This window comes from Lissotriton vulgaris, chromosome 6 (genome assembly GCF_964263255.1).
Source record: "Lissotriton vulgaris chromosome 6, aLisVul1.2, whole genome shotgun sequence".
Lineage (NCBI taxonomy): Eukaryota > Metazoa > Chordata > Amphibia > Caudata > Salamandridae > Lissotriton > Lissotriton vulgaris.
In genome coordinates, this window is record NC_141694.1 from 1,188,345,297 (window position 1) to 1,188,417,385 (window position 72,089).

Below are 72,089 nucleotides of genomic sequence, written 5' to 3' on the forward strand. Positions count from 1 at the left end.
TGCATTATTACTGAAGCTTATAAGTGCTGTGCTGAATTTATTGTTGTTACACTTTTTAGTTCATTGATTCATTGTGATCATCCTCTTCTCTATGATATTGAGTTTGGTAAGTAACGTAAACTTTATGATACTAGCTCTATGTTTGTATTTGTCCCTTAAGCCCGGGGGAAACAAGAAATGTTCTGCACTGGGTACCACCTGACCTTGCTATGCCACTAGAGGCAGTTTACTGACTTTGCAAGACTGCAGGTGAAAGTTTCCCTTTGCCCGTTCCTATTTACAAACGATCTAGATTATATATTTGTTTGAAAAGATCTCGTATTTCGTGAAAGTATTTTAGACTGAGCCAAGAAGATACCAGGTAAGAAAAAAACATCTTTAAAAAAAATGTAGTCCGAATTCCAGATGAATGTGCGGTCTCGCGCACGGATTCATTATATACTTCAACAATCCGTCAATTAAAAATCCAGCATTCTTCAAAATCCAGCAAAACATCCAGTATTTGTTTCTGTAACTGGGGCCACATTTTCCCAATAAACCAGCAGCTGTTATTTTCGCTAAGCCCCCTTTAGGCTCAATCATCACTTCATACAGTTTCTGGAAACCAGTCGGCTTACTTTTTATTATTCAGTGCCTCTTATACGTTAAACAACACTTCCATTAAAAAGGAAAGGAAATAAAAAAAACGTTCACACACTCGTCCTGCACTTAAGACGCTTTTGTCTGTGGAGCCAAAACATCTCAGCCAATCAAACGAGCAGATTTAAACCTGGAATTGGCAGGTGACAGCGTTCGCACACGGTGCCATGTCATTTGCAATCCGTTTCCTGGGAAGGCCTTGTGAAATCGCCCAAAAAAGTAATTGCAGAGCTTGGCAACATATAAATGTTTTATCAGGTGAAGGCACTGCCAAACATAATGTTTTCTCAGGAGCGGGGCCTGCTGGAATATATGTTTGATCTGAGGTGGAGGTTTTGAGAAAGCAGCTTTTTATCAAGGGAGAAAATTGTCAGCACATGGCATCTGGAGCAAGACTGGGCAATGTAAGCACGAGCCTGGGCTTGGCGCGAGGGTGGCTTGATCGGGGGTGTCCTGGACGTGACGAAAACGGCGTATCACAGGCAGCGCGCGTGCATTCCAAGAAAAATGTTTCATTGGGCTGGGTGGGAGGGCAGCGGGACTGGCAGAGTGTGTGTGTTTGAAACAGGCTTAAAGAAATCAGGTGACCAGAATAATCTTTTTTTTTCATGCTCGATTCCAGCAAATGTGGATTATGAAAATAATTCTTTTTTTTACTTCGAGTTTGGCATTGCTAGAATATTTTCTTTAACATGTCACCATCTTTTTCAAGGGATTTACGAAACAAATTTGGAAAGTCCATCAACTGCTCATTTTTGTACCGTTTTTTAATTTTCATTTTGAGATCTGCTCAAGGTACGAAACTAGACTTTTTTTTCCAGCTGTGCTTGGTGGTAGCAGGAAAATATTTTTGCTGGAGCCCTCCGGGGCAACTGGAGGGCTGCTGCCACTGAGCAGCAGTCCACCATAAATGCCCCCAGGCCAGGTATGCCTCATTCACCATGCCATATTAATCTTTTAAAATTGCCACCTTACCACATTGCTAAGTTCCCAATGAGCTAGCCAGCTCAGGCCACATGCAAGATCCCACAACTTGAGCCCACTCGCCCAATTCCTGTCCCCTGGGTCCGACCGGCTTACAGGGCAATTTGGTAGTGAATGAATGGCTTGTCTGAAAGGTCAATGCCTGGGTCATTTTCTGTGTGATTGGGGGCCCAGTGGCGTAGCAAGGGTGCGGCGGTCCGCCGGGGCGGCACGAGATTTGGGGGCAGTGGCCCCCCGCTCTTACCTGCGGCTGTCACTGGGCAGCCGCAGCAGGACTCGCCTGCACCCCCCACTCTTAGATGTGGCTGGAGCAGACGGCAAACACAGGGGCCACCCATGGGTGGCCGCAGGTTTAGTTACTTCACTGTGTGGGACTCTTTTATAGTCGGGTAGGCAGCTTGTCACTATTGTTTTCCCCTATATTGCCACGAACATTTAGAAACTCGAGATTTGGACAGTGGATCACAAAGCAACATATGCAGCACCTGTACCGTAAATTACCACTGGTATTTAGATAAAAAACAATCCTGTGTGCAGAAATCCAAATGTGCCCCCTGTCCAGAAGCACCACCCTCACAAGGGGATTTTAGAACAAAGAAACTGGATTGGAACTGTACCACTGCTAGTCAAAAAAGTCCATAAGCAATTGTTCATGGATATTGAAGATTCATAGTTCAATCAAGGTAATGGCTGCAACTACAATATATACAGTATTTTCTTCTTTATTCAATTAAAAAAAACATACTCCAACGTGTTTCGTCCTTTTAAACATAGGACTTCTTCAGGGCACTGTCAATAGGGGCAACAACCAATCCAATGGGTAGTAACCTGGTTGCAAGCATTCTCTTGAACAAAAGCTATAGCCAGGCATCTGTTCCGTGCTGCAAATTAATATTCCCAGTCGAGCTGTACGAATAGGTTGGCATAATCCAATGCTCAAATTATAAGCCGGTGAAAAGAGCATGTGTTATGATAGCCATAGACAGACCTTTGAACGTGCAAGTTCTATTGAAACCAGCACATAATGATGGAGACTATCCGCCCTAGCTAGTGCACTATAACCAGGAGCTTAGCCTGGCATGATTCATTCCTCCAGACTGCCGCAAGCAACGCATTGCCATTAACATTGCCTGCAGCATGCACAAACGCATGCTGTCTCTCATACCTTACAAAACACCTATACAGCACATTTATTTTATTTTTATTTAGTAGTTTGTAGAGCGCACAGCTACCTCCAACTGAGGTGTCCCAGCGCTGAAGACATTATCTCGAAAGGGTCAGAGGGAAGTGGAAGGGGGTGGGTAGATTAGATGAGGGAAAAGAGCCAGGTCTTGAGTTTTTTTCGGAATAGGGGCTCTGACGTCAGGAATCTTAGCTCCATAGGAAGGTGGTTACATCTTTACAAGTTCAAAACAGCCCCAATTTACAAACACAGGCCTCTGTTTTAGCTATCTGGTTTGCAATGGGGTTCACTTTTATTTTGGTGACTGGACATATAGTCCGGCCCTACCTAACCCTAGCACCGTTCACCACTTTATGTTTAGGTACACATTGGTTGTCTAGACCTTCAAGGATATTAGATCCTGCTGCATGAAAATGTTTTGGTTGTGCCGACAGCAGGCTGCAAATCTTTGCACTGGCAAAGTCAAAGAAAGTCGTACAGTTTCACCTTACTTCACCAAAGCAAGTTTCCCAATTTGTCTAACTTAGCGGGTGAAGGTTTTAACTTTTGCCTTTGTTTGACCCTCCTGAAGCAGAATGATGTAGACAGAGGCATATGTAGTTATACTACACTACTTTTCTTATCACACTTATCTGATGTGTCTAGCAGCAATCTGCAATGAAACTTTTTGCAGTGATATTCTGTAGCATGCACAGTATCCAGAAAGGCTTTTGTCTGCCCTTTCAGAGGTTTGGAATAAATATGCCCCAGATAATTTGATTTTGATTTGATTTAAAATTTGTATAGCGAGACAATTACCCGAAGTCATCAGGCGCTGTAGCCGACCGTCCAGAGAACCATGCTCAGCCTATAAATTGTCAAGATAGAATTGTGTACAGTGCATAAAGCCAGGTCTTAAGTGCTTTCCTGAAAGCCAAAAACTGGATAGCTCTCAGGCTTTGCACAAGAAAGTTCCAAAGTCTGCTTGCCACAATTGAGAATTCCCTGTCACCCCATTTCTTCATTTTGGTTCTAGGCACCATGAGCCGATTTTGATGCGCTGATAGTAAGTTTCTACCTGGGGAGCGCCAGCAAAACATATTTTTAATTCTTGATGGAGTGGGGAGAAGAAGGGCCCTATGTATTATTATTATTATAATGTATTTTATATAGCGCACGGCTACCCCAATGGGGTGTCCCGGCGCTTGCATTGGGAACCCGTCCTGGCTTTTCCCTGTGAGATAACCCGTACAGGGCATCCCCAAGGTGAAAGCCAGGCATCCCTCCACGGGGGGCCGTAGTGGAGATTAAGCAAGCTATTGCCCAGAGTTGCAGAGTGTGAACCCGTGATTCGAGTAGGCACCGAAGTGAGAATTATCGAGTCCGTGGACACTTGGGCTCAGACCCTGCCGCGTCGGGAATTGAACCCTGGTCCCGGGTCTGACCTCAGCTTCCGGGTATGCCCCCTCTAACCATTGAGCCACACTTCTCCACTGCATTATGTAGAGTGATTTAAACATAATGCGCTTTCTGATAGGGGGTCAATACAGGGTCTCTAGTTCGCTAGAGGCTGACTGGTGCCTGGGAAAATCAAGAATGAATCAGGCCAGCACATTCTGTACCACTTGGAGTTTGTTCTGGGTGCTTGTGATGGAGTCTAGGTATAGAGAGTTACAATAACAGGGAGTCTGATACACTCCCAAAGACCCCTGTATCCGATAGAGCTAGCCCTCTAATGGCTCCTCCCACCGAGCACCCTTACCGTTATAGTTCGTCCTCCAGCACCACTAACAAAACCGCTCCTAGACCTCCAACCTTATTCCCGCCAGCCATCCACCATAACCGCGAGCTTGGTACTCCTCCAAAGACCCCGGAGTCTGCTCAAACCAATCTATCTCCCCTTCCACCACTACATGCCCCCGGACTGCTCCTGAACCTTTGAACCCCTGCCTTCTAGCACCCCCAGCTTATATTGATCTCGAAACTCTGCACTCCAGAGCAGCTAAACTCACCCAGAGCATTCATAGCTCCATTCTGGACCTCATGAACCTCCTTCACCTTGCTGACCTCTCCCTTGCTAGCCTCAAGCCACCTCATACCTCCCCCAACCGATCCCAGAGCCTCCCAAGCACCCACTCCCGCTACCGCGGAGACATCTTCGTCTGCGCAAACAACCTTGCCTCCTCTCAGAGGAGGATTCCCAAGCTCTCGCACTCTCTTACAACTCTCCCACAGCCACCTCTAACCCCCTAGACCTCACGGGTAACAAAATCCTAGCCATCCTCCAAGACCAAAGCTTCGTCCAAGCCATTCCCCATCCACTAGATATAAATCCTAAACACCGCATCAGCACGGTCACAATCGACCCCAACAGGCCAGCTACCCTCCATGACAGAAGTGTGGTAAAAAGCAACCTCGCGCCTGTATCTCTGTCCATCCAGACTCCTTACACTCCCCCAGACCCCCACCTAGCTGGTCTTTTAATCAACTGCTGTTCAGCAGTCAAGCATGCCGCTGATATCGCTGAGCTCGTCCTGAACAAAAAACTAGACCTAGGTATACTAACTGAATCCTGGCTCAATGAATACTCTTCCCCCTGCCTGGACTTATTAGTCCCTCCCAACTACAACATCGCCAGTCTGGACAGACATTCCAACAAGAAAGGAGGAGACATTGCCTGCATCTACCGATCCTCCCTGCTTGTCACAGAACTCTTGGCGAACTCCACTGACTCCAGCGAATACCTCGCACTCTCCATTTGCAGCAACTCATTACACCTTTGTAACTTGCTCATTTTTTACCACCCTCCAGGTTCTAACAACTCTTTCACTGATCACCTCTTAGAAATCATCACAACTAAGATTTCCTCCAATGCCACAGAGATTTTCCTGGGTGATTTCAGCCTGCACTGGAATGACACCAAAGATCCCAACGTTAATGCCATCAAAGACCTCCTAACCGACCAAGCCCTAACTCAAGCCTGCTCTCTACCAACCCACTCTAATGGGGCCATCCTTGACTGGATCTTTTCTAAGAAATCCTCAGTCAAGCTTATCTCCATAGACCCATGTGACTGGTTTGACCATCACTCCGTCTCTTTCACTTTAACTGGGACCCGCAAGACAAAGATGTCGCAACCAGTAATTCCCAAACGTTGGACCAGAGATATGAAGAACCTTGACCTTATGAAACTAGAGGCTCGCTGCAAATCTGACCTCCCCCCCTTCGCACATTTCCTCGGTCAGCGACCTCAATGAAAATTACGTGTCATCCATCTCAAACATTCTGGATGACCTTGCCCCTCTAAAACTGAAAAGAATACAAATGAAGGACAGAATCCCCTGGTTCACTAATTCTCTCAACATGGAGAGAAGATCCCTATGGCAATCGGAAAGAATCTGGAGACAACACCCCTCTGCAACGCATCTAAAACTTCTCTGCCAGGCGAGAAACGCCTACAACAAGCAAATCCTCAATTAAAAAAAAAAAATACTTCAGATCGGAATTGTGGAACGCCAAGAATAGACCTCGCAAGCTCTTTGAACTGGTCAAACTCCAATATAATAAACTGGCTAAAACACCACAAGAATTCCTAAAATCCCTAAAATCGTCAGAGGAATTCTCCTCTTTCTTCGCTGACAAAACCACAGCATTAGGAATTGAACTCAGTACTGCCACTTACTCTCATCCTCCTCCTGACCTGCCCCCTTTTTCTGCACCACCCCCTCTGGCCCCACCTAAAAACCAAGCCCCCTGGACTGACTTCAAATTCTATAACGAAGATTCCATATCCAAAATCCTTTCTACCTTAAGCCTAAATAACCACTTTAATGACCCGCTTCCCTCAAACTTCTTCGCTGCCACCTCCCAATCCATTGCTCCCTGTTGGATTGCAATACTCAATGCCTCTCTCCAGCAGGGTTTGATTACGGACCCTTTGAAAGCCGGCCAAGTCCTCCCTATTCTGAAAAAAACATCACTGGATCCAGCCTCCCCTGACAATTTCAGACCTATCTCCAATATCCCGCTGTTAGCCAAAGTATTGGAGAAGTGTGTACAACAGCAACTAAGTCAGCACATCAATAACTACCACCTACTTGATGACCTCCAATCAGGATTCAGACCAGGGCACAGCACTGAAACTACTATGCTCCACATGGTGGATGATGTCCTCCGAGCCCTAGACGCTGGCAAAACCTGCCTTCTAATCCCCCACATTCTATCCTCCAACTTTGACACAGTCAACCATGAAAAACTATTTGAACATCTCAAACTCAGGATGGGTCTGGATGGCGTGGTCCTAAAACACAGGTCCTTCCTCCACAACCGCTCTCAGAGATTCCTGATCAACGGCAATCTATCTGCACCCTCCCCGGTTGGAGTCCCCCTAGGTTGAACCCTGTCCCCCACCCTCTTTAAATATTACTGAGAGCCACTCACCAAAGTTCTTTGTACCAACAACATCTCCTACCATAAGTACGCGGATGATACCCAAATTTACATCAATCTCTCTTCGCTCGAGGAGATCCTCTCCTGAATGAGACCCTGAAACTGACTGTCCAATGGCTTGCAAATAACGAACTTAAACTTAAAGCAAAAAAAACAGAATTTCTCTTAATCTCCCCTTCAAAAGCCAATCCGCAGATTCAGATGTGGAGCAAGGCTGAAACAGCCCTGAACTGCCCGCCGACTGTTGTGGAGTCTGCCAAATCCCTGGGCATAATCTTCGACTGTAACCTGAACATGCGAGATCACATTAACTCGATGGCTAAAGCTGCTAGATTCCACCTGAGCTAGCTTTGGAAGCTGAAACCTTTCATAGACGCTCAAGACTTAAAAATGGCAGTTCAAGCACTAGTCATCTCTAGACTGGAATATGGTTGTTCCACCCTTACAGGATTACCCAAGACCTCCTTAGCACCCCTAAAAGCCTGTCTCAACGCGGCTGCAAGACTACTCACAGGTACCAGGAAATTTGACCACATCTCCCCGCACATGAAAGCGCTGGACTGGCTCCCTTTAGAGGCCAAAATCCAGCTGAAACTGGCATGCATTACACACAAAGCTCTTTACACAAACTCCCCTGCTTATCTAACACAGAAACTAGTGGTAACTGGAGGAAGCAGGAACTCCCGATCTGCTAGCAACTTCTTACTCCAACCTGCCTTCTTTCAGAAAAAAAGAACCTACAATAGGGCCTTCAACGGAGCAGCACCACAAATATGGAACTCTTTCCCACCCGCTATGAGAAGAATTCCTTCTCTAGCACATTTCAAAATAGAGGCCAAAACCTTTCTCATGGGTAAATTCCTCATCTGTGGCCTGCCCTCATCCACACTTTAGGACAGATGAATCTAAGACTATTGCCTCTCGCTCAGATCACCATTCTCGCCGCCGAGAATATATGGGACCTTTGTTTTTACTGACTCTAACAATGATTTGAACCATTCACATGTATCCCCCTCTCTCCCTTTGTTCTTAGCACCACACCCCTAGCCATCCTATCTGTTGATTATGTATTTTTCTGCACTTTAAAATTTGTCTTTGTTCACCACTGTACCTTGTAAAGCGCTCTGATACCCTCACGGGTCAAGTTCGTGCTCTATGAAACACAAAAATAATAATCCAGTCTGGACATAACGAGGGATAGGGCAACTTGCTTATGTGCTGACCGATGGAGAAGCAGAAAGATTTTCCTGAGCATCCTTAGGAGCCAGATGCAGGTTGTCACGGTATGATTGGCATGGGCATTAAGATTAATTGACATATCAAACCAAAGAAAGCATGCCAATCTGCAGAATGACTACACATGGCTCTTGTAAAAGCTGCAGTAGTCAAATTAGCCAGCAAGTGACTTTAAGTAATTGATATACAATGTTGACTTCTTCTGAGACCATGTTCCTTCTTTGGAAAGCGGGTCATCCACGTTCCCAATCCCAGTCTTCTGACATTTTACTCCAAGATGTGAATTTGGGATGAACAGAAAATCTATTTTCCTCCCCACACCACTAGTTGTTTGGGGGAGGAAAATAGGGAATATGCATTATAAATGTGTATATACAGAAGGGAAAGGCCCACGAATATAAGGAGAATTTGGGTAAACTGAAAGAAGATCTGGAGTCAACTAGTGCCAAGCATCTGAAGGATTTAGTACTAGTAGTAGGTGATTTTAACCATAGATTGGACCCCAAAAAGGTAGATAGTTGGCACAAAGAATTGCTAGAAGCATATAACATTGAAGCTGCACTCTTTCCAAGGGGGTAGCTCTCACAGCAGGATGAGTCACTTAGTCAGCTAATGGGGTCCTTGGGCATGGTATGTGCAAATGGTAGATTTCAGCAAGACCAGCCCGCGGGAAAGACTTTTGTGAGGGGCCAGCAACCTTGCCCAATAGACTATATGTTCTGTCAGGCCTGGTGCTTTAATCAAATAAGAAATTTTGAGGTGGCGAAAACGACAGGTAGTGACCATTTCCCTTTGAAGTTAGAAATACGCATCCCGAAATGTAAACGTAGAGAGAGAGAGTTCTACAGGTCCATGTGGATTACCCCAAACGATTAACAACCTGTATATCAGACGAACAGATAGAAAAGCTTGGGCTAATTCAACAATCAATCCCAACTGAAGAAATTCAGTCTAATGCAGGAATCCCGTGGTTTGAATTGACCATAGGTAAGCTGGCAGATTCTCTCAAGAAGGAATTCAAGGTAAAAAAGTCAGGACTGAGCAGCTATGTAGTTAATAAAAATAGGAAACCCTGGTTTGACGAAGAATGCAGGGTAGCTAAGGCCCTGATAAGACAGAAGGAGAGAAGAGTAAGGGCCATGTTTAAAGTGGACCTATATCAGACACTTCAGCAACTAAGGTTAAAGTATAAAACATTAATTCAGAATAAAAAAAGAAGGTATGAAGAGAAATGTTGGGCAAATATGTTGGAGGTGATTGAATCCAAGGATGTGAGAGGGTTCTGGAAATTAGTCCAAGAGAGTTTGGGCGGTAAAGCCGGTTCCCTCGCTTGTAAGGTCCCGGAAGATGATTGGGTAGGCTATCTGGAAGAAATCTATGGAAGATGGCCGACACAGCCAATACCGGGAACCTTAGGTTGGCCACGGATGAGGGATGAGATAAAGGACCATTTTACCCCAAGGTATATAATGGAGATTATAGCTAGTTTGAACCTTACACGTGTCGCAGGACCAGATAACCTCCCAGCAGTGATAATTAAAACGAGGCCTGAATGGTGGGCAGAGTTCTTTGCAAAGATGTTCCTGGTAATCCTGGATACGGGAATCATCCCAGAAAGTTGGAAGGGTGCAATTATTAGAAAAAGGGTAGCCACACAATACCGAAAAATTATAGGCTTATAAACCTCCTCGATATAGGGGAAAAAGTCTTTGCAAAAGTAATTTTAAATTTATTAAAAGATTGGGCAGAGGAAAACCAAACCATCCCCCCGGAACAGGGTGGGTTTAAAGCCGGCCACTCTACTATCGACCATTGTTTTGCTCTTTGGGCCATAGCACGGAAGTCAATGGAATCGCGGGGTAGGTTGTTCTGTTGTTTCGTTGACTTCCGTGCAGCCTTTGATCTAATGGACCGGGAGCTGCTGTGGGAGGCCCTAATTAGTCAGGGAATTCCTAATGATATACTGCGGCTGCTTCAAATGCTCCTCACTAAAAACTGGGCACAGATAATTTTAGACATAGATGGTAGTCTATCAGGGAAAATAGAAATTGGAAATGGTCTGCGTCAGGGATGTGTATTAGCTCCCCTATTGTTCTCCTTGTTCCTAGCAGACCTACCATCAATGTTGGGGAACACAACTGGGGCAAGCCCGAAACTAAATGGCAAGCAGATAGCATGCCTACTCTACGCCGACGATCTGGTGATTATGGACCAGACCGAGGTTGTCTTGCAAAGAAAATTAAATGCTTTCAATGACTACTGCTTAAGAAAAAAACTTGTGATAAATATGGATAAGACCAAAACATTGAGCTTTGGCCGGAGGAAAACTGAGTTCTCATGGTGGATTGGGTCAGAAAAAGTGCAATCAGTATCAGAGTATAGATACTTGGGGTTATGGTTCCAGCAGAATTTGAAATGGAATACCCACTTAGAGGCATCTAAAGTAAGAACCTCTGCATCGATTAGCGGTCTGAAATTGTTTAACAAAGCCTATGGTGCTATGACCGACAAACCAGTACTAAAAGCCTATGCTGCTATTGTACCCCCACAATACTTGTATGGTGCTGAACTGTTGTTCCTAAGTGGTAAGGAAAACTGGGATGTGGAAGAAGGCAAAAACCTAAAAAAGTTATTTACGCTCCCCCGGTCAGCAATGGTTCAGGCAGTAAGACTGGAACTAGGCCTGACTTCATGGGGTATACAAGTTGGTATGGCCCTTTTGCGCTTTTGGCAACGCCTAGAAATAGGCGCAATTACCAAAATATCTCAATGGGGCAAAAATGAAATACAGGACAGCGAACTAAAATGGGCAAGAGAGACCAGGGGGAAAGTAACAAAGCTATGCTTGAAGATGAGAGTTAATGTGTGCCCTACTGTCTCCGTGGCTAATATTGATAAAAAGTTACTCAGGTCAACGGGAAAGGAAATATCGCATGCACAGGACAAAATCTATCTTGCAAGTAAAACCTCGACCAGTTTTATGATTGATGCATGGAATAATGTTTATTGCTTCCCCTACATAGATAAGTTACCGGACCGTCAATTACGAAATGAGGTTCTGAGGGCTAGAATTGGGGTTAACCCTTGTTATATGAACAACTCGGTAAAGCGGTCCATGATCAATGAGGAGGGAAGCTGTACTTGCTCTTTAGGGTCCAAATGGGATATGCTGCATATCTTATTTGATTGTCTGAAGTTTTTGGACTTGCGTATCAAATTTTTAAAACCAATTCTTATGAAATGTGAGATTAAAACTAGGACCCAGGCTGTGACACTGATGACAGAAATGTCCCACTTAGATATTGCTGTGGCAATGGGGAAATATATGCAAAAAGTGAAGGCAGTTTTATATCTTTTAAACGAGTTTTAATAATTAGTATTTTTAAAATATGTTGTTAGGGTGTCTGTGTGTAATGAAATGTTTTATTTAACTTTTTGGATGAACTTTTTATCGATATGTATTGTTTGTGGACCAACGGTCCAAATAAACGTGAAATAAACTTGCAACTTGCACTAGTTGTTTGAGTCTCTGAATGTCAGAATGTATGTAAGAACCAGGAGATTAGGGAGACAGAGTCAAGTAGGGTGGAAGATATGGAGGACTGGCCTCATAGGCACAGGTGGAACCTCCCAAGTACAGATAGAGATCACAGGAACTGAATAAGGAGCTGCAAACCAGAATGAAGGTTAGCACTTCTGGGGCAGTTTAAGTAGAGGCAGCAGGAAGCGAAAAAAGCCTTAATACTGTCATTGGTTTTATGGCTCCAGATGCCAATATGTTGATTTGCTCTTTGATGTCCTTGCACTTGTTTGTTTACTCCTCCTTCTCTGGTTCCTATTTGCCTTGCAATTTCATTGCTTTACCTCCTGGGAGTCTGTCCGTTTCCAGTGGTGGCTGGTGGGAATGGTGGTGTGGGGGCAGGGGAAGGTTAGGGGGGTTAGGAAATAAAAAAAAGAAAAATTAGCTGGTGGTCTCTGTCGCAAGCCATCACCTCTCCTCACAGGAACCAGGAACAGGAAGCACCCAGGCGTCCAGACTACTCTGATCCAGTAGCAGCATTGTGATTGGTCTGAGCGCCATGGTTCAGCACTCAGAGAGGGAAAAGTTGCCGGGGCATGTTCCCCTCCCAGGCTGTATGGCTCCTGGGTAGAGAAAATGCAAAGTGCGCATGATTGTTTGGCCTGATCGAGACGGCCGGATAAACAGTCATGTGCACTTTCAGTGCAGCAGCAGCCATTCCTTCTCCCCAAAGTCACGGGACCCCAGTCCCTTCCACACTAACCTGGCAGCAACTTGAATACAAAAATTAAATGATAACAACTTCAATTATTATCATTTTATTGTTTCCATTGCGCTGCTTTAAAGCCGTGGGCGAAGCTCCTCCGCCTTAGCGGAGTGCCCAACACTGTCTGTTGTCCTATAAGCTGAATCCAGTCATTGGTGATGAGACAAGACAGTGTGTGTGACGTCAATGCTACTCTGACCCAGAGCAGGATTCCTGGTACATTCCAGGATCCCTTAACCAGGTAGATTAGCATCTAGGTCCCCACCTCCAATACCACATACTCTGAGTTTTAATATTAAACCAGTTCCTCTTTCACCTTTATGTTGAGAGTAACAATACCTGAAAAAGAAAGCCATTTTCTGAAAACATATTTGAGTATTTGCGGGGCTCCATACTGTAAAGGTATTGAGAAAATGTTGTATTGAGAAAATGTTTTGTTTTGTAGAAGCAAGAGGGCGAATTTCCCAGGTTTGAGACATTTTGGAAAAATTTTCAAAAATTGTGTGGGCCTGGCATACGGGGACTGAAAGATGCCTGTCCTTGAAATTCCATCTTACCATCCATTCTCTAGGTTGCAGAGCGTCCCTCCAGTGAACTGGTTTTTGAGTTTAGAAACAATTTCCCGTTCTTCCCTTTATTCAAGAAAAAAATAGTTTAACAAACCATCAGGATGTCAATTAGTTATTTGGATTTCTTTACTTAGGAGGAGGTCTGATTTCTCTTGATTAACTGAAGTTCAACTCTTTACTGGAAAGTTTTTTTCAAACATATTTTTATTGGCATGTGACAATAATAAATAAGTGTCAAGGAAGTTTCATCCTCATGCAAGTGGGTTATGCCCCCCCCCCCCCGGGCATAGGTTGTGTCCTTTGAAAAAAGCTTTCTCAGGTAAATGAAAATGTTGTGAAAAAAGACGTTTAGTCCTTCAGAAATGCATTCTGGGAATTGAAGTGTTTGAAGAATTACAATATTCTCCCATGAATTGTGTTTCAACAATCCATTAAAGGATGTAAATCTTCACCTGAAGGACTAAACGTCTTTTTTCACAACGTTTTCATTTACCTGAGAAACCTTTTTTCAAAGGACACAACCAGTGCCCGGGGGACATACCCCACTTGCATGGGGAGGCAACTTCCTTGATACTTCCTACACTCCAGTTCAGTTAGTGATACCCTGGAGCACCGCACAACTATATAACCACATTCAACTTGATAGTGCGCACACTAAACCCCTTTGTTTAATAATAAATATGTGTGCATAGGAGCAGTCCTGTACATTATACAGTTTTTTGCATCGATTCACCCGTCATTTGACGGCTGTGTTGATTCAGGAAAGAAAATATAATTAGTACAGTCTTAATACAGCAGGTTTGGCAACACAATTCGCGATATACAATCAAAAATTGGTAAGTAGTACATTTTTGTTGTTGCCTAGTCTCAAGTAGCAAACATTTAACCTATTTTCATGGTCATCAACTTGGTTAGCTAGTGCACCTGTCCATACTCCTCTCCTCTATCATAGATAGCTGTCTGTGTGGACTCACCAATGGGCGCTGAAGGACACATTAATGTCATATTACATAAAAGATAAGTAACCTAAACTAGGCTAAATCAAAATGAAACAGTCATGAGGGCCTGAACATTAATTAAGTATGCAATACCCCACACAGGGCTTCCAACTCTGCAAAATCTAGGTCATATGATCTAGCATACTGGGGGATAAAAGGGGGGCGTAAGACTCATCCACCAGCAAGGTCGATCCTACCTTTAAGTTATTCATCAGGGTATGGCCTCCCCTGAATTGGGCACAATAAGCACCTTCCACTCTGGGTCTCTGCGCCCAAAACAGATAGGGGCCTCAATTTGTGACACCGAACTCTGCAACATCGTCTCCCTCCAATCAAAAGTATCTGCTATTCCCCCAAGTGGTCTTGAGGGCAGCCCTCGGCTCCCCCACCCTGAGCAGTCTGGTCCCAGCATCTTCCCCAGGGTAATATCTCCAGCTATCCCGGGCCTCTAGCACCTCTGTCCAAAGTCGCACCAGTGGGTGTCATTTTATCCCTCATTTATCTTTTCTGACCAGAGCCAGTTTCTCCACTCTGGCCCACATGGTGACATACCTCTCCCATAGCGCAACCATTGGGCCCTCCCCAGAGTGCCAATGAATTGCTATTCGTCTCCTGGCCAACACCAAGGCCAGGTCCACAAATCTGGCACAGACTCTATGCACCTTTGGTCTGGGGAACAACCTTAAGAGGCACACCTCTGCTGTGCACAAAATGATATGGTATATACTCTGTTGAGTGTGATGAGTATAGTGTACCAAAATGAGCGTAAATCTGGCCAACTCCATGTCATATGTCCAAAGTCCACCCCCATTGACCTACCCCTGGGGCAAGCCCTCAGCTTTCCCCCATACCTTACCTGTAATCTATGAGGGGTTAAGTATGTCATGTGGTTATAGTTAAATCTGACATATTTTAACCTTGTGTTTCTGGAAATACACTTGGGACAAGTCAAAACCACACCCCACTAAGAGTCCCCAAGGTCCCGCCCCAGCAGTGCCTTACCTCTCCACCTTATCTTCATCAACGGCGCCTTTGCCATTTCCAACTGTGTCTGGTAGAACTACTTCACCAGGTGGCATGCAGTGCCCAGTTTTATGAGAGTCTGAACAACAGTATGGGTCTCTGGCTCCTGTTGGCCATCGGACCACAGGTCCACGAAAGTTCATACTAAAGCTTGGTATGTTAGGAATTAGCAGGGGTGTAACTCACATTGTGTCATCAAGTCCTCCAATGGAATTAGTGCTGTCAATTGATAGCAATCACCCACTGTGATAAGGCCAGCTGTCATCCAGTCAGATAACCTCGTAAAGCAATAGGGGGGGTTCCCATGTAGTAGCCCGGCCAAGGGTAGAGTCGGGGCACATAAAGGAGGCCCAGCTGTCTTTTGCAGACATCCTTGCTAGCAGTGCAATGCAACTTGCAATAACACTCCAGGTGATGGGGTAACCACTTTCGGGTCATGGAGCTTTGCTAATAGAGCCCCCTGGTTCCCAATCAACCCTTATTACCAGTTGCTCGAGATGTTCTCCATCCAACCACTAGGTTATCTACTGAACTGGGCCACTAAGTAGTACAATTCAAAATCAGGGGCACCTAGGTCCCCTTCAACTGGGGGTCTCCGGAGTACTGCCAGATAGACTCTATTGAGCCCACCGTCCCATATCAATTCTCAAAGTAAGGAACCCAAATGATTAAACCAGAGCGTACTCTCTTGACTGGGAGATTGACAAAGAAATACAGCAATCTTGGTAACATAATCATATTGGATAAAGAGACCTTAGCCATAACTGGTAACTTCAAAGAATACCAGAACCAAACACAAGACTTGAGAGAGTGAATCGCGGGCCCCAGATTGCCCTCCTTAGGATGGTCTAAGGCATGAAATAACTGGATTCCCAAGTATATGAATGACACTAGTGACCAAGTCAACCCCAAGGGCAGATCAGATGGCTGCACTCCACCTACCATCGTGTGGAACAAGTGTGTTTTAGTTCTGTTAAACTGGCGTCCGGCAAAGGCAGAGAATTCTTTCAGCAGTCACCACATTCCCAACTCCCCTTGGGCCATCCCCCAGATATAACAACAAATCATCAGCATATAAATATATATTGTGCTCTTTGCCCCCTATCAAGACTCCATAGCCCGCTCCCCTCTGACAGAAAAGCTCGGGTAGCAGCTCAATAGCCAGGGCAAACAGGTGGAGAGAGAGATGACATCCCTGTCTAGTACCCCGGCTGACCCCATATCGGGAAGAGATGGTACCCCCTGTCTTGACCTTCAGTATGTGGTTAGCGTATAAAAGATTCATACATTTTATCCAGCCTTTTCCCAACCCCATCTTAAGCATAATTGTGTGGAGGAAGTCCAACCTCACCGAATCAAAAGCTTTTTTGAGGTCCATTAACATGATACAGGCATTTGGGCAAGAACTAATACCCTGATGGTAAAGGGTATGATATAACCAATGAGGATTAAGAGAGATGGACCTGTTCGGCATAAACCCCTTCTCGTCACTATGACTGAGGGTTGGCATTTGGGGGAGGAACCACAAGGCCAGTGCTTTACTATGAATCTTGAAATCCATATTCAACATAGACAGGGGCAAAACTCTGGTGTGTGCACCCAAAGTCATCAACCTCAGGAAGAAGCAGTAACTCATCATAAAGGGACTCCAATCCAGGGGACAGAGCAGGGGAAAAAGAGGTGCAAAATTCCGCCAGCAGCCCATCCAGGCCAGGACATTTTCTAGTGGCCATGTCCTCAACTGCAGAACAAATCTCTTGCACTCTCACAGGGCCCCAAGCACCTCCGAAGCACAGGGGCGAGTGTACACAAGGGCAGTTGGGCCAAAACCTCAGCCAAGGTCTCCGGCAAGGCAACCCGATAATAGTGTTTCATAATATTCTGGGAAGACCGAATAATGGCCCCAGGAGAATAAAGTGGGCACACCTTCGTTCAAGAAGATCTGAGCAATGGGTGCGCCCCTTGAACTTGGAGGGACCAGCCAGGCCAAAATTCTGCCCACTCTACCCTCTTCATTGTGCAATCTGGCAAGGTAATCTTTGTAGTCGTGGCACCTGAGTTGTTCAAGTGTAGCATTGTATTGACCCTTAACCTTAACCTCTGTGAGCTTACAGGCGATGACCAAGGGAAGTAAACTCCAGATTCAATTTCTTCCTAACCGTAACAGACTACCCCATACAATGACCTTGCAACACCACCTTGAATGCATTCCAATTAATAAGGGCATTAGTGGCCGAGCCCCGGTTAAGCTGAAAGTAATCAGATGTTGCTGTCTGCAGGGAGTCTCTAAAGCAGGCATCTTCCAACATTAAGGGGTTAAGGCACCAGGTGGATGTCTTCTGGGTCCAGGACCCAGTCGCACCCCCCCTCCTGCTTCCAGCACTCCATGTGCCGATCTAGGCAGTGACCTGTCATGCTGCCTCAAATATCTCCCCTCCGAGCAGCCTGTGCCCGACACAGTCCCAGCCTCTCAAGCCCTGGCACCACTGGGCATGCAAAGGGGTCAACAACGGAGTCAAAAGAGCTGCAGGTACCTGCCCGCTGTCCTCTGGTGGCAGCCCCGGTCTACGCTTTCCTGCTTCAGCATGTGTGGCCGCATCCAAGCTTCACCATGCCAGTCACATCATCCAGCTTTCTGACAGGTGGGGGTCAACCAGCAGCGGCACAAAGGAGGCCCCCCTCATTTTGTCTCTGTTCCCGAGCCTCCTACAATATTGTTGCAGCTCTGAGACACCAACTAATACAGCAACCATGCTCCATCCAAGTCCCGGCCCTCAGCTTCACTCTGCCACCACCATGCAGCAGGGGCTAAGTGGCAGTTGGGCAGAGACAAAAACTCCTGCCGGCTCTCTCATGAGGTGGTCCCCAACACCCCAGCTCCTGTGTCTGGGAAAATTATGCACGGATATAATCCCCGGGACCGGCTACAACCATGCCGCTGGCCAGGTGGGAAAGGATTAATGCCAGGCTGGTGCAAAGCGCCAGGCTCATGCGACTACCATCTTCAGCAACCAAACAACGCTCCCTTTTTACTGGAAAGTTAAGAGGTATTAGAGCACCATTCGGATTTGTATTTTGTGTGGTTCTATTTACAAAGACTGTACATGTGAAATGGTCTAAAGGTCCACCGAATAGTTTTGTCAGATATGAAGAAAAGGCATAATCTTGTTATATTTCATATAGGTACCCTGATATATGTGTAGGTATCATCATAACCCTTCACCTACATTCTCTCCTATACTACACACATAAGGGATTTGGAGTACTGACTTTTTACCCAGTTACAATACTACACATAGGTATGTAGGGTTTTTCCCTGGACACTGGCCTCATACATTATGCATGAGAATTCTTAGTTTCTTCGAATCACAGCAGGACCATCATCTCCTGCATAATAACTGTGTATAAAGTTCCTTCACTACGTCATCCTAAATCTGGCACTGGCACAGCAAGGTAGAACACCGGGGAATAACTTAGGGTATATAAACACCACATCTTGAAGAGATAGGAAGAGGAGATCACGACTTCCCTGGTGACACACTGACAGGAGATTCTGAGGTTCCTGCATGCAGATACTCCAGCTTGGAGTGGTCTGAAATCCCTCGCGGGATGTTCAGCTCGATACCAGAACAGGTTCCTGCAGTCTCACATCAGGTAATGGGGTTGGCTTTATCCTAGAGGAATGTCTTGGCTTTACACCCACTCACATGCTAGATAAACTTAGATACGTCTAGTTAGGGTGCATTGTAGGAGTAGACATTTTATTGCCATGTATTTTATATACTCGCTTATATTTATGATTTTAGCAAAATGGTAGAAACTTACTATATGTTTACTTTCTTAGTGCTGCTACTCATTTATATATGCTACTGTTTACTGGTGATTTCAGTGCATTCATTTTACGCTAGAATAGCAACTGTTCAATAAATACTTATTGAAAACATCCCAAACATTTATTCTGTGTATCTCTCTGAGAACAAGTGAGCACAAGTGACTGAGAGAAAAGTTAGTTACTGTTTCCTGAGGGATCAGGGTTGTCATGTTCGATAGTCGCCAAGAAATTTTTCCTCCTTGGTAAGAGGAGGTTATAGTGGCATTGCAAGCTAGCTGGTACGCAGGTCAACATACCCAGTGGGGGTATCTGGAATCTGTCTGGTCACCAGTCCTGCTGTGTATGTTGTCTAAACAAGCAGCTCCTCTATAGTTCTTATAGGAACTACAGGACATGGCGCAGCCAACGTTGGTATAGTCACTTATTTAACACTCAAATCTGAGTAGTTCAGTCGTGCTATTTTTAGAGACCCCTACATTTACCCCAGAGAGGTCTGGAGTGGGAAGAAACAACTCTGCCACAGCTGAGTTGGAAAAATTCCTATGTATTGGCTGTTGGTTTAATCAAGATTGAAGGATACAGTGTTCCTAATTGTGCATAACACCTTATCTCACTTCCCTTGAAACGCTCTCCTTTCTAAAACTTCTCAGCCGAAGAAGACAATACAGATGCCATACATATTGCAGATAATGTTAGACATGCCATCACCCTAAAATAAGTAGCATATGGTATTACAATTAAGGGTGGGCAAGGGACTTTTGTGATTGAGGCACACGAATCATATAGATCAGAGGTATTTTGTTGCATGCTTATCTAGGATCCTGATCGATACTGTGACCTTATGCCCCTATTCGGCTATAAATCCATTTATTCCCTATATTGGCATAACCGTTCAAGTGCAATATTCAGAAACTCATCTCTGGCCTCACACGAACAGAGCCACATTCCAGAATAGCTTTCTCTGCCACTTCCTTTGCAACCAACTAGTGCAATGACAGAGCAGAAGTCACTATCTGAGATTCCTAGATTAACACTCCGAGTTCTTCAACAAGATAAAAACTCAGCAAACCTGGAAATCCCTGCTTGCTGTGTTTTGATTAGTAATAGAACTCTAATGAGCACTGATAGACGATCACTTCCTAAGTGACATCTTTATTGACGTCTTATGTCCAGCAAACTTACGTCAAACAAGGCACCTTTCAGGTATAAATACTACCAACATGGCCTTAAGCAAGCGCTGTCTGCTGTTGCCCCTGTTGCCCGTCGCCTGAAGCTGCTGTTATGCTGAAGATATCATAGCTGCTATAGCTACTGCTATCGCTGCTAACTAGCGAACGATGGTGTGGTGAACTTAGGAGCTGAACAGCCGTCCCCTGCAAGAGCCCAGCAGATGCAAGCTGCCCGCGGACGCTGTCCCCCCTCCTTCTCCTCCTCGACGCACTGAGAAGAGACGCTGCCTTTCTCCTGCTGAGAAATCCAGCTCCAGCGTTTCTAGTCTACCCTTGCGGGTGACTGGGATATCGAGCCCTGAGGGAGATACCAGACCTCCATCATTCTATTCCAGAGGTATGGTGTTGACTAAACCCTTGAGAGAGAATTCTTGAAGCAAACCTTGGCAAAACCAACTTAACTTAAAGCTACTTACTTACTCCCCTCCCAAGTATTAGGCTTAGGTCAGGTACACTGGGGTAGGCGTAGTTAGAAGCACCAGTTGAGTATTTTAGCCTAATGTATATATGAATGTATATATGTTTTATTACTTTTAAACCATTGTATGGCTAAGAAACCATATCAATGCTTTTACAGTATTATTTCGCAATACTTATCTTACTGTACGTACTTTTTATAATAACAAGTCTTGCAATTGTGGCAATTCATTTCTCTTGTACGAGAAGAAAGACTGTTCAATAAATGTTAACCTTTTATTGACAAACGCCCGTCTCTCTATTCTCTACATATTGTGAAAGTAATCTGCACCAACCTGACTGAGTAAAATAACTGTCTATTGTTTCACATGACCCTAGAGATTGACTCTTGATCTGAGGAGCAAAGTTGTCATCTTGCACGGTTGTTGGAAAACTGAATCCCTTCTTGTCTGTGCCAGGGAAGCTGATCACTTCCTATTTAAGTCAAGAAAGTTTCCAGTGACCTCTGAGCTAGTTGGTAACAAACCCAATTAAGTTTAGCATAGTCAGTAGAGGCCTGGAAGATCCGCACTTCTACGTCGATACTACTGTTTATGTTATTCCAATGCGCAGGGCCTATTGGGAAAATAGGAACTACACTACATGGCGCCCAAACGTTTGGTAAGGCGATAAACTAACGCAAGACGTTAGAGTAACTCAGTCGTGCATATTTCACACAGACCCCTTTCTCCCGTAAATACTCCAATAGACGTCTGGAGTGGGTGAAAGGTTAAAATCTGCCCGAACTCAGTAGGAAGAGATTCCTATGTAAAGCTCTGGTTTATTCAACGTCGAAGGATACAGTGTTCCAAAATATTGTGCACTTAATCTTTGTCTCCTTGGAGGCCTACTCTGCAAAACCTGCATTTATAAAATGTCAGACAGTGAAGAAGAAAGGGAAGCAGCTAAGCTGGCAGCCCAACTAATAGAGGAAGACTCGAGTCTCCTAGACACAGACCCGGATGCAATTATCATCCCGGTCCACTTAAGAAAATCTATAACTTTAAAACTTATAGAAAACGGACTGACACCACAAGGTGGTACAGTAATTTTCGTGATAGAGGCACACGAATATCGGCAGACAGAGGTATTCTATTCATGGATAAACTTTCCAGCGGCAAACGCTAGAACAAAAGAGTTTCACTATTACAAAATAGAGAAACCTCCGGAAGAGTACGCTCCTTTCGAGGAGACTGAAATCCCACTAAAATTCCAAGAGCACCTGCTCTGGTTTAATGGCGCCCTAAAACATAATGATCACATAACTAGGCTCGGTCCACTAGGTAGACCAGGAGCAACGTGGCCGGTTCTAGCCAGCTACACACCACATCCGGACATTGCAAAAATGTCTAGAGAAGAGCTGTTAGTGCAGCTAAAAACATGAATTAAAATACATAGGCAATTAGTCCAATATGTAATGAGGACTGCAACAGTCCAACCAGCTGTTAATGTACCACAGCTGACCCCTCATCAGGGGAACACTAATAAAATTACACCACAGAACATACAGTCATGTCTTGGTAAAACACCCGTAAAACGGGAACAAAACCATTTCTGGTTAGCACAGAAAATCACTCAAATAGAGGCAGTATTTCCAGATACTACCCCTATTGAGAAACACAGAATCTTGACAATCTGCCTTCCTATGGGAATCGCACCACACGTGGAGGACTGTGACACTTGGGGTACAGTCTTTGCTTCCATTTACACAAAAACACATGGTGTTCCGTCTATGGCGGTAATACCAGAAGTGCTAAAACAGATTCAAAATGAATACGGTCCAGAGCCCGCTTTAAATCTTGGTATGAAATTACTGAAAGACTTCAAGCAGGTCTCGGCTATATTATTAGCCAACATAAAGGGGGAAGCAGCATCTGTGGCGATCCGCCAGAAGTTGAAGGAAACAGATATAACAGATCAGCCACTTGAGCTTGCCAGAATCATAGAGAAATGCTATGAAGAATTAGGTAGAGACAGCTTGGGTGGAAAACCAGTAAAGCCCCAACTGCTCGAAAATCCTGAAAAATTATTTATTAAAAATAATTTAAACACTCCTAAAAAGAGCTGGGATGGAAATGAACAATCCACTCCCAAGGAAAAAGTTTTCCAGTCCAGAGGAAGGTCTCCTCGACGGAGGGAAAGAACTCCGACTCGAGAACACCAGTCTCCCCAGAGGGAGCCCTCTGAGAAAAGATATAACCTTAGAAATAGGGATAATTTGAAAAAACCTGATAGATATCAAAGTATTGATACACGTCCCTCTCGATCTTTTTCGCAGAAATCGGAAAGAAGAGGACGGTCAGACCCAGGAGAGCACACCAAGTCCAAAGACAAGGAACCTGCTCAGAGTAAAAAATCTCAATTTCCAAAAAAGAAGGTAGCCAGTATTAGAGTAATCAACCATGCCGAGAATACTGAGGACACAGTTGAAAAACGGGGAGTGGGCATTGACAATGTTGGACAGTGCAGCAGAAATCAGTATAGCCCGCAAGATCCTGATGAGTCATCTGGAGACAGTGGACACGAATGAATACATTCAGGTTGAAACTGCTGACACCAGACTTAGCGAGCCCCATAAAATATACAAAATAACATTGCGTATAGAGGGTGATAAGACTAGGAAAATAAAGGGTCTATTTTGGGATAAACTCTCAAAAGGCTATGATATTCTGTTATCTGAAAAAGATTGGCCCCCAGAGTTTGTCAGGGAGTGCCCTCGTGGCGAAGAAATGATTATGCCTGCCTTCTCGAATCACATTCCGATTCACAAAAAATATACTTATGCAAGGAAATGGGCAGTAGCCCAGGCACCGGCATTATATAAAAATCATGTAGGATGGGATGAGGACTCAACTCCTCACAAAATCCAATTAAAAAGTGAACCAACTGCCCAACGGCAGTATCCCATTAAGCAAGAAGCTAAAAAACAAGTCAGGGAGATCTTAGATCAACTTGAATACCAGGGGGTGATTGAAACATGCACCTCTCAAATGAACAATCCTTTGTTTCCTGTCTCCAAGTCAGACAATTCATATCGTCTAGTTTTGGACTACAGACACCTTAATGCATGTTGCAAAACATTTGCAGTACAAAACTCACATAGTGCAGCCCTAATGAATAACATAGTTAGGAAAAAATATAAAACGACATTAGACATATCTAATGGTTTCTTTTGTCAAAACATTGCACCAGAAAGCAGATACTTGACCGCTTTCTCAGCATTTGGGTCACAGAAAAAATTCTGTCGACTCCCACAGGGGTTCAAGAACAGCCCAGGACTATTCTCAGCTAGGGTAACAGAGTTACTACAAATATATGATGATGAGGCATTATCTTACGTAGATGATATCTATCTCACAGACAACGACTTGGATACTCACTTGAAAAGAGTGAACACCATTATACTTGGGTTCGCAGCAGAGGGTTACAAATTCAACTTCAAAAAGTCTCGAATTGCCCATCTGACAGTACTATTCTTAGGGTACGAGTTATCAAGTGAAGGAAAAAGCCTAGCAGACAACTTCTTAGAGAAGTGCGCTGTACTCCAAGCTCCAAAAACGCTGAAGAATTTACAATCCATATTAGGTTTTCTGAATTTCGGAAGAACTTACATTCTAAATTACGCAGAGAGGGTTAAACCTCTCTACGAACTAATTAAACCTGATTTTAAACAAATCAATTGGACTCAAAAACACACAGAAATTTTGAGATCACTGCAAACAGACATGTTAGCTTAAACTAAATTAGATATACGTGACAACACACGCGGTCTTGTAATCCGAGTCATCCCAGGAAGATGCGGATTCACGTACCTAACCTCTAATGAGGGAGAAAAGGTACCAATTTCAATTAAATCTCACTTGTACACACAAGCAGAAAAAGCATTCAGTCTCACAGAAAGAACTGTGAAAGCAGTGCAAATTGCATTAGCAAATGAACGAGAATTAGCACATGGTAAACGGATTAATATCCTCACAGCGGAATCCGCCTTCGAGGCGCTATTCAGCCCAGTAAACCTGCCTACAGTGTCACTGGATCCGAAATGGATACAGTATGTAGATTCTCTAGGAGCGGAAGATGTGAAATACTATTTCGCCCCGCAATTCGAAGAACTGAATGATTTAGAATATGAAGAAGAATATCCTCTGCCAATCGAACTTCTGCCTCTCCCACAATACGCCTGTATAATCTATACAGATAGATTTGTACAGCATTTCAACGTAGAGAGAAAATCCTACGATGCAGCCTGTGCGATTGTTAAAGGTCGTTGGCTGTGCGGAAAGTTCAGACCGAAAGTAACAAAAACTGAATCAGTAAAGTACTGTTGGGCTCAGAGAGCTGAAATCAGATGTTTAAAGATGGCGCTCGAAAATGCAGAACGTGAATTCCCGACACTTATCGTGTGCGATTCTCATTTATGCGTCAACTCTTACAATAATAAACTGCAGAGGTGGATTGAAAACGATTACAAAGATGACACAGGTGCCACAATAAAGCATAAATTGCTCTGGAACCAGGTAGCTCTTTTACAGAAAGAACTACAAAAGACTCACGTGATACACGCACAGAGTCTTCAACGTGATGGCGTTCACGTTGCAGGGAATTCATTGGCTAATACAGCCACAGCGGAAGCAACTAAACCGGCTTCCGTAGCCACAAAAAAGCATACAGAAAAATACATAGACGGGGAAACCATGCTGGCAGTAAAAACGACCGTAAAAGGCGACTGTGCAGCACTACCCGTGAACTATCCACTCAATTATGCATACGTAATCGATGCAAACTCCGTTCGTTTTGCTCGAATCCCTGGAGTGGGGGATAGGGTAATTCCAAACACGAACCGGAGAATATTATTAATAGCAGACGCACACATGGGTGAAGGTCCAAGGCACATTCAGATGAGGGAATCTCTGACTGAATTGCAATCAGTATACTGGTGGCCGGGGATGAGCGTGCAACATCAGATGTATGTAAAGAACTGTCCGGACTGTGATAGGGATCGCAGTAATGAACCGGTCCTGCCTGTTGCACAGTTACCATTTATAGAAAGGGTAATGCTGTCTACACCCAATCCTGCGTCCTATTAAATATTAAGGCTAAACACACTTAAATAATGTGGCCTCCAGCGCTTGGCTGACGCTAGAACGTTTATAAAAGATCTGCGAGTCTTTATCGGCACATACGCAATTACCACGTTCCATTCTGACCAGGGTCCTGCTTTTAGCTCTCGAGCTTATAAGGAGGCCATGGCCAGCATGGGAATTGGGTTGCGGTATTCTTGTCCGTCGCACCCCGAAGGGAATAGTGTGGTTGAAAAAAAAAAGGGACATAAAGCGATCTATAACAGCGAAGGTATTAGGTTCAGGCGCTGGGTGGGTCAAACATTTAATAAGTGTCCAGTCCAGTCTTAACAATTTGCCAAGAAAATCTCAAAAAAGGTTTCAGCCCATACAAACTATTGTTCGGAATTAGAATGAGAATTCAGGACTTAGATAGTCAAGTATCAGTGGTACAAGATAAGAAAACAGACTTTGACATCAAAGATCGTTTGGCTGTTTTACAGGAACTGAATGAAACAAGAAAATCCTTAAGCAACATAAAGTTAAAGCAACAGCCAGATACCACTGACGAGGCACCACAAGCAACAGCCCCAGTAAGGCCTGTCTGGATTCCAAAGATTGGGGATCTAGTCGGAGAAAAAATCGCGGTGAAGAAGGAATTTGGACCTTCTTACAGAAAAGCAGTACCTGTCTTGGCAGTCACCGGAACAAGATCAGTAGTACTACCGCCCCTTGCTGGTAAAAAGGAGAACAGAGTCGTGTCTATCGACCTGGTAAAACCACAACAATGTGGCCTATAATCAACAGTAGGCCCAGTGGACTCCCAAGAAACAACAGAATACCCAAACTTGCAACAATCCAAGAGGTTCAAACTGAAAGACTAATCACATTCGATCTGCCTGCAGTGCACAGAGAAGGACTATGCAATAATGCCATGGAACTCGTGCCTCTTGAGACACAGATTGAAACAGTTTGTCAAGAAACACCAGTCTACAATAAAGTGGCATCAGAAAATGCTACCGAAAGACAGATTGAAGGAACAATTCCAACAATTGACAGAACTGCCTCTGGTTATTTCATCAACTTCGACAACTTCTCTGAAGATCAAAACGACCCCGAAGTGATGCCAGAAACAAAAAAGTATTCTAAAGAAAATACAACAGGACTCCTTCAACAAATCAAAGAATTATATCTGGATTCACCGTTGATTGAGCATTGGATTATTTCAGGAGTATTCATACTCCTACTATGCCTAATTTTAGTTTTAATTTTAGGAAAGTTTATTACAATTGAATGGACACAGCAAGTCAGAACATCAACCTAGTCCTCAAACCACACAGATCATCCCACGTGAAGAAAAGAGAACTGTCAACAGTAAATGTCACAGCAATTCCAATACCTGGTGGGGTAGTATGGGAGAAAACTGACTATGAGATCTATGGTCCGGTCGAAATCCTGAAGTATCCTCATCAACTGAAGGTTTCCTTAAGTGACTTTGTAAATCCTAGTACATTCTCTGATGATTGGGACTTTAACAGTATTAATGACATGATGTCTGATTTAGTAATGTCAGCTAGATTCACAGAACATGATTATTTACAAGGTTCATCTAGTTATGAGCAATTATTCTGCTACACACATTATGGTGATCATTATTTGCATAAATCTGCACAGCCTAGAATTTTTTTTAAGTATAATCAATGGGAACATTGTGCTACACCACATAAAAGCAGTTCTAAAACATTTTTTGAGAAATTCAAGTACTTCTCAGGGTTTAACACCAGTAATGCAGAAACGTTTTATTACAAACTGTTAGATAAAACAGGAATGAAAACAATGCTGACAAACACTAAATTGATATATTCAGAAGCATTTTATGAAAAAATGATGACATTTGGTTTTGATTATTGGAAAAATAACATTGAAACAAAAACCATTTGGGGTACGAAAGATTGGCAGGTACAAGGCCTTGAAGCACTATTCAGAACCTGCATGATACCAGAACAAATGGTGTTTTTAAATGACACAATTCACCAAACATTCTGTCTTGGCCTAGCTAAGATCAAAGACCTAAACAAACCGTCTATTCCAAAGCCAATACCTGATAATGCAACAACAGATATTGAAATAGACATGTCACAAATTTTACATTTTAACAGAACACATCCTGATTGGAAAAAGTGGTTAATCTGGCCTACAGACACAAACAGCTGTCAAGATAGATTCCTGAATAAAACACAGAGGTTAAAAATGACCAGACAAGACCCTAGATACTCCCAGAGATAACATCCAGGGATAGTAACAACATACAGTGTAGGGAAACTCTGCCTCGAATGGCTAGGATCATCCACACTGGCTGAAATTAAGCAACACTTGTCTTCACTAAAAGATGGTGCTTATTTGCGCGATTTCATTCTTGGACCACGCAAACAGCGTCCAAAGCGTTTCATAGCGGCCAGCATCTATGCTGCGTACAATGAGGCTTGGAAAGTCACACAAATTGAAACAGCAGAAAAAATACGAGAAATTGATCATATTAATTTGGAAAAATCACTTTCTGTAGTGGACAATGGGTTAATGACTCTGTCCTCCAGAATGTATTCGTTGGACAATATTGTATCTTCTGCCTTTGACATAATAGACAGAGACTTGCTAATGTTACAGCATGGCCAATCTCAGTTACGTTCTATTGTACAATTAGGCTGGACGCTGCAAAATCTTCGTTCAGGCTATGTGCCTTGGCGTTTAATCAACACAACGTCATTATTTTCCATTTTTAACCTTACTGATAAACAAATCAGTTTGGCACAGAAAGGAGCAGACTATACAATCCTGAGCATCGAAAAACTTGAGAGATTACCATTGACAATGTCAGAGAGTCCTGTCATTGAATGGATAATACACAGAATTATCACTATTCCGATAACAACTTTAAAAAGTGCCTTGAATACATACCTACTGGCCAGTATGAACGATTGGGTAAAGGATATGTAAAATCAGAATGGAAATTACCATACACACATTCATGCTATAGTGACAGCGACAAAAATGTATTTCTTAGTGGTGAAAATTGTAAACATTCACTAAGCGGTATACTTTTGTGCCAGGTTATTAATTTACATGGAGCCTGTGAAGGTAATTCTAACAACCTTTCATGCCACCAGCTAGTCACACCTGCAACTCAGATAGAGCCCTTCTTTATGCAACTCGCGAATGGGAGTTACATTCTAAGAACGGATCACAGATGTTGTGGCCTTGTTCCAGGGAGAAGTTATCACGTAAGCGTAACATCCATGGTCAAATGCTGTATGCAGGCATTGTTCCCTAGCGGGCCTGTAGACACAGAGACTCCCATCTGGCCTCGTCTGAATCTCTATTCTATACGAATTGATACTTTAAGCAAAATGAAGTCTGTGCTTTTACAGACAACAGTGCCCATAACGTCATCAAAAGAGACGTATGATCTTCTAGTTGCAAGGACAGCTACGGAAGTTCATGACCTTTTATCAACAAATTGCCCCGTGCATTTCGTAGAAATGTTGAGCCAACTCCTTAGCATGTCTAGTGCCACAGGCATCCCAGGCATATTTAAGACGATTTTTACGGGACTGCTAACACAATTTCAAGCAATTCTGGGAATCGTTCCTAATTTTGTCCACTCTGTTTTTGGCGGCATACCCTTATTTTTGGGACTTGTAGTAGGGATTTTATTTTTGACCCTCCTGATTCGTTATGGCAAGCCAAAGCTCAGACATGACTCCTATGGGAATGGAAGATACAATCCTAGCAATCCGCTACCGGGACAGAAAAACTAGAGTCCTTGGATTGACCAGGCTGAGAGATCTAAACATGACCTGGTTCCTTTCATTCAGACCTATATGGCAGACCTGTATCTTACCGGTACTTCGATGTATGCTATGCGGAGATGAGTGCGTGTTGGACATCTGTCTTTCACTTCCATCAGCAGTACCAATGGACGTCGATACTTTGCTAAGTCCGATAACGGCTCACGCATTGTGTTGTCCCCAGCGGCTACCAATCCTGATGACGGCATTCGTTGAGACTCCTATGCTACGACTAGGTGGTAACAGTGGAGCGAGTGACAAAAGCAACATCACCCAGGTACGACCTTCTGTGAGCATTGCTGATCCCGATTTTGATGACAGCAATCATTCTCACACCTGCCAAGTTACAGCACTATCGAATTTGGTCGAACTGTCACCTGATTTTGTAGACCAATTCTTTGAGAGCCTGTCTGATATGATGTTCTCACCCGAACAGAAACAATAACTTTTTAGAAGCTTTCCGACACACAGCGTTCCCATGAACTCTGAATTCGGCCTTCAGTTTTGAACAACAAAAACTGCTAAAAGGGTTGGAACTCTATTTTCCCCGTTCAAGCAATAATTCTTTTGAATTGAACACTTTTTTAATATTCACCCCTTTCTTTGGCACGAAAAGTTCTTTGCTTAAAGTAAAACTATTCATAGAGAACAGAAGCTTCAACTTCTATTTCTAAACACATCTAGAGACATAATAACTTTACACCAGCCTCTAGCACATTTATTGCAATGCATTTATATGTGATGATTTATCTCGCCCTTCTTCTGTTTCAGAGATATTTCATGTGTAATTCTTTTTGCATAATCGTTCATTGATTTCATATGCTATAATTTTTGAATGATTTCTATGCTTCAAAAACGTACAGTACCTATAATTTTCACGTATTACAATATACGCCTATTTCAAATGCATATATGTATTTTGGGGTGGGCAATGTTACACATGCATCTTATTGCTCTAGTTTTAGTAATTTGATGGACATGAATTCGTGGAGTGGGTGTTGCATGCTTATCTAGGATCCTGATCGATACTGTGACCTTATGCCCCTATTCGGCTATAAATCCATTTATTCCCTATATTGGCATAACCGTTCAAGTGCAATATTCAGAAACTCATCTCTGGCCTCACACGAACAGAGCCACATTCCAGAATAGCTTTCTCTGCCACTTCCTTTGCAACCAATTAGTGCAATGACAGAGCAGAAGTCACTATCTGAGGTTCCTAGATTAACACTCCGAGTTCTTCAACAAGATAAAAACTCAGCAAACCTGGAAATCCCCGCTTGCTGTGTTTTGATTAGTAATAGAACTCTAATGAGCACTGATAGACGATCACTTCCTAAGTGACATCTTTATTGACGTCTTATGTCCAGAAAACTTACGTCAAACAAGGCACCTTTCAGGTATAAATACTACCAACATAGCCTTAAGCTATCTGCTGTCTGCTGTTGCCCCTGTTGCCCGTCGCCTGAAGCTGCTGTTATGCTGAAGATATCATAGCTGCTATCGCTACTGCTATCGCTGCTAACTAGCGAATGATGGTGTGGCGAACTTAGGAGCTGAACAGCCGTCCCCTGCAAGAGCCCAGCAGATGCAAGCTGCCCGCGGACGCTGTCCCCCCTCCTTCTCCTCCTCGACGCGCTGAGAAGAGACGCTGCCTTTCTCCTGCCGAGAAATCCAGCTCCAGCGTTTCTAGTCTACCCTTGCGGGTGACTGGGATATCGAGCCCTGAGGGAGATACCAGACCTCCATCATTCTATTCCCGAGGTATGGTGTTGACTAAACCCTTGAGAGAGAATTCTTGAAGCAAACCTTGGCAAAACCAACTTAACTTAAAGCTACTTACTTACTCCCCTCCCAAGTATTAGGGCTTAGGTCAGGTACACTGGGGTAGGCGTAGTTAGAAGCACCAGTTGAGTATTTTAGCCTAATGTATATATGAATGTATATATGTTTTATTACTTTTAAACCATTGTATGGCTAAGAAACCATATCAATGCTTTTACAGTAATATTTCGCAATACTTATCTTACTGTACGTACTTTTTGTAATAACAAGTCTTGCAATTGTGGCAATTCATTTCTCTTGTACGAGAAGAAAGACTGTTCAATAAATGTTAACCTTTTATTGACAAACGCCCGTCTCTCTATTCTCTACATATTGTGAAAGTAATCTGCACCAACCTGACTGAGTAAAATAACTGTCTATTGTTTCACACGACCCTAGAGATTGACTCTTGATCTGAGGAGCAAAGTTGTCATGTTGCACGGTTGTTGGAAAACTGAATCCCTTCTTGTCTGTGCCAGGGAAGCTGATCACTTCCTGTTTCAGTCAAGAAAGTTTCCAGTGACCTCTGAGCTACTTGGTAACAAACCCAATTAAGTTTAGCATAGTCAGTAGAGGCCTGGAAGATCCGCACTTCTACGTCGATACTACTGTTTATGTTATTCCAATGCGCAGGGCCTATTGGGAAAATAGGAACTACACTACAATTCTATTCATAGATTAAATTCCCACAGGCGAATGCGCAAACTAGAACATTTCACTACTATGTAGAAGATGAAATACCAAATGAGTACAGCCCATATGAGGACATTAAAATTCCACTCACCTATGAAGAACACCTCTACTGGTTTAAAGGCGCTCCTCCCCATACAAGAAATGGAGTAAGACTCAGTCCACTTGGAAGAGATGGAGCAACATGACCAGTTTTAGTGGCATACACACCCCACCCTGACATTGACACAATGCCAGAAGGAGACTTACTTCTACAGCAAGAAAAATTATTAAGAATTTACAGAAACATGACACAGTTTGTGTTGAGAACAATCACACTTCAGCTCACACCGGCTACACAACCAGGACCAGTCCAAACTCCTACAACAACAATTACACCACAGACACTGCACACAGTGTTGGGTAAAATGCCCACAAACGTGAACAAATGCCCTTGTTGAAAGCACAAAAATGTTCACAACTGGAGGACGTGTTTCCACACACTGGCCCTAAGGAAAAGCATAGAATACTTACTATTTGCTTACCAATGGGGCTAGCTCCCTCTATAGAGGATTGTACCTCTTGGGGCAAGTCTTTGCTGCAATATATACTAGGACGCATGGCGTTCCTTCCTTAGCAGTAATACCAGATGTATTAAGACAAATACAGAACGAGTATGGAGCAGAGCCTGCTCTAAACCTTTGGATGAAGTTGTTAAATAACTTTGCTCAGGTATCTGCGATAATATTCGCAAATATTAAAGGAGAAGCAGCATCAGTGGCAATATGCCAACGCCTGAGAGAGTTCACTCCTTTACAACAGGAGACAGAACTACCTAAAATAATTGAAACTGCTTATGCAGCTTTAAGTAGAGACAGTCTGGCAGCTAGACCTGTAAAACCCCAACTAATGGGGAGTTCAGACAAAAAACAGGCAAAGCAAACACCAGTTTCTTCAAAGAAGAAATGGGACAATAACAAGCAACAAAAAAACAGATCTCTCTCCAGGGGAAGGTCTCCTCAAAAAGAGCCCCCAGAAAGGGGATAAAATCTTAGAAATAGAGATAACGTTAAATGACCTGACAGGTATCAGGATACTGATACTCATCCCTCTCGTTTCTTTTAGGCTTCATCAAAAAACTTAGAGAGGGAAGGACGGTCAGATCAAAGACAAGAAGAGCGTACAAAGTCCAGAGACAAGCAACACACTTCAGACTACGCTTCAAAGAAAGAAGAATACCCTAAAGCAGATCCTCAATTTAAAAAGAAGAAGGTAGCAGGTCTCAAAGTAAGACATGGCCAGAATTCTGAGGACTCAGCTACTAAATGGGGAATGGGCTCTGATGATGCTAGACAGTGCGGCAGAAGTAACAATAGCTCGCCTGAACCTGATTGGAGTTCTGGTGGCAGCGGAGTTGAGTGAATATATCACAGTGGAAACACCTGATACTAGGGTGAGTGTCCCCCACAAGTTACACGAAATAACACTCTGAATGGAGGGGGACACGTCAAGACAAGTTAAGGGTCTCTTCTGGGAGAACCTGACTTTTGGCTATGACATCCTTTTAGCGGAAAGAGATTGGCCGCCTACTATTGTTATGGAACGCCCAAAGAGAGAAACTGGAATTTTTCCAGCTTTCTCCAACCTAGTCCCCACACACCTGAGACATACATTCGCACTGGAGTGGGCAGTAGCCCTTGCCCTAGAATTATACCGCAGCCATGTAGGGTGAGATGAAGAGTCACCCCACGACATTATTCCAATAAAAACAAACCCAACTCCACAAAGACAGTATCTCATAAAACAGAAAGCTACAAAACAGGTCAGGGAGATCTTAGATCAACTTGAATATCTAGGTGAAATTGAACCATGCACCTCATCAACGAATAATTCTTTGTTTCCCGTAATGAAACCTGACAATATCTATTGTCTAGTTTTAGACTACAGACACTTAAACTCATGCATAAAACATTTGCAGTTCAGAATGCACATTGTGCCACATTAATGAATAACATTGTGCGTAAGAAATACAAAACAACATTAGATATCTCAAATGGATTTTTCTGCCAAAACATAGCACCTGAAAGCAGATATTTGACAGCCTTCTCAGCGTTAGGGTCCCAATTCAATTTTATCAACTCCCCCAAGGGTGTAAGAAATGCCCGGGGTTATTCTCAAGGAGGGTAACAGAGTTACTACAGAATTTGGATGAAGAAGCATCATCATATGTAGATGATATTTATCTGACGGATGATGACTTAGAGGAACATTTGTATTATATAAATAACTTATCCTAGGCAACTAATAAGTCCTGAGGGAATAGCAGGTACTATGGAACATCAATTGTTGTAGCCAAAGAATAGATTACCTAATGCAAAAGCCTGGCAGCCCACTTTTAAGAAAAGTGCGCACTGCTACAACCGCCAAAATCATAAAAAAATACGGTCCATACTGGGATTTTTGAATTTTGGCAGAACATACATTTTGGATTACGCAGAGGGAGTAAAACCTTTCTACAACCTAATAGGACTGACTTTTCAGTTAGACAATGGACACAGGAACACATAAATAGTCTTCATTCCCTAGAAGCTGATATGATATCATCAAAACACTTACAGACATGTGTAAATGTACGCAACCCGGTTATCCGTGTAATCGCAGGTCAATCTGGGTACACTTATTTAACATATAACGAAGGTGAAAGAGTACCAATTGCATTTAAATCACATATGTACACCAATGCTGAAATGCATTTTGCTCCTACAGAAAATGTTTTGAGGGCAGTACAGACTGCTGTAGTGAGAGAAAGAGTACTGGGTCAAGGGAAACAAATAATTGTTGTGACCCCTGTACTGGCCTTAGAGGCTGCCACAAAGTGTGTAGAAGTATGGCTAAATGGTTAGAACGGCAGACCCTGATGCAGAAGTCTAGCCCAGGACCAGGGTTCAATTCCCTGCCTCGGCGGGTCTTGGGCTCAAAATTCCATGGACCTGATAAGTCTCGCCTTGGTGCCTATTCCAATCATGGAGTCCCACTCTGCAACTCTGGGCAATAGCCTGCTTAATCTCAACAACAGCCCCCACAATGCTAAGGATGCCTGGCCTCCACCTTGGGGTTGTCCAGGAGTGGACGCCTCACAGAGAAAGCCAAGATGAGTTCCACAGCGGTATTCGTATAAGCGCCTTGAGACCCTTGCGGGTGAGTAGTGCGCTATACAAGTATCAATTTACAATTTTTTAAGGCAAGTGTCCCAAATGCAAAAGCATTACATCCAAGATGGATCCAATGGGCTAACTCTCTTACTACAACAGATGTAGAATACAGATATGACCCTAGTTAGTCCGAGCTCTAAAAAAATGCATCCTCTTGGAGACTGCATGGCTTAGTTGGCAGAATTAAAACCGCTATCACTGGCACTGATAAATACGGATCGAGAATTCCCCACACTGATAGTGTGTAATTCCTTTTACTGTGTCCAGTCATATAACGAATATCTCCACTAGTAGGGACAAAATGGGTTCAGATATTCAAAAGGTGGCACAATCAAACATACGACACTATGGGAACAGGTCGCAGAGTTAAAGAACGAACTACCAAGGGCTCACTTGATACACAAACTGAGTCATTAACGTGAAGGCATTCACTTTAAAGGGAAATCATTGGCTGATGAAGCCGCAAAGGCGGCAGTGCGCACTGCGTCCGTAGCTGCAATCACCAGTTCAAAAACAAGGATAGACGGTAGCACAATGGTAGCTGTGTTTGCTTCAGGTAACAACAGCAAAGCACTACCTAAAGGTTTTCCACTCAAGTACTCCTACAAGTTGGATGCAATGTTCCATTTGCTCTAATTCCTGGAGTGGGGGTTAGAGTAATACCAAACATGGATCGCAGGTTAGGTTTAATATTGGCTGCACATGAGTGTCTGGGTTCTGCACATGCAGGAGTTACAGCAACAGTTTCTTTACTGAAACACCGCTATTGGTGGCCAGGGTTATCAAAGCAGACCAAAGACTTTGTCTTAAAGTGTGATATCTGTGAAATGAAATGAAATGAATGAAACTTGTATAGCGCACGACTTACCCTGGGGCATCTCCGCACTTGCTTAGGGAACCCGTCCTGGTTTTCCCCTGTGAGATAACCCTGGCAGGGTATCCACAAGGTGAAAGCCAGGCATCCCACCACGAGGGGCCGTTGTGGAGATTAAGCAAGCTATTGCCCAGAGTCGCAGAGTGTGAACCCGTGAGTCAAGAAGGCACCGGAGCGAGAATTATCGAGTCCGTGGAATTTTTGAGCCCAAGACCCGCCGAGGCGGGGAATTGAACCCTGGTCCAGGGCCGAACTCAAGCTCCAGGTCTGCCGCCTCTAACCCCTGAGCCACACTTCTCCACTGAACAGCTAAAAGGGTCCACCGTAGCACTTTCAGAACAGACACCATTATTAATATCAGACAGACCACTAGCGTGCATTTACCTGGACCACTGCGGCCTCTTACAATCTGATGGGGCTTACAAGTATATCATAGTTGCAGTGAATTCATGCTCAAGATTCTTATGGGTATGGCATCAGCGCTGATGTCAGAACTGTTATAAATTATTTGTGAGTCTTCATAGGGACATACGTAGTTGGCACATTACATTCTGACCGTGGCCCCGCATTCAGCTCTAGGTCCTACAAGGAAGCCATGGGAAGTTTGGGTGTAGAATTGCAGTACACCTCTCTATACCATCCAGAGAGAAATTCAAATGTGGAGAGGAAAAACCGGGACTTAAAGCAATCTTTATCATCTAGGGCATGGGTCTTCAAACTTTGGGGCGCGCCCCCCTGGGGGGGGCGCAGCATCCCCTCAGGGGGGGCGCGCACTTCACCCCACCACTTAACTTTGCATTGTTCCTTCCAGGCCCATTAATTCGGCTTTGTGTCGAAGCCCAGGCTGCTGCTGCAGCTCGAGCTTCTGGAGGCTCGTCTGGGCAGTGCCTGGAGTCTTATCTCCAGCACGCCTGAGTTTTTCACAGGTCTTTAAAGACCATGTGCAACACATGTATATTGTGGGCCTCCTCTGTGGCATATTTCCAGTCTCCTTGTTTACAGCTTTCAAATTAACAAGTTCATGTTAAACGAAAGTCAGCAGCGTTTAATAACAAGACAATTGTAACTGTGCAATATTATAATTTCATTTGAAGGAGAGTGCAGATGTTTTTTATAACGGGATTATATTTTGCATTCCCAAAAAGTGCTTCTACACCTCGTATGGGGTAGTAAGCGCTATATAAATGCAATTACAACATTTACATACCTTTGCAAACTGGTTACAGAGGCTGTTTGTTTTCTGATTCGAGTACCCCACAAGCCCCCACTCTGTCTATTTCTTCCATTTGGATTTTACTTTTTACTACCTTAGTGTGAAAATGTATTTCATTAAAAGAAATATATAAAGTAAGGTTACAAAACAAAAAATGCCAGTCATGTGTTGCTTAAAGAGCCTGCCAAGGCCTTGTCTTGACACTAAATAGGGTTATAAATAAAATAGCATGTATACATTTGCAATGTGATTTTTCAATCTTTGTTTTCTTTAATTATCAGTCATGGATCATTCAGGCAGCCCTAGAAAACAATTAAAATGCTTTCTGTTTAAAGCATGCACAGATAAGTGCTGAAAATAGGCTTTATGGGACTGCTTATTTTTGTACCGACTGGGACATCAATATAATGTGCTCAAAAGACTGGAAGTTTGTTTCAGGATGAGCACAATATTGATTTCCTCCACCCTTGATCACTGGACACTGAATAATGCCATAAAAGCAATAGTGTAACTTGTATTTGAAACCCGATGACAGCCCTCAATAACATGCTGATTAACTTCAGCTGTGACTGGGAATGCAGCCTGCGTTCAGACAACTCACTCCTCATTCTCGCCCTTCACTTTCACACTCACCCTGCACTCACAGCGATCCCAATGCACTCACACTGATCACCATGCACTCACACCACCCACTCACCCTGCACTCAGTGATCACTCTGCACTCACAGTGCTCTTGCACTGTTCACCCTGTACCTCACCCTGCAGTCACATGAGCACACTACTCACCCTGCTCATGTGACACTTCACTCACCTGTCCCCCTCACTGCTCACTCTGTAATCTCACTCAAACAAGCCCATCACTAACAATACATTCATCAGGCCCACTCTGGACTTACATCTGCACCCAAATTCATTTGGTCACCTCACTCATCCTGCAGTCACTCCTCTCACCCTACTCTCACACTGTCGCATCATTCACCCTGCACTCACATGGGCACTCCTGTCACCGACAAAGCGCAGAGGGCTAATGTGCCTGCTACAAAGAACGTGTTCCATGTAGATCAAAGAACTGAGTGTTAGTGAACTATGGTAGCCCTATAAAAAAGTGAAATGTTGGTCAGAAAGGGGCTATAGAGAGATGAGGTGCATTGTTGGAGGGTAGTAGTGAGGCAATTCATGGAGAATGAGGAAATGGGAACGGGGGCGCTCAAAAAGACTGTTGCACCATGGGCGACCAGTGTTAGGGTCAGCCCTGGCTGGGAGTCTTAGCCCCCCCCCCCCAAAGTTCAGGTCTAGTTGCACCCCTGGTTTCTTTCCACGTCAGAAGTACTTTTTATTGCCTGTTTTTCATACCCTCCTCTCAAGTTAGGGCTCTCTGATTGGAGTAGTCATTCAGAACTGCTAATCAGCATGTAGTTCCTGCAGCAGAGCACTGCTTTGACGTCAGCACTGACGTTCCGCCAATGAACGGGACAGCAGGAGAGATGCCAGGGAGTGGCGCACATTTTGTATACATAAAGTTGCAAAATACTTAACTTTGCTAATGAAACAGCACTTCTTCACTGTTGCTTTTTGCCTCATGGTTGCTGAATTTGACATCTGGTTGCTGCCATTCGCTTCGCTCTTGAATCCTTCCCCCTCAAGGTTATTCTGGTTTGTACCCTGGCAGCTAATGCATTTTACTGCAAGGAATTTACAACGGTTGTATCTTTCCTGAAGATTTCATTCTTTGGCAGGTAAGAGTGAAGAGCTTTTTGTTTTATGTTTTTTAAAGCTTCGCTCCTTCCCCTTCGTCCCACTACTAGTGGGAACGTTGGAGGCTTCAAGGAGGAGCGGATTTGGAGATAATGCCACAGGTGCTGATTTTGGTTCTGGGGACCCAGGTTCGAGTCCTGGCATCGGCTCAACATCATGTGATCCTGGGCAAAATCACTTAATATCCCTGTGCTTACAAAAAATTAATGTGTGCTTGTGTAATGTAAAAGATGCTCCTGTAAGGCGCTCCAATACCTTTGGGTCATGTTCGCACTATATAAAACAGCAAAAAATAAATTACAAACTTTTGTGAGCACTCCCGTTTCCGGGTACTGCTCAAGACTGGAAGTGGAGCACAACCTAAGGATGGCAGAAGCAAGAATCCATCCACACATTGACTGTCTCTGTGGAGAAAAACAGGCTCACGCCACACCTGTGTTTTGGGAATGTTTTTACTAATCTATCCTAAATGTTGTGTTTTATGTGAAAAATAAAGCACCAATATAATTTTTTGGGACTCTGCAGGAGGGAATGGCCATCAATGATGCAGAGTACCAGCTTCCAGAACTTTTTTGTTAGGTGGTGGTGGTAGGTGGGCTCGACATGTACAAAGGTTTCGATGGGGGGGCTCAGCTGACAAAAGTTTGAAGACCTCTGATCTAGGGTATTAGGCTCGGGTGATAGTTAGGTCAATCACCTATATGGGGTCCAGCGGGCCCTTAATACCCAGCCAAGAAGCTCTCTGGGATGTGCAACTCCTTATGAGGTCCTGTTTGGGATAAGAATGTGGGTACCTGATCTTGATTATGAAGGCACCTTGGTGGATGAATAACCGTTTTACATCAATAAACGTTTGGCTGTTTTACAGGATCTGAATGATTCCAGAGCCTCCTTAAGTAATGTAGAGACAAAGAAAACCGCCACTGGGGAAGTCAAGTCAGCCAGGACAAGACCAGCCTGTATTCCTAAAGCTGAGAATCTGGTCAGAGAAAAGATTGTGGACATGAAATAATGCGGGCCATCCTATCGAAAGCCTGTACCTGTCCTGGCTGTTGAAGGATCAAGAACTGTACTTCTACTGCCTCTTGCCAGAACAGAAAAGAGATTTGTCTCAATCGATCTGAATAAACGACATTATGTGGCCGATACTAAATAGTAGGCCTCATGGGCTCCTGGGTAGCCAACGTCCTCCTCTTGCTACAATACAGGAAGTACAAACAGAAAGACTCATAATATTTGAAGAGTCAGCTTTTCAAAGCAACCAAATTAATAGCAATGCAATGGAACTAGTTCCCCTTGACACAAGCTTTCAAAATCAAAGTGAAAGACAAATTTCAATTCAACCTAATAAGGATGTCCATGTCAATATGCCTCTTCAAGAGCAATCCACAAGTTCAACAAAACCTGCTGAGCTACCAAAGATAGATCGAACTGCATCTGGCTATTTCATCAACTTCGATACCTTTTCATTGGATCCAAGTGAACCTGAAAAGATGCAGCCAAAATTTCTCGCAAACAACGGCTCAAAAACCTTTTTTAACTTTCTTAGGGGAATTTATTTAGTATCACCTTGGCTAGAAGTTTGGATAATTTTCGGTATTTTATTTTTTCTTTTCTGGTTAGGATTAGTAATAACTTTCCACTTGCTCATCAATGGAACTTATCTTCAACAGAGCTCTGCAACGTCAAATGTAAACCTAATATTAAAACCTCATATTTCATCTCATCGTGAACAAAGAGACTTGTCCTTCGTGAACATTTCAGCAGTTCCTATACTGGATGGTATAGCATGGGACAAAGTAAATTTTGATATATTTGGACCGACAAGCTTTTAAAAATTCTACATTTATTTAACATTTCATTGAACTATATCATTACCTCCAGTACATTTGCTAATGATTGGGATTTTGAAACTGTTAATAACTTATTGTCTGATTTAAAACAATCTGCCGCATTTACTAGCACTGAAATGTTAGAGGATAGATCAGATTTTGACAAAATGTATTGTTACCAACATTATGGTCATCATTTCTTGCATGAATCTAGCAAACCCAGTAATGTTTTCACATACGACCAGTGGGAACATTGCCATATACTACTGAAAAGTTGTTAAAAAACATTTGCACAGAAATTCTCTTATTTTTCAGGGTTCAACACTTCAGACCCAACCTCATACTACTATAAAGTTGCACCAATATCTGCACCGAAAAATATGTTAACTAACACCAAACAGATTTACTCTGCTTCCTTTATCACCCAGCTGTCTGAACAGGGTTTTGACTTATGGATGGACACTGTTGACTTGAAATTAATCTGGGGTCTAGGGACTGACAAGTCCAGGGAACAGAAGCACAATTTAGAGCATGCCTCATTCCACAGCAGATGATTTTTCTGAATGACACTGTGCAACTGACTTCCTGTCGGATTCGCCAAGAATATGAACTTGAACACACCTCAAATTCCAACACTTTAAACACTGAGGGGAATTTTACATCACAAAGAGGGGCTAAGTTGGATAACATATTGCAATACAATAGATCAGACCCCAATTAGAAGGGATGGTTGGTTTGGCCTACTGACACAAAAAATGTCAGGAAAGATTTAGGGGTACCACCAAAGGGTTTAGTATCAACAGACCTGACAAATGTTATGTACATCGAGAACACCCGGGGGTAGTGACATCATACAGTGTTAGGAGGTTGTGCCTTGATTGGTTAAAAACCTCAACACTACCCCAGGTAAAACAACACTTGTCCTTACTATCAGAGGATGTGGACCTACCAAATTGTGTATTAGGCCCTAGAAAACCACATCAGAAGTACTTTTTGTATGCTGTCTATAACAGAATCTGGAAAATCCCCTAACAAGAAGCCGCAGAGAGATTAAGAGAAAAAGAAAGAGATAACATAGAAAAGGCGTTAACCGTGGTTGCCAATGGTATGACTACATTAACATCCAGGATATATTCACTGGGCAACATTGTATCTACTGCTATCGATGTAATACAACAGGATTTGTCCATATTGCAACACGGACAGTCGCAGTTAAGTGCTATTATTTCGTTAAGCTGGACGCTGCAGTCATTGCATGCCGGCTAAGTGCCTTGGGGCTTTATAAACATTACGTCATTATTTTCTGCATACAATCTAATGGACAAACAGATGAAAACAACACAGAGGTGAGCAAAATATACAATGCTGCATACTGAGAAACTGGATAGGTTACCCTTTACTGTGGCTGAGTGACCGTCCACAGAATGGTTAGTCCACAGCTGTATAACATTTCTGGTCGCAACTTTCCAGTTTTAATATTACTGAGAACAACAACAGGCAGGCATATATGGAAAGATAGGTAAGGAATTCATCAGGGAATACTGGGATTTACATACAGATTTCGATGCAGGAATGGGGATCTGGGGGGGCGTGGCTTGGATGCCGATCGGGATGGCAGCGTGAGCTCGCAGCTCCGTGCGGAATCCCGCTAATTCTCCTGTCTTTGGCACCCTGGGCGACCCGAGGTCGACGCTTCTGCCCTCTGAAGGGTGAGGGGACAGCCGGGCACAGACGGAAAGTTGCTGGGGGACTGCTGGCCCCGAGGAGACCGAGTTGGGCGACGGCCGAGGTGTTGCCGAGAGTGAGAAGAAAATGGCGCCGATGAGGACGGGCAGCCCCGGGCATCAACTTTGAGCCGAGTTGTCGCCGGCTGGCGGGAGGCCCTGCAGCCGATAGATCGGGACATTGGGAACAGAGGCACCAGTTCCTGAGGTCGGGGAACAGTGACTCGCCCCGCCCGGGCCTTGTGGTCCCTCGCTGGCCGCCATCTCTATCTCCTTCTTTCCCTCATCAGGCTTCCGAGGGGACCGGCGGATCAGTGCCCGCCACGCTGGCCATTGGTCCTGAGGGCATCGGTGGCGGCACTTGACTCTGCTCAGTGTCAGGTAGTTCGCGCCGGACTACGAGCGCAGAAGTTGGTCGGCTTGCTGGCCTGTGACGCAGTACCCTGAAATGGCGGCGGCTGGAGGGCTGGTGGCCGAGGAGCGCGCTGAGGGGGACCTGGCAGCATCGTCCCGGATGGGCGAGACTCCCCCGCCGGAGTTGGATCAGGAGCAGCAGCTACACCGACGTCTAGACACCATACTCGATGCGATCACCTCGACCAAGGAGGCGCTGCACCAGGACATTGCACAAGTGGCCACGGGACTGGGGCTACTACGAGCTGACCATGCGAAGCTGGCAGATAGGGTCAAGGACCATGATCAGCTGCTGTTGGACCTGAAGCCGTCGGTGGTGACCGCAGAACATCGGATCACGGATATATTAGCCCGGTTGGACTCGCTGGAACGACGGGCGGAGGATGCAGAAGGCCGCAACAGGCGAAACAACGTGCGGGTCGTAGGCCTGCCGGAACGAATCGAGGGGGAGGATGCGGTGGCCTACATGGAGAACTGGTTTCGCACAGTGGTGGCACCGGAGGGGCTTACTCCTTTCTTTACTCTGGAGCGAGCCCACAGGGTGCCTGCTCGCCCGCCAGGGCTTGGCCGCCCCCCCCGACCGATGGTGGTGCGGCTCCTCCATTATAAGGACCGGAATCTTCTCATCCAGCGGGCTAGGATGTCGGGCCCGTATGAGGTGGAAAACAGCAAGGTCACGATCTTCCCGGACTACACTCAGGCGGTCCAGAAGAACAGGGCATCGTTCCTAGCGGTGAAGAAGGAGCTCCGGGAGGAAGGCATCCAATATTCCTTGCTCTATCCGGCCAAGCTACGGATCATACTGGACGGAACTACGCACTTTTTCCAGACCCCAGACGAAGTTTGGCAATGGCTGGAGTCGTATAGAGCGGGGACGGACAGATCACATAAAAGTAGGCGAGATCAGCCTAAGCAACCCCGGATCAGACAATCGCAACGCATCAGGTCCCGCAACAGGCGCCAGCGGGAGAAACGGGAGGCTCAAATGGCTGCGGAAAAGAGAGATGCGCTCGCAGCGACGGCGGCCATTACGGGGTCGCAACAGAACAGTGACCGGGTGGAAACGGACTCGGGCGGAGAAGGCAGCAGAACGGGAGAAGACCTATCAGAGGCGGAAAGTTCGAAGGGGCCGGTGGTGACCCCCCAGACCTCTGATGGAATATTTTGCGGTTGAGACTGTGTTGGGACTTGCTCGAGACCTAATGGTAGAGCTGTATCCTGTTGGAGATGAGGGGGGTTGCCGGGGGGGGGGCTGAGCGCGCAGTAGGGGATGAGGGCGCGGGGTGCGGGCTCCGCTAGCTGGGATCGGCGATAACTCACCCCCCTTGGGCCCTTAAGGCCTGCTGTGGTGGAGACCACAGGGTAGGAATATGGGTAGTTGGTTTGAGGTTTGGATTGGGGCTGACATTGGGTTTGTAGGCTCTGTCCTGGGGAGTGGGGTTTGGGGTGTTTTTTTGTTCAGGGTGTGTTCTGGGGGGGCAACTGCTTTGGGAGGGTTGTGAACTTTTGTTATTTGGATCGAACTGCTCGATGTTGGTATGGGGACATTACCTAACCTGAAATGCCTGACGTGGAATGTCCGGGGGCTGCGAACTATGGTTAAACGCCACAAAGTACACGCATACCTGGTGCGAAGGGGGGTACAGATTGCTATGCTGCAAGAAACCCATTTGACTAAAAAAGAGTGCGCTGCGTTGCAAAAAAGATGGCGGGGCCAGGTGTTCGGCACCACTTACTCAGCGTATGCCAGGGGGGTGCTGATTTGGGTGAGGGCGGGGATACCATTCCAGGTGCTGAATCAAGTGGTGGACCCTGATGGCAGGTTCGTAGCAGTGGAGGGGAGGTTGTATGGAAGGGATGTGGTTCTCTGTTGTGTGTATGCGCCAAATACTGATCAGGCTCGATATTTTGATGGCCTCTCTGGGTCCTTGGCTTCTTTCCTGGCGGGCCCGATAGTGTTGGGGGGGGGACTTCAACTCGATTACGGATGTGGCCCTGGACAGGTCCCATCCCCCCCTAGTAGACTCCCCGGTGCGCAAGTTGGCCATGCACAGGAGGGATTGGCAGGACAGATGGGGGTTGCTGGATGTATGGCAGGAGCAGCACAGAGACACCAGGGATTATTCCTTTTATTCTGCTCTCCACGCTCTGCATGTGAGGATAGATTCGGTGCTCTGTAGTGGGTCCCTAGCTCCATTGATCTCTCACACGGAGTACTTGGCCAGAACCATTTCAGATCATAACCCCATATTGGTACACATCCAGTGGCAGCGGGAGCGCTCGGCGATACCAACATGGCGGCTTCGGCCGGAGACGCTGGAGGACTCAGTATTCAATGACGCTGTCCAGCAGGGTATCGGCCGTTACTTTGATGAGAATGAGGGCACGGCCACGAGTCGGTCCACTGAATGGGATGCAATGAAAGTGGTGGTGAGAGGGGTGTGTCTGGGTAGGTTTTCGAATGCTCGCACGACTGTGTTGAATGCACTTATGAAAGCGGAAGAGACTTTGAGAGATTTGGAGCGCCGCAGGCCGGCCAGCCCGGACTTACAGACCCAGTTGTTGGAAGCGAAGGAAGTGGTCGCCACCGAGACGGAACGGTTGAGGTGTTACGACTACAGGCAGTACACCATTAGAGCGCATGCAGAACGGGACAAGGTGGGCACACTCTTGGACAGACTTGCTAACCCGGAACTTAGGGGTTGCCCGATCCTTAGCATTAGCAACGCGCAGGGGGAGATGGTGTATTCCCAGGCGGCGGTGTTGGAGTGCTTTCGGGTGTACTATCAGGAATTGTATCAGAGTCAGTTGGGAGTGGAGGTCCAGGACATAGCGGAGTACCTAGGGGCGAGGCAGCTTCCGGTCCTAGATGAAGAGGACGCGAAGGAGTTGGGTGGCCCGATCACGCTCACTGAAATACGGGCGGCTATTAAACATATGGCTCGTAATAAAACGCCCGGGGTGGACGGGTTACCAATAGAATTTTATCAGCAGTATGTCGGCAGTTTGGCCCCCAGGCTCTTGGTGGTGTACACGGAAGCTTTTGAGACAGGAAGCTTGCCTGGGTCCATGCGTGAGGCCTTGATTGTCCCGCTCCTGAAGCCTGGCAGGGATGCAACGGACGTGAGGTCCTATCGCCCGCTGTCCATGTTGACGGTGGATTACAAGATCCTGAGCCGGATATTGGCCACCAGACTGGCCCCACAGATGACGGGCCTGGTGCACAGGGATCAGGCTGGGTTTATCCCCACGAGGAGCACGGCGCTGAATATTCGCCGCCTGGTGGGGATAATGGACGCCATCTTGGATGGGGACGGGGCCCAAGCGGTCCTGTCCGTGGACATCGAGAAGGCCTTTGACAGCTTGGAATGGACCTTCCTGGATGGAGTGCTGGAGAGGTTTGGCATGGGTGAGGGGTTCCGCCAGTGGACGAAGGTCTTATATGCCTCGGCGACGGCGCGGGTGCGTTTGGGTGGACTGGTATCTGCGTCATACCCGGTGGGTAGGGGCACGAGACAGGGGTGCTCCCTCTCCCCCTTACTGTTTGCTCTGGCGATGGAACCCTTGGCGGTCCATGCGAGGTCGGGTGACAAGTATGCGGGAATAACCAGCGGCGGGCAGCAACATCACATATCGCTGTATGCGGACGACCTACTTCTGTATCTCGATGATACTGCGCGGGCCCTGGGAGGAGCGGTGGACCTATTGTCGGAGTTTGGCCGGCTGTTGGGACTTAAGGTCAACTGGGCGAAGACCTGTGTGTTCCCGCTGAGAGCGGAATCGCCCAGCCCTGCTCATGACTGGGGGTGCTCTGGGAGCCATCTTGCTTCACTTATCTGGGAGTCCGAATCTACCACGCGACTGCGGACCTATTGGAGGGCAACATCGGTCGGTGTGTTCGGGCACTGAGGGGCAGCATGGCCTTCTGGTCGACCCTCCCGCTGACGGTTCTGGGTAGGATAGCTCTTTTAAAAATGGTGGCGCTCCCCCGCTTCCTGTATTACTTCCGGACGTTGCCTATCTGGATCCCTCAGGGGATCTTTAGAGATCTGAGGACGATGATTATTGGGTTCCTATGGGGGCATGGCCGCCGTAGAGTGGCGCTGAGCACGCTGCTTCGCCCCAAGGTCGAGGGGGGCATGGCTGTACCCGACTTTGAGCTATATTATTTAGCGGCGCAATTGCAGGTCCTCACGCAGAACGTAGCCAGGGTGTTTAGGGGGCCGGAGGCGGACCGAGAGCAGGGGATACAACGCCATGTGTTGTCCTACATCGTCATGCAGCAGAGACTTGAGTTGCGGGGCCTTACTATGGAGGAACGGACACTCAGGCTGTGCTGGCAGAGGAGCCTTAGGAGAGCAAAGGCGACACGGCCTTATGCGCCGGAGATCCCGATCGGTATGCTGACGGCCTTGCCGCACGGGGGTGACTGGTCCCCATTGCTGGATTGGGAGGAGGCGGGCTTGCAGGTAGTAGGAGATCTGTATATCGATGGGGCCCTGGTACCCTTTGAGGTGCTTCGGGAACAGTTCGGGCTGCCAGATGGGGGGTTTCTCCTACACGCGGCGGTGGTGGCGGCTATACAGAAGCACTGGAAAGGGGGGCTCATGGAACCGACCACGACTATGGCATGCCAGTATGTGGTGATGGCAGCGGGCACGTTCAAGGCTGTGACATGCCTCCATAATAGGATGCTGAACGAGGGGCTGGAACCGCTCCAGGGGCTCAAGACTAAATGGGAGGAAAGTGTGGGCAGACCCATTCCAGACACGGCGTGGAGTCACATCTTGCGGCGCACGTGGAAGGGCACGAGGAATGCGCGCTTCCAGCAAGTGCATTTCTATGTGCTCCATAGGGCCTACCTGACCCCCGAAAAAATACGGCGGTATTTCCAGATACAGGACGCTCGGTGCCCGCGGTGTTCGTCTCTAGGAGCGGACATGGATCACTTGCTCTGGGGGTGCTCGCATTTGGAGGCCTACTGGGCAGAGGTGGGGGACCTCTTAAACGATGTGACCGACAGGGAAGTGGAATTTGATATGGCGGCGTGCTTGCTGCTCTGGTTCCCGCACACCAAACACACCAAGGTGACGAGCAAGTTTATTGATCTGGGTCTGATACTGGCGCAAAGAGAAATAACATGGCATTGGAAGTCCAAGGGCGGGCCGTCACTGCGGAGATGGAAGAATGAATTGCTGCGGTGGTCTGAATGCGAGAGTGTGCTCCGGATGAAGCAGGCTGTCAAGCTTGGTAATGAGAAGGCTTTGGATGCAGCGCGTGCGTGGGAGTTGGTGGTGCAGGCTTTGCGTGATTCTTTGGTGGAGGATGAGGACTGAGGGAATAGGACCAGCGGACACTGCGGGGCGAACGAACACAGAGTTATCATTGACACTGTAGTGGATCCATCCAACACATCAGCACGAAGCACACACCATTAGCAGTTGCCGGGGTGGGGACATAGGGGGGTTGTTCAGTGGGAGTTTGGGGTGGGTCGGCAGCCGAGAAGCTGGTTGTCTGCAAGGGCGACTTCGAGTTAAGTAGGCCAGTTAGGCACCACGCGGAGCTGGAAAAGGTGGGGGGGTGCGGCCAGACATGATGGGCTCTACAGCGCTTGGGGTGGGCCCTGGAACGGATAGTAGCATTGATCACGTATGCGGAATGGCTGACGAAGGTATTGTTGAGGGTGGGGGGGTAAAATGCAGATACGTACAACGATCTTTCGACCATGGTCCCTATGGGACGCTAACCGTGATGTTTTCCTACTAAGTAGAGTATTATGCCGCCCGGCCTCCGGGATGCGGGCTGAATGGCTGTGTATGATATACGCTTTACTGTTGATCGGGGGGATGTCATGAGTGGACTGGTTGACTACTTGTATTCTGTGGTTTCTAACTCTGCAATAAAAACAAATTTAAAAAAAAAAAAAAAAAAAGGAATGGGGATCTGGAAGTGTTTCTAAATGGAACTAACAGCGAGAACGCTTTAAGTGGATCTCTCATATGCCAGGATATTATGCTACACGTGGCTTGTAATGGCTCTGTGGTGAACTTGTCTGTCACTTGAGGGGTACCCCAGCAGCTGTGATCAATCCGGTATTAAGGCTTCTCTCTAATGGGAGTTACTTGATGCTGAATGATCAAGGTTGTTGTGGGATGCTTCCAGGCATCGCATATCTAGTCACCGTGAGCTCCAGGGTTACTTTCTGTATGCAAGTATTGTTTCCACTAACATATACAGCCAGGGCGGCGACGTTATGGCCTGCGCTAAATGTTTACTTTATACGGTTTGATACTCTGAGCAGAATTAAAGCCATCCTTTTACAAGGAAGCTCGCCCTTAATCTCCGCCTGGGAGACTTTTGATCTCCAGATCGCAATGTACAAATTGCCCTCTCAATTTCACAGAAATGGTAAGTTGTATTTTTAACATATCTGATACGAGAGGTTTTATACACCTATTTAAGACCATAGATTCCCGACTGTTAAGCACCTTTCAGATGGACCGTGGAGTTATACCAAACTTTATACACTCCGTCTTTGGAAGCATTTTTGGAGGGCTTCCTCTGATCCTGTTTCTAATAGCAGGAATCCTGATTGTTACCTTTCTGCTGCGCAATGGACATCCCAGCCACCAAGGAAGGAGCATTAGCTCTCCTGGAGCACAAATACCGTGATCACATGGTACAGCATCTGGGCACACCTCGTCTACGGGAACTGAGCGCCTCTTGGTTCCTGTCATTTAGACCAGTCTGGTTGGACTGTGTCCTACCTGTTCTCCGATGCCTATTCTGCGGAGAAGAATGCATGTTGGACCTCTGTCTGACATTTCCATCGGTAGCGCCACCAGGCGTTCTGCAGTGTCCTCAGCGCATTCCCCTGTTGTTGGCAGCATTCTTACAGCCACCACAGGTAGTTTCTACTCCTGTTGGAATGGACACCGGCTCCTCCTACACTTAGGCCTTGGATGTGGCACAGGCTGCCCCGGCATCTGCTGCAGGCAGTAAAGAAGATCATCTGTGCTCAATTGACATTCTTTGTGAGGTGTTACAGGGATTGTCAGCTGCGTATGCAGACAGCAACAATGTTGCTTCTACCAGCAAGGACACATAAACATTTGGCACATCGCAAGCTGGAAAGATTTGGCTTTTACCTTTTTTTGAAATTACAAATTGAAATATTTTGACCTGCATGGTTTTTGGATGCTTGTAGCTGTTCGGACTACATAAACACACACTTTAGAGCTACTACTTGAATGTTTACAACAATTTTAAAGGGTTTTTAACACTTTTTAGCTTCTCTTAAAAACGTATTAATATTTGTTGCCTGCAAACCTCTAGACGCCTTGGTAGTACGCTAGAATTTATAAATGTCGTCCAGTCGAATGAGGAGTGGGTGTTATATTTCATAAAGGTACCCCAAACTAGGACTAGGTATCATCATAAACCTTAACCTACATTCTCTCCTATACTACATACATAACGGATTTGGAAGACTAACCTTTTACCCTGTTACAAAACTACACATAAGTACGTAGAGGTTTTCCCTGCACACTGGCCTCATAAATTGAGGCTTCTTAGTTTCTTGAAATCACAGAAGGACCATCATCTCCTGCATAATAACTGTGTATAAAGTTAATTCCTGACGCCATCTTCCGTCCGACACCGGCACAGCAAGGTAGAACCCCTGGGGATACCTTTAGGTATATAAACACCACATCTTGCTGTGATAGGAAGAGGAGATCATGACTCCAGTGCCGACACACTGACGCAAGACGCTGAGGTTCCGCATGCAGATACTCTAAGCTCGCAGTGGTCTGACATCCCTCGTGGGATGTTCAGCTCGAGACCAGAACGGGGTCCCGCAGTCTCACATCAGGTAATGGGGTTGACTTTACCCTAGAGGGATTCCTGGCTTTACACCTACACACATGCTAGGTACACTTAGGTACATCTAGTTAGGGTGCATCCTAGAAGTGCGCATTATATTGCCATGTATTTTATATACTTGCCAATATTTATGATTTTAGCAAAATGGTAGAAACCTGCCATCTGTTTTCTTCGGTGCACTTATTTTACGCTGGAATAATGCCTGATCAATAAATACTTATTGAAAATGTCCCAACAGTTTATTCTGTGTATCTCTCTGAGAACAAGTGAGCATGAGTCACTGAGGGAAAAGTAAGTTACTGTTTCCATGGTCCTGAAGGATTAGGGTTGCCATGTTCGATAGTTGCCAAGAACTGTTCCCTCCTTGGTAAGAGGAGGTTATAGTGGAATTGCGACCTAGCTGGTACACAGGCCAACATACCCGGTGTGGGTGTTGGAATTAGTCTGTACACCAGTCCTGCAGTGTATGTTGTCTAAATGTGCAGATCCTATATAGGTCTTATAGGAACCACTCAACAATCTGCCTCTACTTTGGAACTTTTAAGTATCAAACTCCTGACGTGGATGAGGATTGCTTATCCCTGTTGATGACTGGTGTTGAAAAAAATATCTTGTATGTTTTTGGGGATTGATCCACTGGAAGAATGATGGACCCAACTTTCTGTGAGAACCCCACAGGTAAGGTGCACCCTAAGGGGTCAATGGTACTCTACCTGGAAGGTCTTATACATTATTGTATGTGTGTATACCACTTAGATCATGGGAGTACATACTCTACTCCAAAGGTGTGCACCCTTAATATGAACCCAACAATATTGATGGGGCATGCTATTGAGTATATACTATTCCTATATTTCATCAAGGTATGTAGATGTGCAGTTAGGAATATTACATTTATACTTCCCCATATGCACTTATTTGTATTATGAATTATTTGATTATTTCTTGTATTATGTCTCTCAATGTTTTGTCCTGGATATTATGGCACCACGATATTCTGGGAGTCAATATTTAGTAGTACAATCTACTCAAAACATAATGTGGTGTACTAGAGTCCATTGTGAAGATTGATGATGTTGCTATCTGCTATGTGAGCAGAAATAGAACTTTATCATTATTTTCTGCAATGAATTGTGATGTACTTGTTGAGGTTTTGGAAAAAAGACAGTGTTGGATATGATTTTCTCATTTTTTCTACTTAAAGTTGAGAAGGTCTTTTTTTGCAGCAATCCTAGAGACATGCTCTATTGCTTGTCACTACTCCAAAAGTCGGAATTTCATTTCACAAGATAGGCCTGTAAAGCCAAACCTCTTTTAAGTCCTTTTCAGCCTATTTATCACTTTGTGTGGTCAGTGGAATTTCAACGGGCAGTACTTTGAGACCAAATATACTTAAACTAAAGCCAGAAGAGGTCTGCCAAAGTCTGCTTCCAGCAGTGTGCGGTGTCTTTTTTGTCAGTAATGTGAGAGACGATGGAACTGTCTTTTGTCTAGAGTTTCAAAAATAGATTACAAATGCCCTTTTTTTCTCTTTCTCTTCCTCATCCTTATTAGAATTGAACTCTGATATGTGTGCATGCTCATGTATTCTATCCATTAAAACAAATACTGAGTTGTAGCCAAAAGAAAAACCAATATATGTATTATTTATATTGAACCTGATGGAGCGAGATTACGAATTGATTTTAATCTGGTACGTGATGTTAATCTCCCATAACTAAACTAATTTTATTATTGAGTTTTTGCATGATTTGTGTTATTAAATCAACTTAGAGTAAGATTCCACACACTATTACACGCGGGACTAACGTTATGTGCTTTATGTTGCATTTGCAAGTATGTTTTATAATTCATAACTAATGTTGTTTTGTTTGTCCTATTGTCTTTGTCAAACACTACTGCGGCTGATTAATTAATGGCATGTGCTTATTTTGTATGTGCTTTCGTCTATGTAGTGTCTGTTTATCTTTTTCAGATATATGAAGAATCCTGCTGGACTTTATGAAGAAAGGTAGATTTTATAAAATGCTGCTTTTCTGTGCTTTTTTGCTAGTTAACTTATATTAATGGGTTAACATTAGCAATGGAAGGTGGGTAACAGAATGACTTTCATAACCTGATTATTAATTATTCTTTGTGTTTGTTTGAATACTAGCCCGAGTGAAAGGCTTGAGGCCTGTGATGGTTGTGGAGAAGTGTGGCTCACTGGTTAGAGGAGGCATACCCTGAAGCAGAGGTCAGACCCGGGACCAGGGTTCAATTCCCGACGTGGCAGGGTCTTGAGCCCAATTGTCCACGGACTCGATAATTCTCGCTTCGGTGCCCACTCTAATCACGGGTTCACACTCTGCAACTCTGGGCATTAAGCTTGCTTAATCTCCACAATGGCCCCCCGCGGCTGGATGCCTGGCTTTCACCTTGGGGATGCCCAGTACGGGTTATCTCACAGGGAAAAGCCAGGACGGGTTCCCTAGGCAAGTGCCGAGATGCCCTAGGGTAAGTCGAGCGCTATATAAGAACACACATACATACATACATACAGCCTGACAGAGATGAGCCAAGCACAGCCATGTTGGAAAGCTCTTCCAAAAGACATTTCTTTGAATAAACTAAAGTTAAAAACAAGAACAACTGTGCAAAATGTGCTCTGAAAAGTTATTTTCCAAGGCTAATGAAGTGATAAGCGGTGGATCAGGCGAGCTATGGTGGAAACTGTGAAATGATTTAATAAAATGTATCAAACCTCGGAAGCCGGTGTCGCTTCACGTGAAAGGACAATGGCAAATGACATTCTCGTGTGCTGAAAAATTGCCTCAGGATGGTCTGACGACTAGCAACCAATCAGGTTGCTGAAAGACATTAAAATTATTACATTTTAGTTAGAATAGTGAGTTAGAAAGGTATAAAATCTAAGCCCTTTGAGAGGAGCGGGGCTGACTGTTCCTGAGGGCGAAGTGCTGTCCAATTTCCTAGCACACGTAAGAATGTTTTGCTAAGTGTTTTTCCTTTGCAGGTCAGAAAGCTTAACATAGGGTTTTATGTTATGTTTATTTAAATTTATTCATGACACTTGGGCAAACTTGAATTGCCAGACTTTTGTGCCTCTAATGCTGAATTAAAGCTACTGATTTGATAAAATGTTGTAATTAATAAAATGAGCTAATAAAAGTGATTTGAATTTCTATGCTTTAATTTTATTATTAAAAGACTTTAAACGTCAAGCTGGTCTTGATTATTTCAGTCGTTACCATAGATAGATTCATTGGCCAAAAAGTGGCATAATTAAATGTTCATGTAATTCACCATAGTTAAAAATGTTATACTGCAGTTGTGTATATTGTACATATAAAATTTAGATAATCTGATTAATTAGGCCACATGATTCAGTTGATCAATTTCTGTCTCAGCTTCATGGGCCTTGTGTGAATTATATAATGGTGAGTATTAGGTAGAGTATAGTGTAGTATCGAGACAGCATTTCTTTATGAGCGCTGGATCAAACCATAGGTGGAACGGCTTGGCTGTTGCATTCACCTTTTACATTCGTCTGAGGAGACAAACCAGATGATAGTTTGCCACCAGACAACACACTGAAGAGCAAAAGTACAAGACTAAGGTACAGGCATGCACCATGTAACCGGAGTTAGGAAGTTGGCGGTCACATTCACAAGCACTTGTCAGTGTCCACCTACCCCCAGGAAAGACTCCTACAAAAAACACAAAGATCTCGGAACATAGGTCCTGATTCACAAAGGTATACCTGCACTTTTGCGTAAGATTACATTTGTATCTTTTTACCTGCTGAATTCACCGCCCCCAACTGCAGGGGGCCTGCACTCGTAAACTTATTATTAAAATGCAGTTTTGTGAATTCCAAAACAAACGTAATCTTACACAAAGGTGTAAGTTGATCAAAAGGGACGAAGTGTTGAAGAGCAATAAGCAATGCGCGACTAAATGGACTGAGTGACAGCCAATATAACTGACAGAGACACCTCAGAGCCCTCAAGGGCAAACATAATGAAAAAAGCTAGCAAGTACACATTCATACCTGCCAACATTTCAGACCGGGGAAGTGGGAAATATATAAAGAAATCCAGATAATTCATATTGCACATTGACTTCTATTGAAGGAGAGGCAATATCAGACCGGGGGATGCTAAAATATTGCCACTTCTGGCATAAGAAATCGGGAGTCTCCTGAATAAGGTCTGCTGGCATGTATGTACCTACAAAATTAAATGCAAATCCATAAATAGAAGAAGGTGTGAACGTGGATTCCATCATAAACAATTTTTCCCACTAATTAATGCTAATTAAGGCAGCCTCCTTCACTTTGCGCTGATAATTGCTGTTTTGTGTTCTACACTGCTCGCGCTGTTGTAACAGCGAATGTTTTTAAAGTAGCGACTGAGGCTATTTCTTTTAAAACGTTCAGTGTGGGTGAATCACTGTTTATTTGCATTGCTGCTTAGTTACTCTCCCACTCCCGCCCCGGTCCGCCGCGTCCAATCATGGACGTTTGATGCGGAGGGCGAGGAGGAGCCTTGCACATCCGGGCTCAGGGAGCAGAGGTCAGCGCTCTAGCAACGCTGAAGGTAACGAGTTTATTTAAATCAGCTGTGATACTGCGCTCGCTGTGGAGTAGTGTGTTGCCGGTGGCAGAGGCAGCCTCCTTCACTTTGCGCTGATAATTGCTGTTTTGTGTTCTACACTGCTCGCGCTGTTGTAACAGTGAATGTTTTTAAAATAGCGAGTGATGCTATTTCTTTTAAAACGTTCAGTGTGGGTGAATCACTGTTTATTTGCATTGCTGCTTAGTTACTCTCCCACTCCCGCCCCGGTCCGCCGCGTCCAATCATGGACGTTTGATGCGGAGGGCGAGGAGGAGCCTTGCACATCCGGGCTCAGGGAGCAGAGGTCAGCGCTCTAGAGACCCCTCCCTCTAGTATAAATGTGCTTAGGGCAGCGACCGCGCAGCGGACGCGTGCAGCGGGCGCGCCGGAAGCGCGCCGAAGTCGAGCCAAAGTCCAGCCCGTCTGCGCCCGTCCGCGACTGGACGGGGCGCGGGGCCACAGACCCTGGTAGACTGACACAAACTTCCATAAGGTATGATAGACATGCATTACTTGCATTACAACCCGACACGCCTGCCATTTGCAAGCACACCATGCTGGCCCAGTCACTCACAAAATGCTGGAGGTGCCGCTTTGATCCCCTCCTTCAAGCCCCAGATACTAGCACCGGGCCTACCATCAAAGCAGCATTACTGAATTGTAGATCTCTACGCAAACATGCTCTGGAAATCTACCACTTGCTTGATGACCAGAATCTTAACATCCTCTTCCTAACGGAAACCTGGCTTGATGAACACTCGGATCCGGACATTATCCAGGCCTTACCTAACGGATATTCCATATCTAGGCTAGATAGAAAGGATGGCAGAGGAGGTGGCATCGCCATAGTTACTAGAGCTCCTCTCGTCTGCTCCCTTGCACACATACAGGTTGATCATAGTGAAGCTGGCACCTTTACAATCAACACCGGTCCCAATCATTCGATCTCTGGTATTTTGATATACCGACCACCGGGTAGATTATATGACTTCACATCCACCCTTATGGAGGCGGTCACTCATCTAGCACTAAGGAAATCTAAATTGTTAGTTCTAGGAGATCTCAATGCTCATTTCGAAGATCATTTAGATAAAGACGCAGCTGATATTCGAATGGAACTGCAATCGGTTCAACTTGACCTAAAAAATAAAGAACCTTCACACCAACTAGGACATTTGCTAGACCCCGTCTTTGGAAACTGGCTGGGAGTGCATACTTCTGATCCTATACCCATACCCTGGTCGGATCATTATATTATTCCCATTTCAGTCCAACTTGACAAAGCGGAGCTCTTTCGTCATCAATCCCTGCGATACAAACGCAGAAAATGGAAGAATTTTACTTTAGATTCTTTCATTCAAATTGTTCAAGACGAAGGTCCTCCTAAAGGAGCTGACTGTGAGGTAGCTAATGAAAATCTAACCAATATCGTCACTAAGGCCCTGGACATCACAGCCCCTAGCCGCACCATGTCCAATGTTAGGAGGCCTAAGAAAACTGCTCCATGGTTTGGCCAAGAACTACAGACCTTGAAAACGGCTTGTAAGAAACTTGAGAGAGCCTGGCGCCATAACTTCTGTGCAGATACTAAAATACAATATAAAACAGCACAGAGAGAATATTACAAATCAGTTCGCCTGGCCAAAGCTGAGCATTATCACACCCGTATTACGGAAGCAGGCAACTCCTCTAGGGAACTGTTTCAAATATACAAAGAGATATCCATAGTGGAGGTGTCCTCCTCCACCCAAAATGATTCTGTGGAATCGTGCAATAACATTGCTCAGTATTTTGCTGGCAAAATTAAGAAAATCTACACTAGTTTCTCTAAACAGGTAGCCCCGGCCACGGACTTTACTGAAAATGATAAAATTGTAAATATTCCTGTGTGCCTCAAATCTTTTGTAGTTCCCTCCCATGAGATTTTGTCCAAAATGTGCAATAAAATTAAATCAGGATCGCCCCGGGACCCGGCACCACCAAAAATTTTAGCTGAAGCCTTTTCTGTATTGGAACCTCATCTGAGGCACCTACTACAAACCTCCTTTACAACCTCTTGCCTCTCGGAGGAATGGAAACAGGCAATAGTGCTACCCATTAAGAAAAAACCCAACATCAGTTTGGACATAATGGATAATTTACGACCTATATCCCTGCTACCTTATGTGGCCAAGTTAGCAGAGAAAATCGCTAACAGTCAACTGATGGAACATCTTGAGACCCATAATGTTTTCCATAAATCTCAGTCGGGTTTCAGATCTGGTTTCTCTACGGAGACAGCTCTCCTGAGGGCCACAGAAACCTTACGTGAGGGAGCAGATGAGGGAAAGACAATGGCTCTCATCATGCTTGATCTCAGTGCCACTTTTGACACTGTAGCACACTCCATCTTGCTACAGTGTCTAAACAAAGCGGGAGTCACCAACAAGGCACTGGGATGGCTGAAAGCTTTCTTGCTTAACAGGAGCTTCCAAGTCCAAAGGGGGACTTCTCTCTCCGACAGGGTGATGCTTGAGCAGGGGGTTCCTCAGGGCTCTGCCCTGAGTCCCACCCTGTTTAATCTATACATGGCCCCACTGGCAGAGGTAGTGCAGTCGTTCGGCATGGAGCTTGTCTCCTACGCCGACGACACGCAACTTCTTATATCTCTGACCCAAGCCCCTTCTAAGGAAGTTGATAACTTCAATGCCTGCATGACCAAACTTGCCACATGGATGAATGACCATTGTCTGAAACTTAATGGGACAAAGACAGAGGTCCTCATTATTGGTGGCAATGAGGTCAAATGGACGACAGAGTGGTGGCCCAGCTGCCTTGGTCCTTTGCCCTCCCCCTCTCGAGAGGCGAAGAATTTGGGTGTGTAGGTGGATAATAAACTGTCCTTTGATAGCCACATAAGGAAAACTGTAGGCAAATGCTTTGGGGTGATGAAAACTCTGAACCGCACCCTTGACCTGTTACCCATCAATTCCAGGCGTACCATGACGCAAGCACTGATAACGTCCCGTATTGATTACGGAAACGTGCTGCTCATGGGGACATCAGAGAAAAACATCAAAAAGCTACAGGTTTTACAAAACTCGGCAGCTCGCCTGGTCTTAAGGCTTCCCCGCCGAGCTCCATCACGCCCCTCTCTAGCAGCCCTCCACTGGTTACCAATCAGGAAGAGGATTGTTTTTAAAGCTATGCTATGGTGCCATAAAATAATTCATCACAGAGCACCGGCTTATATGTCGGATTTGGCATCTGTTTATGAACCTAGCAGGTCGCTTAGATCTAAAGGAATGGGTCTGCTCAGAACTACCTGCCCCAAAAAAGCTAGAATGGGAGGCAGAACATTCCGCACTTTAGCTGCTAAGAAATGGAACCTCCTTCCTTTGGATATCAGGATGGAGAATAATGAAATCATGTTTAGGAAGAAGTTGAAAACCTGCCTCTTTACCATGTGATTGGTTTCCTCTACACTATCTCACACTCTCTCCACAGCGCGGGGACACGCCGGGAGGCGTCACCAGGCGCTCTACAAACTCCTTTAAATTAAATTAAATTAAATTAAATTAAAGTCACAAATGCAGGAGATGGATGTACCATGTTACTCCTATATCGCAGGAGATTACTATGTTTATTAGAACAATAATGTTTAGCTTGACAGTGGTAGGCGTTTCGTCTGATCGTTTACATATTTCAGATGCATGTGAGTAGCAGCCTGTAACAGCTTTTTTTTTACATTTTTTTGCATTTTTAGGACTCTGATGTAATCGACTAATCGTAATCAATACTTTTTCGTCTTCTGTATCGAATCATGATTTTTTTAAATCTACTTCATTGTTTGTACATTGAACGTGTAGATTTTCCTGTGGCTTTTCTCTGGGTTTACAAGATTTGAGTTTAGGGCTCTTGTCTTCAAAGACTCACACTTAGCCCACATCCAGCAATCCTTTTAAATACTGAAATGCGCCGACAAAGGTAATCAGAAAATAATCTATCTTGCACAGCTAGCAGCAAGAAAAGAGGAAGTAATACCTGTATATGCCCTATTTTGGAGTCAAGTTGCACAGATTTGTTTACCACTTCAACCTCTTATGTTTGTATTTTGTTCCCAAATTATTGTATGTTTCTTTTTGGATGATATTAGCATAAAACAAGTAAATGACATCTATTAGGAGGCCGAGGATTTGACATAAAATTAGGTTAACAAATGTAAAAAAAACATCAGCCTCAGTTGTAGGCAATATAGAGTGTAAAAGCACCCAATAATCCAAATAATGTTTTGGATGGTATTAGGTGTTTTATGCATAAATATTACTTTTGCCGTGCATATTGGAAAACGACATTAGAAAGGTTTTTTTCCAGGGGTTTTGTGAGTGGTATTATTCCTGCAAACGGTTTGTCATGCACCATATTATGTGTGCCAGGCATTTGTCCTCGTTTGGTAAAGCTCCAACATGGAACCCTGGGACCTAAAAGGATTAACAGCATATTGTTTTGCTGTTTGCCAACTATAAGGTAAGGTCAAATGTATCGATTTTGCACTACACTAGTGGAGGGTACCAAATTATTTTAAGTTCTGTTTCCTTAAAAAGTTAATATTTATTAATAAATCTTTTTTTACATTACAAGTTTAAAGGGTCTCACTGACCTGACTGCTGCATGGAAAAACAGAGATCAATTAAACTTCCTTGAAATTTCCTTTAGCCACTGTTGGACCTGACCCTTTTTGCAGGGTTATCCCCAAACATTTTTTCCTTCTTCCTCCTATTTTCTCTGACCTGTTTTAGTTGGCTTTAAGACTGGGCACTTTACCACTGCTAACATGTGCTAAAGTGCATATGCTCTCTGTCTAAATTGTATTGGTAATTGGTTATCCATGATTGGCATATTTGATTCACAGGTAAGACCCTGGTAAAGTGCACTGTGTGTGTCCAGGACCTGAAATTCAAATGTTACAAATGGGCCAATTGCACTGATTGTGTCACACACAAAAGTATCCTGAAAACATGACTCAGACCCGCTAGTGCAGTGTCTGTGAGTACAGTTTTAAACTGTCATATCGACCTGGCAAGGGCACCCACTTGCCAGGCCCAACCCTTCCCTCTAACATGTATGCACCCCTAAGGTAGCAATGTATTTAAAAGGTAGGGCATGTGCTGTTGTGTTTTACATGTCCTGATATTGAAATACTGCCAATTTTGTTTTTCACTATAGCAAGGACAATCTCTCCCATAGGTTATAAATGGAGCTGACTTGTAAACTCTTGCAATGGTCATGTCAAATTGGGAAAAGATATAGATTTGGAGTTTGGGGTCACAGAATTAAAACATTTAAAACACATCTTTTAGTGAAGTGGGTTTTTAAATTGCTTGTTTGAAAATACCACTTTTAGAAAGTGTGCTTTTTCTTGCTTTACCATTCTGTGCCTCTGCCTTCCTGTGGAATTCGCATCAGAGGGAGGGTGATAGTTGGGCTGTTTGTGCATTCACTTAAGACAGTCACACAAAGGGAGCTGAGGTGTGCCCTGCATATCCTGATGGCCCATCAACAGGCTGATGGATTTTCCTGAGCCAGAGTGGTGGGAAGAGTTGTCACCAACACCTGAATTGGGCTGAGCCTTTCTTCACACAAAGCCTTCTCCACCCCCTGTAGTGTGTCTGGAGCCAGGTGAGGGAAAAGCGGGGCCTTGTAAACTACAAAGACTTTCCTTTGAACTTTTCCTACTTCAAAGGCAGAAACTGGTATAAGTACTGGAGGGGTGACCCAATAACTTCAAAACACTTCTGGATTGAGGAAATATTCTGCCAAGAAAAAGAGCTAGAGAAGCTGTCAGGAGGTCCTAACACTTTGCTGTGTGCTTTGCTGTGTTAAGCTGCTGCCTGCTGCTTCTGTATTCAGCAGTAAAAGGAGTGGAATTTGCTTCCTTTATCCTGCTTGCCACGGTTCTTCAAGGGCTTTTGTGTGCTTGACTCCTGTTAAGAAGTCTCAGGGCCATTAAAGACCTCATCTGCAGCCCTTGAACTCCTCTGCTGTGAGTTCTGACCTGCCAAGTGGTGCCAACTCCAGTTCCGGGCCCATGGAGGTGGTTTTGCTGTAAAGGACTGGGAAAATTCACGCAAGAAAAAGTCCTCAAGCATTTGTTGTGCCCTTATACCGGCACAGAAGGTCAGCCAATAGAACATTGGATTCCACTTCTTTGTCTTGGGTACAAGATGGTGCAGGTCCAGTCCTTTAGCACTCCTCTCTTGTTACAACCAAAAGGGTCCACTGTCTTCTGATCTTACCCAGGTCCAGTAAGTGTTCTGAGGAGGGCTCGTTGAAGTGCCGCATTTATGATTTGCTCTAGCCAGTGGGTGAGGGTGACTTCTGGCCCCTCTCTAACCAATAGGGTAAAAGGCCCCAGGGGTAAACCAACATAATGTTTCCAGCCGTTACGGTTCGCTTACCTCAAACAATCTCACACCACAACTCATGCCTAAAATTCAAAATGAGGATCCCTTCCTCCCTGTCACAGAGCTCCTGAGGCATGGCTAGGAAAATAAGCAGTCTCTTCCCATGTGCCGACTCCAAACTGGTTCTGGAGGTACTCTCCCTCCCACTCCCTTGCGAACTAGAGTGGCTATTGTGGACCTGGGAAATAAAAGCTTTCCCTACCCATGGCTCATCTCCTGCTTACACTAAACAATGAATGGGCAGGCTTCACCTCTGTCCCTTTCAAGTTAATGAATTTCCTCGGATCGTGGTAACTGTCCTTCCTGATTTGATAGGGATCACATGCCATTACCCAGACAATACTATCACCAGGCCTAAGCCATTGTTCTGCTCTGGAAGTTCATAATCTATCTGTACTTTGGCATTTTCTAGGATGCTGCAACAGCTTTTCCAGTTAAAACTAGATTTTGAGGACTATTCACTGGAACAACCTGACAACTTACATTTTTCACGTTCCACTTTTAAATATTAGGCACACTATTTTGTGGGTAGGAATGAATCAATAATAATTGACAGCAGGGTTTCCTGTCTGTCAAGAAGGGTTATTTTGAAAGGTTTAACAACAGATTTGTGGGCTGCTACAGTCAGGCTACACATGGTAACCCTGGAGTCGTGTTTTATAGGCCCTCTCTGTGGATGGCACAAAAGGGGCTGCAGTCTACAGGCAACAATTAACTTCCAGGACTCGGGTGCATTTTCTACTGTGTACATTAGGGACTTGAATGGAAGTTAAATATGACAATCAGGGATAATCCAATTGAACCATGTGTAAAGGGGGAAAACATGCACTTTACTCTGGTTTAACAGTAACAAAGTGCACAGGCGTTCTAATGCCGGCAAATATATCTTCTAGAAAAAAGCACAAAAAAATGTTAACGACGCAGAAATAAGAATTTACAACAGCTGGGGATCTTTATTATTTTACTCTGCAGGTCATCAAACATGGCACCACCTTGACAAATCTTCAGTGTCTTCAATGGAGCTGTCGCTGTAGTGACCCCACTTAAGGCACACAGGAGATGCTCTTCTCTTATAGATTATGCAATAATATCTGCTAAAGACTTACATTTGATAGTAGATCTTGTAATAGGGGATAAGAGCTGTAGTGATCACAAGCCGCTGCATTTATCTGTAAACTGTGACTTGTTAAAAAGGGAAATATGGGATAGTGCTTTTCAGATCATGTACCTAAATAACAGAAAGATAATATGGTCTGCAAAATTAAAAAAGCAGACCCTTGAAATGATAAGAATTCTACTGCAGTTAAATAAAGATCTACCAAAAGGAGCTATGATGGAGGAATATAACAAGTTTATAATTAAAGTCAACAATGTTGCTGAGAAAGGGACAACTAAAGGCATTGGGCTAATGATAAACTGAGCTTGCATAAGGTGTTGGTGAAAATAAAACATTATAGACAAATCAGAGAGACTTTGAAACAGAAGCTAGGTCACAGGAAGGATGGTAATAAACAACTAACAAGGAATTTTAGAAGGGAAATAAGAAGATTAATATGGAGGAGAATGTCAATGGATGTACTCAAGTTATTACAGCGCTTAAAGAAAGTAAATCACAGGTTTTTCGGAAACTGGTTACCGATAGGGCTGGCAGTGTAAAAAACGTGGATGCCTATCCTGTGAAAGAGGAGTTTTAGACAAAATATATCTGTAATCTATAAACAATTTGAGAAAATCCTATTAACTCTGCAGCAGAGTTGTGGTTAAAACTTACTGGGCTGAGAATTTTTCTGGATATTTGAGGCCCTCGTCCCCACAGTAAGAGGGTCATTAGGATGGCGGGCGGACTTTGCCCGCCCGCCATCCTCGTGGTAATAGGTACCGCCCACCATAAGGGCGGGGTCCCGTGGGGGGTATTAGGATGTGCCTGCCACAGTGGCAGGCCCATCCTGTATTTTTTGCATTGTGGCGGGCGGTGCTCTCTGCACCGCCCGCCACAATGCTAAAAATGCATTTCAGTATTTGCATTTACAAATGCAAATGAAGGGGGGTACCACAGGTACCCCCTCGTGTTCACCCCCCTACTCTCCTTCACTCTGGGGGCCCGTACGGGCCCCTAGAGTGAAGTCCGCCTGCCTTTCCGTGGCGGCATTGCCACCACGGAAAGGCATTGCCAAATACCCATCATGATATGGCTGACGGTGTCTGATAGACACTTCCACCATATTATTCCTTTTCCGCCCCGGCCGCAAGGCGACCGGGGCGGATAAGCGGTGGACGGTCTTTCCGTCCGCCGAGGTCCCCCCGCCATTCTAAAATGGCGGGGGGAAAACAAGAGTTGATGGCGGGCGGATTGCCCCCGCCAGGCTGGCGGTGTCACGAAGCAGTACCTGTAATTCCTGGATTCCGTGGGAGCGGACGTCAAGGGCTTCCTTTGAGGATATTTTCCCAACTCCCAAACACCCCTAGCCCCGGAAGACTCCGAGCCCAGGAATGAGGGGGAAAGGGGAAGTGGAAAAACAAGAGAGACTGCCACACAGGTGTCTTCTTCTACTATTCGGATTCTAGTTGGTAGAGTTACACCTGAAACATTAAGCAAATGATTACTAAGTTCTCTAAATCACTGACTTGGACTAAAAGTACTCTTCACTGTCTACTACCACTATACCTGAACATGTGTGGAATGCGTCTCTCTCAATGATGAATACTGACTAATGATTGAAGCAATCAGTCTATTACGTAGAGTGCTGGAAGCTGTTCAGAGGAGGCTTCTACTTAGGCTTGTTGATCTGTTGTGCTGGTAAATACAAGTATACTATATATGCATACATAAGGATACTCCTATATACTTGAAGCTTGAAGTCCTTACACTGCACAAATGTTCTGTGCTGAATTGGAAAGTTCTGTACAGGATTTCTGGCTCACAGGCAAACTATCCTGATTCTCCTCACAAGAATTTGCCTGCGCAATTGTCTTACAGATGTTAACGTTCACACTGCAGTTAACAATTGAGTCCATTCAAGGTGCATCTTAATCAGGAAAGAAATGGCTTACCCGCACTCCCAGAACTGCCTCAGAATTGCGTGGATTCAGGAATTGAAGCCCAAGAACAAAGGTCTGACAGAAGACGGGCACGCTTACCCCAGCTCAAACGTACACCACAGGAATGCGGAGCTTCGAGGTAAACTGCGCCGCTGCGGGAAATACCTGACGAGCGTAACAAGTGGCCACTCGAAGTCAGGAAGCAGATACAAAGGGGAAACTCAGCTGTAAACCCCAAAACGGAACTTGGAAACGAGAATAGGCGGTTTACAACCGAGCACTCAGGAACACGTCTAACCGCCGAAAATTCACAGTTGAAGTGCGCCGCGTATTGCACGCGAGCGAATTAAATGGCGGACAGTGTTAAAGACTAGAGCGCTAACCTACTCCCAAATTAAGGCATGCAGGAAGAATACTACAGAAACTCCTCCCTGAGCCATGAACATGCCAGTCTCTGACTCCAACTCCAGATGGAGCACTGCGAATTTGATGCCTTGCGGACCTTGTAAATGGGTGCAGAGGTTGTATTCAGACCGGTAACGGAGAGGGACCTGACCGGGGGTGGCCACTGCCAGCCTGGTGGGGGCAATCCGCAAGCCATCATAATGGGCCCCTAAGTGTTTAAACAGGTCATTGACACAAGAGCCAGATTGGCTTATCACTAACGCACTAAACCTGGATGTAGATCAGGGGCGGCTCCTCCATTATGGCGGAGGAGCGTTGCCACCCCCCACTGTAGGAAGCCAGCAGAGGCAAAGGACAAAAATAAAATGATAATTAATAAAAAATCTTTTAATTTTATATTTTGTCCTGCAGGCTGTGAGCTGAAGAAGGGGCATGGCCATCCGTACTTAGGCTGCAGCTACAACACTAGGGAGGAGAGGGGAGTAGTGGGTACTGCCAAGTGTGTAGGACTTTTTGACCGGCCCTCTGGGGTCAGCCAAACAGTCATGCACACCTAGGATTTCTCCTACCTGAGCTGTGTTGTACAGCCGGATAGAGAACCCACACAGGCTCCCATTATCTGTTTGAGCATCAAACCAGGGAGCTTAGACCAAATACCAGTGCTGGGATTGAGTGCTGGGAGCCTGCGTAGTGTGCAGCAGTTCCTGGATAGGAGGTGAGGATCAGGAGCAAGGCGGCTGTCAGAGCAGGTAAGTGCTAATTTCTTTTTTCATAATTATGTTTTTTTGTTTCTTTCCCCGCCCCACCACTTCCCAATATGAGTGGATATTACTGATGTAGATTTGTGGGCCTAAGTACTTTCTCTGGTTTTTGCCACTGTCATAATATCGCATACAATCCCATAAACTTGGAAGTTAAGTATTAGGATACCACTGTACAAAAAGGGTTCAAGAGCATTACTTCAGATTTAGAAATTTATAACTCGCCTTGTTATACTGAGCAAAATATATGCGAAACATCTTCTGATTGTTTTAGATAATGGGTGGATAAAGAGTCTGTCCCCTGAAGAGAGATGGCTTGCCAAAGGAAGGGATAACAACAATAGGTTTCAAAGTAAATCTTAGGCAAGTGAATATACAATCAAATTGAGGGCACAAAAAGACACAACATTACTAGGTATTCTTATTATAACAAAATATAGAAAAATATGTTTAATTAATAATGAACGATATGAGGATAAATTGCAACTCAAGAATTTAAAGAAAATCTACACGTGTAACATTCATCATACATACTCATGCTCATACATACAAACATACATTACTCATCATTTTCATAGTCAATATAATGTGAGAATACAAAAAAGTGAATGTTTGATGAAACAGAATTAAACACAATGTATCAATAATTAATTAATTATTTAAATAACTAACTAATTACACAGACAATATCAAATATGTACAATAAAATTATTGTTTAAAAACGAAACTTACAAAATGATTTTTCTTACCTTAAAGAAATTGATATTTTTGTCAATCATATTTATGCAACTCAATATTTTTAACTCAATTTTTTGTCTGTATACCATCTCTTCCACAAGTTGCAGCTCTGACCTAGAGGCTAGTGCAACTGCAGTGCATACCACATCCCATATAACTTCTGTAAATGCCCCAACAGTGCCCAGAATTATCGCAAACCTTCCTCCAAAAGTGGATTTAAGGCCAGAAATTCATCAAGTCGCTGGAGGTGCACATACCACAGGGTTTGCTCCAACCTCACAAAACTATCAAATTGTTGTGTGGAGAACTCCACAGACAGTACAAGCACTGATATATGGATAAGCATTAGTATTCATTACTCCTAGTGGCCAATGCGGCTCGCAGATGGAGTGCTGTGAAGCGATGGGGTGGGGGAAGGTCAGGGTAATTAACTTGCGCTCGCTGCATCACCGAGTTGGCAATGCAGTGAGCGCAAGGTAAGTAATTGTATTTATTTATTTACTTTACTCCTGGACATCATATGTCTGAGTCCACTACCCCCCTTGCCCCTCCGCGCCTCACCATCCCATAGCACTCCATCTGCGAGCCGCCACTGCTAGTGGCATAAAACCACTTAAGAAGGTTATATCCAGCTTGGTTAGAAGAAACAGTGGGAATTAGAAAGACAGAAAACACAGAGGTACAGATGAGGTCAGAGAAGGAGGGGAATGCATTTAAATGTTGCACAATTGAAGGTGGAATTAGAAGAAATAATAAGGTGATATTTATTTTTAAGAGCATCATTAGTGCAAGACGGTATAGAGACAAAATATCGACTCCAAAATATCGACTGGACATAATATCGAGTTTTAAATATAGACTGGACAAAATATCGACTGGACATAATATCGACTACAAAAATATCGTTTTTCAGGTAAGTGAAGTAATATCGACTGTATAAAATATAGATAGCAAAAATATCGATTTTTTAATAATATATAATATTTTATAGTGTATTTTTATGTAATAATATGTGTGAATAGTGTGTATTAATGTTATAAAATATTTTATTACATGAATTTTGTTTTGATAATAATTGCGTAATGTAATTATGTAGCGGGTTGTGGGTTTATAGGGGAATAGGGTGGGAAGTTATTTAATAATAATTAATAAATTAATATATGTTTGTTAATATTTTTAATTAATAATTAATTGATAATTAATTAATATTAATTAGTTAATTAATTAATATAATTTTGAATATATTTTGTATTAGTAAATAATTGTTAATTAATTAATTGTAATTAGTTAATTACATTAATTAGAGTACATTTTTAATATATATAATTTTGTGTTATTTTTAAGTAATTAATTTTGAAAAAATAATATTAATTATTAAAATAATTACACCTAATGTTCTAATATATTTACTTTATTGTTATTGTTAATTAATAATTAATTGGTAATTAAATAATATTGATAAATTTTGGGTAAAGGAGCATTTTTAGGGTTCAGGGTCAGTTTTCAGTTCATGGGTAAAGGGGTATTTTTAGGGTTCAGGGTCAGTTTTCAGTTCATGGGTAAAGGGGTATTTTTAGGGTTCAGGGTCAGTTTTCAGTTCATGGGTAAAGGGGTATTTTTAGGGTTCAGGGTAAGTTTTCAGTTCATGGGTAAAGGGGTATTTTTAGGGTTCAGGGTCAGTTTTCAGTTTTTGGGTAAATGGGTATTTTTAGGGTTCAGGGTCAGTTTTCAGTTTTTGGGTAAAGGGGTATTTTTAGGGTTCAGGGTCAGTTTTGGGTTTTTGGGTAAAGGGGTATTTTTAGGGTTCAGGGTCAGTTTTGGGTTTTTGGGTAAAGGGGTATTTTTAGGGTTCAGGGTCAACAAATAAGATTTTAAAAAATTATTTTTATTATTTTCATTTATTATTTAATTATTATAATTTAATTTAAGTCGTTTTAAGTATATTTTAGTAATTAAAATTTAATATTAATTTAATTTAACACTGTTTTTAATAAGGTCGATATTTTTTACATCTATATTTTTGTTAACGATATTTTGTACTCGATATTTTTGTACTTACCTGTTTGTAGATACAAACTCGATATTTTGACTGTCGATATTTTGTCCACGATATTTTGGCAAGTCGATATTTTGTCAGTCGATATTATTTCAGTGATCCGTGCAAGACAAATTGGCACTCAGAAGTACGTGATTGATCTTACAAAAAATGTTCACTTGCAGAGAAGCTTTGGGGTTCAATTAGATGATCCAGCATTAGAGAAAATGAGAATTTCAGGTTTGCATTTACACATTATGGAACTAGTCAAATGCATTTACAAATGGAGTGAGACTGAAAAATTGGAAATTAAGTGGTTGGAGAAATATGAATAGAAAAAGAGAAAATAAGGTATGGCAAGGAAGCAAGTTGCGAGGTAGAAACAACAGCATAATCACTCAGAGAAATATCAGGAGGAATGTATATACATGTTCCTTGGAGAAGAGGTGATTTGGCTGCATTTACAATTTACCGAAATTGAGAGACAAACCAGCGCAATGGTATCCAAAAGTGGAACGAGTCATAAAAATTTCAAAGGTGTTGTGGACAGATTGAAATACCTTTTTTTGACATTGTGGAACCTGCTGATTTATGTGCTGAATGTAAGACTGCAGTATAAGGGCTGAAAGAGGAACCTGTGAGGGAGACTAGAACATATGCACCATCTCCTGTGCTGATGCAGAAAGATGAGGCAGTGATTACTTTCCTGAAATGCAGAGTGCCCCTAAGAGATTTAGAATCATTCAAAATTAAAATAACTAGCCAAGAGCCAAAAGAAACAGTGCATGAGTACTATGAACTGTTGTTGCAGATGTTTCAGCAGCACAATGAGAGAGTATTCAGAGTAAATGGATATGAGGATTTCTTGTCACAGTTTGTGTTAGGACTGAAACCAGATATCTGTATGCACATACCTCAAAGCATGATCTGTTGGCAGAACAATTTGCTTGATGAAATCTTGAGATATGTCAAGTAATGTAGTGCGGAGTTGGATATGAAGCAGAAAAAGATTAAAAAGAAGTTTGTGCTGGCACAAACGAAATTGGCTCAGAAAAGGTTTGAGAATCCTTCTTTTTCAGGACATCGAGGAAATATGCAAGAAGTTGCAGTTTCACAGGTCAGTTTCAGGTAAATCAAGGTGGCTTTAATGTATCTCAAGGTAGAGGTGTTCCTGTGGGTACAGATTCTGGAGCAGACATTGCTGCTGTGAAAAAGATTACTCCTTGTCACATCTGTCATAAAATTGGGCATTGGAAACGAGAATGCAAATATAATCCCAATAATGTTGGTGGAAATGTGAAAATGTACAGATGTCGAGGGAAATGCAAGTGCAAAACGTGTTTACACCGCAAATGCAAATGTCAATGCAGGGTCAGGTCCCAATGGTGCCCACCCCACGGGTCCAAATGAACTCCCAAAATATGGGGACTCTCGGTTAGATTTAAATCAAATGTCAATAAAGAATACAAACTCTTTTCAAAATTCTATGCCATACTTACAACAATACCTTTTTTCAAAATTGATGTTTCAGATTCTGATGATTCTCAAAGATGGTGCTTGAGAGAGGAGGAAGATTGCGTACTTGGCTTAGTCTTAGAGGTAGACCAAAGTGGTCCATATGTGGATGCTGGAGTATATGGCCACCTCGTATAATTTCTGATTGATGCAGGTGATACCAGATCCACAGTTCCAGATCTACCTCTCAGGGAAAATGATCCAAAAGTATGAGTTACAAATTAAAAAATGTAATAATCCCATTTCAGAAAAGGTCCCAGTAAAAATAGATTAATTTGAAGAAAAACACCAGTTTGTTGTTTATGATATTAGTCCTGTAAATTTACTAGGGAGAGCTTTGCTGGGCAAGTTAAATTGCACCCTTTATTGCACACTAGATGATGTTGCTTTTCAAACCCATGATGAGGATTTAGACTTTAAAATGGTCAGACGGCAGAGGGAGACAAGAATGCTTCCCTTATTGACGATTGAAGAATTGCCAGATGATATGAAAGAGACAGTGAATGCAGAAGTTTGCAATCTTAAGGTGAAAGATATTGGACTCATAAAGGAGTGGCACTAGTCCAAAATACTGTAAAGAAAAATTAAGTGTTTCCCAGAACACTCCCATATCATCTGACACCAGAAACTGTTGCAGGAATAACACCAGTCATAGAAGACATGTTCCAGCAAGGAATTTCGAGGGAATTGAATGGAATTTCATTTAACTCTCCAATTATTGCTTTGCAGAAACCCACTGAGAAATACAAAATAGTGCAGGACCTGAGGAGGATCAATGAGGTTGTTGTTCTCTGTTGTCCCCCGTTACAGAATCCATCTACAATATTGTTTCAGACCCCACATACTGCAGAGTGGTTTACTGTCATTGATCTGTGTCAAGCTTTATTCTCACAGCCACTGCATGAAGAAAGTCAATATATTTTTCCACTGTGTTCCACAGAAAGTATAAACATGATGTAGTGTCCCTCAAGGATATACAGGTAGTCCATCCATTTTCAACCAGATTCTGAAAAGAAATCTGGAGTTATTACAAATGATATGCAAGTCAACTAGGGTGCAATACATAGATGACTTGCTTGTGGCATCAGAAATGTGAGAACTTGTACACAAGACACCTCGCTTTATTGAATCACCTGGCTGAGAATGGGCACAACGTGTCTCCAGGGAAACGGCAGTACTGCCAGAAAGAAGTTCAATATCTGGGACACATCATTGTGAAAGGATCCAGGCAGGTGTCACCAAAGAAACTGGAAGCAATCTTACAAGTGAATCCACCAAGAACTCGAAAGGAAGTCAGGAAACTTTTGGGAATGGTTGACTACTGTAGACAGTGGATACCAAACTTTTCCTTAATGTCAAAACCTTTAC